General features: G+C 40.4%; 1 protein-coding gene across 4 annotated transcripts; it reads right to left on the bottom strand.

The window, feature by feature from the left end:
* Window positions 1-17,913: 17,913 nt before the first annotated feature.
* On the bottom strand, window positions 17,914-21,184 carry LOC133823371 (guanine nucleotide exchange factor SPIKE 1-like). Of its 4 annotated transcripts, none has more exons than XM_062256063.1 (6): window positions 20,980-21,178; window positions 20,280-20,344; window positions 19,750-19,860; window positions 19,360-19,542; window positions 18,394-18,537; window positions 17,918-18,148 (listed from the first exon to the last, which is right to left on the bottom strand). In XM_062256063.1, the coding sequence occupies exons 3-6, from the start codon at window positions 19,834-19,836 to the stop codon at window positions 17,933-17,935; spliced, it is 630 nt and encodes a 209-aa protein (XP_062112047.1). In that variant the 5' UTR covers window positions 19,837-19,860; window positions 20,280-20,344; window positions 20,980-21,178; the 3' UTR covers window positions 17,918-17,932. The 4 variants fall into 4 exon arrangements, with proteins under 4 accessions (XP_062112049.1, XP_062112048.1, XP_062112047.1 ...); XM_062256062.1 differs by having other exon boundaries at window positions 20,984-21,178; XM_062256065.1 differs by lacking the exon at window positions 19,750-19,860 and having other exon boundaries at window positions 17,914-18,148; window positions 20,980-21,184.
* Window positions 21,185-60,948: the final 39,764 nt, after the last annotated feature.

Raw genomic sequence — 60,948 nt, 5'->3', positions numbered from 1 at the left:
TTCTTGAAAAATAATTAAGGAATTTAATTAGTACTTTTTGGATATAATACCGGCTAAAATCTTCCATATATTTAACCGACTTGTTGAAAGTACGGGTTAATAGCGATTCTTTTAAAGAACTAAGATTTTTAGTGGATTTTGAGAAAATACTATTGTGATACCCGAGCCTAGGTATCGAGACCATAGGGTAGGTCTCCCTAAGACTTAGGGTTTAGTCTCAAATATTTTTGTATGAATTTCTTTAATGGGTTTAAAACCAAATAAGGATCTTTAATCCTTACTAATAATTTTGAAAATGACCAAACTGCCCAAAATAATAATAATGAATTATGAGTGCCATAATTTATCCGAGTATACTGTATGGATAACTACAGTATTGGCTAAGAGTAACTGGACTGTACGTTAGAGGGTGAAATCCTACTGAGAGCTAAGGACTCCAAGTAAGTCAACTTATATTGTGTGGTTGCAACATGAAATGACTATTGTATTGTATGTTAGTATAGGGACACATGCACATATATACATTGTCGTAGAAAGTTGCTTAGAGACGTTAGTCTAGTGAGTGTTGATTTAGAAAATATGATCGGTAGATATCCGTCATATCCTAGACGGCTGATCCCGTCACACTGCTTGATTTTATTATGTCCAGTTCATTACCGCGACGAGTGGCCAAGAGGTGAGGATTGCTGGTTAAACATAGGGGCGCCCAAATGAATGGGACCTAGGGGCCCTCATGCTTACTTAATCAGTGAGCGGTTAGAACCAGAGCAAGTGCTCTGATAAGTTATTCTCGTATAGTAGCCGTGAATATTGGCCATTCAGTGAGAGTTCCTAGAGATACTAGGGGTTGCCAAGTTTGAGTGAGGCTTAACACCCTAGGGGTAACTGCTCACTAGCACCACTGATTAACATAGAAGTCTCTATAAAACCGTGTAACTTTGATTACACTCTTGGATAAGTAGAAATGCCCTAGGTAACACAATAGTTACCCTTGATGGGGATATTTATTGGCTAGATCTTAGTGTTGAGACTCGGTTGTCCCTTACAGATTAACATTTATGCTGGAGGGCGTGTTATGCCCGAATTGTTGGAAGTTGTCGAGCGTTGGTCTTGAATTATATTGTGATATATTATATCTGCTTGCTCTGGGATTTTATGAGTGCAATGATTTATTTGTTGATAAGAAATAGTTGTGATATAATATATCTGCTTGTTCTGGGATTTTCTAAGTGCAGGAATTCATCTGTTTATATGAAATAGTTTGTCATTGGTTATAAGGCATGACCATAAGTTTGCCAGGACGCTTTTGCATTCTTGAAATTGATTGTGTAGGGTCCAGATGGATTCGGAACTCTAATTCTCTGCATGCTTTTGTTTTAAAGTTGAACTTACTAAGCGTTTTCACTTACCTAGTTGTTTCTTGTTGTAGGTAAGAACAAGAGCAAGGCAGAGCAGTGAGTGCTGGAGTCTACCTTGCGAATGTACATGTGGACCAACCTTTTGGGAACCCATTTTATTTTTGGAAATGTTGTGTTATTTTCCTAAACTAGGCTCACTCTGCTCTTTATAAAATATGTTTGTATTAAATGTTAAGTATGGCCATACGACTTTTAAAAAGTTTTTTATACGGGTTTTTGAGACATTTGGTTTAATGAAAACATTTATATTTCTGCATTATCGAGTCTTAAAAATCCAGGTCGTTACAAGGATGGCTACGAATCTAACAGAGAAGGTTAGAACAACTCCATTGTTGGTCGGCAAACCACCAATTCATATTTACAAGTCTTACATCAACCCATCTTCATCATCATCTTATGTCGCAAGATCTCCATTTCTATTCGACAAACCACTAACAACAACAACATATGCATTAGAATCGGAGTAGGGAAGCATATATATGTGGTTGATGAATGGTGCAAAAGAGGAATTGAGTGTGCATTTGGAGAGGTCTGTAGGGTTTTGAGAAAAGAAGAAGATAGTTAACTAAAGGTTTAAAGAAGGAATAATGTGCATATTTTGACATTAGTTATAAAATGTGGTGTTCTCGTTCCTGTGAAATTTGAGAATTTTTTTTCATTGTGAGTTTTTTATTTCGCATCAATTTTGGGTTGTCTTTGTATAGTTTAAACAAACATGAGATCTTATACTGAATCTCTCTACCTCTTTTTTTTTTTTTTATCTAACTCATGCCTGACCATTCATCCATTTTTTTTATTTCAAGATATTTTTTATTTTTGAATTTTGGGTGTGGCAGATTTGAATTTAATTTTGAGTTTGTTAATTTAAATTTCTAAACTAGGAATTTTAATTTTTAATTTAAATTTATTGATTAGTGTTGACTACTGATTTGGCCAATGTAACTGAGTCAAGAAGATTATATAAAGTAGAGAATTAAACTGAATTAATAAAGAACACATAAGATTTATTGTGGTTCTTCCCAAAAAAATTGTTAATGACCTACGTCTACTTGTACTTTTATTGAATATATAAATCTTAGACTCAGGATCAAGAATCAATTGAATTTCTCAAGTCTGAGAGAGAATACATATTGCACGAGTTTCAGTAATAAAGAGTGCTTATGAAAATATGGACCACTAAGCCATGTATTTATAGGCTTAGTGACCTTACATAATGGGCATTGGGCCTTGAATAGCTTGCTTATCACATAATGTACATATATATTGATTAAAAAATACATTCAAACAAGATATTTTTGTAATAAGTTGCTCAAGATATTCACGTCTTCATTAATACTCAACCAGCTACATATTATTCAACCAATTACTTCTTCAACGACCAGTAGCATCATTGCCATAGTTCTTCTGTAGCACATTTGCTTTCAGTGCACATTTTGAGATAAGTTTTGGAGCACCAAGTCAGAGGCATCTACATTGTGTCGCCATTTAGAGGCGACGTATGGCTCGCCTTTGAAAGAAGTACCTAGGCGACACATCGCCTGGTACCAGGCGATGTGTCGCGTAGGCTATCCGTACGAATTCGTACAGTGATGGGTTTTGGCTCCAAAATTCAAATTAAAATGTTCTAATATCATTGGTTGAGTCTTAATTTGAGTTAATTGGTTACTTGATCACTTTTCTATCTCTCTCTCTCTAAAAAGATCATCACTCTCTCTCTAGCTTTCAAGATTACTAGTTTTCTCCAAGATCTTCATCAAGAAAGCATAACTTGTATTAAGGTTTAAGGCTTACGAATCCCAATCTCATTCTATTGTTGTAGCTTCAAGCAATCTAAAGGAGGAGGCTAGGAATAGAGATTTTTGGACAACAAATCTTCATTTGTGTCTAGCCTTGTTACATTTTGTGGTTCACATTAAATCATAGACTTGTGATTTTATGTGTTAAGGCTCTTCATCAGCAGAGGTCTACTCTACACTTGTTTATTTGTATTTATGTGCTTTGTAATATTCTTCCATTAGAGTTTAGATTAATATTATTTATTGCTTTGAGTTGTAATATACAAAACTAAGGTTGTAGCCTCTAATACACAACACTAAAAAATTTCTATCCCTAAACCTAAGTTTTGTAACAAGTTTGTCTGTCTCTAAGGTTTATCTACTAACCAAAGCTATGGAAGAAAGCTCCTCAATCTCAGCCCTCAAGTTCATGTCCCAAGATCTGGTGAGACTAGATCGATTCGTTGGCTCAAATTTTGTTCGTTGGCAAGACAAGATCAAGTTTTTTCTTACAACTTTGAAGGTACGCTACATCCTTTATAAAGATTTGAAGGCTTTGGAGGCTCTAAATGATGATGATACTGAAGAAGTGCTTAAGGAAAGGAAGAAAATGGAAGAAGATGAACTCATATGTAGATGTCACATACTCAATGCTCTATCAGATCATTTCTATGATCTCTACACAAAACTACATCGACAAAGGAGATTTGGGAAGCTCTTAAGAAGAAGTACATAGCTGAAAGAATAAGGTACCAAAAAATTCCTCATAACTCAATATATGAAATTTAAATTCTTTAATGGTAAACCCTTACTCCCCCAAGTACATGAGCTTAAAGTGATTGTGAATAAGTTACTACTTTTAAGATAACATTGTTAGAACCCTTCATTTTGGGAGAGATTATAGCCAAGTTACCTCCATCTTGGATAGGCTATAGAAAGAAGATCCTCCATAAGAATGAAGAGATATCTTTGGAAGAGATCTTGAAGTACCTAAGGATTGAAGAAGGGTCTCATTCTAGAGACAAGTGCATGGAAGAGTCCAATGTTGGGACATCCAAGGCTAATGCCATAGAGAAATCCTCCCAATTCAAAGGGAAGGCTCACAAGAAGCCCCAATCAAAGAAGGATACTTACCTAGCCCCTAAGAAGAATGAAGGGCAATTCAAGAGTGTGAGAAGTGTTGGGAATAGTGCCCTTAAAGCAATTGTAGTTGACAAATGTTTTAAGTGAAATAAATAATTGAATTGAATTATTATATATATAAACTATGTCTGATATTATGTTGATAATATTAAGTAAATATAAGAAAATTCCAAAATTTATTGATGTGGTCTTAATCTCATATTAGTATGAAAGGATCAAGATAAAGATAATAAACTTAAAACAGTTCGTAGTAAAATAAAGTTATAGAATCTTTAGATTAATTACTATTAGTACGGTTTGCTAGCTTTATGAATACAAGTGACCCAGATCCGGGTCACTAGTGTAGTAGGACACTTTAGTGAAAGTACTTTATATGTAGTGATATATAGAATTGGATCAAATGTGATTTGTTAATACTTCTTTAAACACCGTTTCATAGTATTAATCAAACACATCAAATGATGATCATATACATGATGATCTTAATCGTGAGGTTGCTATGAACTCCTATATATGTCATATGATCCTTTGATTCATGCATTAAGGATTTTCAGAATGATTAGGCTAAGAATAATAATTTTGGGGACTCAATGATGTATATGGCTTGGGACGTAGTCTAATAGATATGAAATCTATACCTTCTTATAGATTGAATAATGGTTCCCTATTGGGTTGACTTTTGGAACTGAAAAGGTTATGAACGCTCATGTCGCAAACTTGTTGTGTCACAACCTTCTCTAGTAAAGTCAATGGTACTCTAGGAACAAGATATAGCTAAAAGGGTAAAACAATAATTTTATTCCCTTTTAATTATGAACCATTAATAGAGGATTAATGTTGTATGTAATGATTATATCAATGGACACTTTATTCTTTAATAAAGTACTCAGTAAATATATGTCTCTAATTATCAAGAGTTCAATCTCATATTTATAGTTGAGTAATCATGAGATTAATAAATATGATTATTTAATCAAAGAGCTTTGATTAATAATCTAATATTTATTGGAGCTTGATATTATAGGTCCATAGGTCCCCAGGATGGCTCTATCAACACCATATCAAGGTAAGAGTTGATCTAAGGGTAAAGCTGTAATTTGGGAATTAAAGAAGAATTTTATTCTTCTGGTTAAGTATGCAATTATATGATAATTGAGGTTTAATAATTAATTTAGAATTAATTATTAATTTATGAAAATATATTTATTAATTTAAATATATAATTTTTCGAAATTCATATATATAAATAAATAAATTAATTTTTGAAATTAATTATTTTATTTGAGTGGGAGAAAATAAAATTGGAAGTCAAAAATAGTTTTTGGTTTATTGAATTTTAAAAGATGATGATAATGATGATCATCAATTTGAATTTTGAATTCAAAATTTAAATTTGAAATATGGTTGCATCATTTCCTTCAAAAGACAAAAACCTTATTTTGTGGAAGATTGATTTTAGTTAAATAAATAATATTGATGTGGTTTTTCGCCAACAATAGATTTATAAATCTAATAAAGATATTAGTGCTTATTTATAAACCGTAATGAAATTATAAGAACCCTTTCGTACTCACACAACTTTTACGTGGTTCAGTGGTTAAAATCCACCTAGTCCACGAGACAATATTATTGCTGTTCTCTCACAATTTATGCAGAGTTTCAGTAATACAATAAGGCTTCTCCTTCCCTATCCATTATCCCTCATATTTATAGTGGAATTTCCTGGACAGGTTTGGGTAACCGTGTGCATAAATATGGTATACATTTAATACAAATTATTCCCATTTACAATGGGATATGATTTGATAACAAAATAAAATATACTCATGCTATCTCGGATAATAAATGATAAATATGCAGCACAACCTGGGCATTAATAAGCGTATAAAGAACTTCCAAGTCTCTCCCGATCCTTCAGTATGCGTTCTGATCAGGTTGCCACGAGTTGAATATCTTCATCGAGATGGTGATCAAAGATTATTTGAACCTTAACTCGGATTAACTTCAGAGTGCCCAAAGGCGAATCTAGCCACTATATGTCCTGAACTGAACCGTTATCCTAAGAGGTGGTCTGATAACCACCTGAATGTCGTAATGCCAAGTCCCAGCTCCAACTGCTCACATCATTGTTAACCAGAGGTTCAACTTGGCTGCTTTTTCACATATTCATCTGCAAGCTGTACCACGAGCTGAGTGACTAGACTCATGCTAATTTTTAGGGTACAACATTTTCCCCCCAAGCTCCTGCTCGTGTTTGATGTCATCACTTTCTGACATGCACAGTAGGGGCTTTTAGGCTTCTGCCATGTAAAATTGTGCTTGCTTACTACTCGAGTGTTGGACACGTGGCCGTCTGTAATTAGTGTCCGTTCGGGTTTCGAGGACTGTGACAACTGTCGTGTCAACTTTTTCCGTCGTATGGCTCATTTAATCTTGGCCTTTGGATCTCAAACTGTCCCAATCGGATGGCCCAAATTAATTATCAAAGTTTTCGTATAAATAGGGAGATCAGACCCAAACCTTACAACCTTTGCATTCAAAAGCTTTCCATTCAGAAACAAATTTTCCCTTTTTCTCTCAAACTCTTCCCGAAAACCTTCATCGCCCTTCAGACTCTCAAAATCTTTCAAGGAGCTTCCTGTGGACGTATCGACATTCTCTTTGAACGAATGTATAATTTGTAAGTATTTCTTCATTTGGTTTGAATCTTTCATTTCTTTATTTTCCAGTGATTTTTTTTACTTCGAAAAATGTTCTTTGCTCAATATCATTTAGGCTACGTCTGAGTTTAAATAGGGTTCGGTTTAGGATAAATGAACGAGACTAGGCTTGTTTAGAAATAAGGTATTCATAAAACTGGGCAATTTTTTTGGGTTTTACCAAAAAAATGTCACTTGTAAATCGACTAGAGTACCTGTTTGGATGTAGAAGCCGAGAGGGTTTTAGGTTTTGTTTTGGGTAGCGTAAGGGTCACGATTCCTTAAACGATTTTGCATTAAACCGCTTTCAAAAGAAAAGTAGTGGTTTGATGAGTCTGACACACGAATCCTGAAGTATCAGGGAATTTCACGAATTCAAAGCGCGTGGCCTAAGACCATGCGTGGAACCACGCACTGATGCTAGGACACATCTTTAGCTCGTGTAAATTTGAAATTACCAAAAGTAAACCACTTAAACCCTCAGATTCACCATACCCTTTATCGCTGTAGGAATTAGTTTTCTTAGGTCACCACTAATAGGCTGCTTTGTCTTCAGGCGAGCAAGATCATGGCCCCCCAAAGAAAAACATTGCGAGCTCCTCTACTCAGAGCCAGAATAAGGGCAAGTAGGTCGCGTCCGACTCTCCAATTCCTAATTTCGGCCATATGGTGGAGAGGGAACTTGTCATTGAACCCAATGCTTTCCTTGAGGCCGAGCACATAGTGTCCCCGATAATGACACAAGGGAAAGTTAACAAGATCCTGCTTTGCCATGGGATTGAGATGGGAGTTGATGGCCTCCTTGCCCGACCTCCGTTGGAAGGAGAGCGGAGTTGTGCTCCTCTCCAAGATGACTATGGGGCTTGGAGTGATGAGCACCTAAAGGTTGGTGCATTCCTCCCATCGGACCAGTACTTCATATATTTCCTGAACTACGTCAAACTATGTAACGCCCTGGGTATGCAAGACCATTACACTGTGTGTTTATAAAGGTGCAAGACTTGCTAATCAAGTCTTTTAGTTAGAAACGTGTTACTAAAACCATAATTGAGTTAGGGTTAAAAGATTTTGGTCATAAAAGATACATTTCATTTAGATAAACATTTCGTACATGGGATCCCAAAAGAAATAGAGTTTAAAAGACAGTTTACAAAAATTCCAGGTTGTAAACAAGTACTGGCCACTCTAAGGGCAAAACAGGCATTAAGGCTTCTCCTGTCCTGTACCACTCCTTGGCCGTGGCGGCCGATCAGCTGACTATGTACATTCAGCCTCAAAGCTCTCCAACTCAGGAATGGTTCACCTTGCTCTTGCCTTTACCTACACCACGAAGCACCCATGAGCTGAGACCCAGCAAGAAAGCCACAATACAGAGTATAAACGGTAAACAACAGTCAGATATTTCATGAATTATCAATCAGATACAAACAAGTCATATTGCCCATATAAACAATGATATCAATCTACAAGCCAATAATCAGTTATCCAGATAACATACTCGCCACAACCATCAGTTTAAACAACATTAAACATATCACACCAAAATCCAGGGTCGGCGCCCTTAGGCCGCACCCTCTGATTATCTCATTGACTTCGACTCGCTTAGGCCGAGCTCAGTGATTATGCACTTAACCTCAACTACCAGTGGCCGAGCCACGCCCTATGCGCAAATATTGTTTCTAGCACTCTTAGGCTGTTTATCACATGTCCCCATGGCATAATACTATCTCATGACATCACATAAAAATATAGGGAACTCTTAGTCCCGACATATTCACATAACCGGGTGCAGTTTGTTACCTTTGATTCCGATAGCTTTGATTAGTGAAATCGACCTTCAAGCACGATCCCGTCCGAGCCCTAGTGTACACCTAATCACAGCCATAAATTAGAACCATCACTAAACTTAAATTCCTTAACCTAACCTCGGGACCAATCCCGAGCCCTAAGGAAGCCCTAATTCAACCAAATGGGGTGGTGGTGTAATGACCCAACTATTTCTAAGAATTAGATCATTAACCCTACTAGACATAACTACAACTTTGAAGAGAGCATACATGAGGAAAATTCATAACTTTATTGAAAACTTTAAAGTAATATTTGTAATACATAAATGAGCTCATTGTTTTAAAATAAAACATAACCTTAAATGAAATTGTTTACAAAGCTAAATGCGGAAAATACATAAAAACGTAATTTGAAGAGACTAAAGAAAATAACGTCATCCTCGAATCGACACGCAGCCCATCCAATCCATTCACCTAAACACACACACCAAGCTTCAAAGAATCCTTCCGCCTTTGTATCTATTTTCCTGCATCACACTAAAAAGAAAAAGGAATGAGCCTAATGCCGAGCAAGGAAAATCTACCAACAGATATATAACATCAAACGTAAACATAAGATCATAACAAAACATACACAATAAAACATATATTTCAACTATAACCCATGTACATGGTAAATATTGGAGTTTGCTAGCTAAGCAACTATAAGCCTCAAAATACAATGAGGTTTGCTAACTAAGCAACTATAAGCCCCAAGAACATAAAAGTGTTGGGGATTGCTATTTAAGCAACTATAAGCCCCAAAACATATATATCATAACACATAATAACATATCATAACATAACATATTATAGCATAATCATAACATATAAGCATATAATAACTATCCTATTTTCCTTACCAAAACTGGGATTTTTTAGAACAAATGCGGGATTTGGAACACTCCTAAAACTAGCAATAAAAATGGTGAGTATTTCTAAAGGGTAAAGAATAATTGTGGAAACTAAACCTTCAAAACAAAACTTACCAAGGAAGATCTTTAAGTTTCAAGAACCTAATAAAAAACCAATATCAAAAGTTAGGATCTGAATAAAAGGACTAGAGAAAACTAAAGATTTTTAATGGATTGAACTTAAAGAATAAGAGTACCTTAGTTGACCTTATGTATTGGTCTAACTCTAATACCGAAATACACTAAACCTCACTTCCCAAGTATTTTATAAAGCTTAAGAATGGCAAAGCTTTTTCCCAACCCAAGTGTATATCACTCTATGGTAGTACTAGCATCTTGGAGTCTGATCACAGCTGAAGAATGAGTGGAAGGGCTGGGTACTAAGTCCTATTTATAGAGTTCTAGGAATAAATATCTTCTTTTTGGCTTTGAATAAAATTAATGAATAAAATTGAAAATAATTGAATATTCGTCAATCAGAGGCTGAAGACTCGATCAAAACTATCCAGGGGCAGGTCTAAGGAGTCAAAGCTTATTTTAAAAATTAAAAAAAAAAAAAAATCTACTAATGGCGATATATTGCCCCTATGTGGCGATATATCAGCTCTGCCCTATTCCCGAGCCTCTGTTCGTACGATCGTGCAACATCAACGTGTTTTCCGTATTCTTTGACAGGCGATATATCGGCTCCCAGCTGCGATATATCGGCATACGTAAATATTTTAAACACGCAATTGCACTTTTTCAGCATAATTAAGGTTGGATAACTGCTTTGATTGAGTCAAACTACGACCGTAACAGTTTCTGGTGAAGATTAAAGCTTATATTTCCTTATTTTATCATTAAAATACTAATTCCTTAATAATCATGCTTATGACAAGTGTCATATTCTTATTGGCTCCATCTAAACCTTAGGTTATAATAAGAAACATATTTAAGACCAGCAATATTAATCAAACCTTATGTTATAATTAAGATTCTTAAACTATAGGTTAAACTTATAAAATCCATAACTATTACTAGGAGTTTCCAACTAAGTCCCGGTTTGAACCAAAATCCACGAAATCTAAAATACTACAACTACTACTAACTAGCTAACTAAGTAAACATTCTGAGACTCTACAATTCTCCCATACTACAAAGAATTTCGTCCCCAAAATTTTCTTACCAAAAAATTCCGGATACCAAGCTTTCATGTCCTCCTCCAACTCCCATATTTCCCCCCGTTCAGAACTATTTCTCCATAGGACTTTGACTATCGGAATATTCTTAGATCGTAATTCCTTCATCCCTCTATCTAAGATGCTAACCGGCTGTTCCTCGTAATTTAAGTCTTTCTGGAGTGCTATCGTATCATACTTGAGGACGTGAGATGGGTCTGACACATATCTACGCAACATCAAGATGTAGAACACATTGTGACTAATGGCTAATGCTGGTGGTAAGGCTAATCTATATGCAACTGCTCCCACTTTTTCCAATATCTCAAAAGGAATTATAAACTTGGGACTAAGCTTTCCTTTCTTCCTGAACCGCTTCACACCTTTCATAGGAGATATTCTTAAGAAGACTTAATCTCCGACTTTGAATTCCACATCACGCCGCTTGGCATTCGCATAATTTTTCTAACGACTCTGAGCAGCGAGCATATGCTTTCTAATCAGCGCTACCATATCCTGAGCCTCTCTAACAGCTTCGGCTCCAAGTAGTTTCCTTTCTCCTACCTCATCCCAATGTAACAGCGATCGACACCTCCTTCCATAAAGCAATTCATAGGGTGCCATCCCGATCATTGACTGGTAGCTATTGTTGTAGGAGAATTCTATCAATGGAAAGTACTTACTCCATGATCCTCCGAAATCAAGTACACAAGCGTGCAACATATCTTCTAAAATCTGCATGGTACGTTCGAACTGACCATCGATCTATGGATGAAATGTTGTACTAAGACTTAACTTGGTGCCCATAGCTTGCTGCAAGCTTCTCCAAAATCTCGATGTAAACACCGATCCTCTATCGGATAGTATTGTCTTTGGGATTCCATGCAGTCTTACTATCTCTTGAACATAAATATCTGCGTATTGTTCTGTTGTATAGGAAGTCTTGACATGCAGAAGATGAGCTGACTTGGTTAATCTATCTATTACTACCCAAGCCTAGTCGTGTTGCTTATTCGTTCGTGGCAAACCCGTCATGAAATCCATAGCTATATCATCCCATTTCCATTATGGAATGCTACGTGGTTGCAATAAGCCTGCAGGCTGCTGATGTTCTGCTTTCACTTGCTAGCATACCAAACATTTAGACACGTACTTTGTTATATCCTTCTTCATTCCTGGCCACCAATACATTGCCTTAAGATCCTGAGTCATCTTGGTCGACCCTGGGTGAACTGAGTATGGGGTGCTGTGCGCTTCTTCTAGAATATTCATCTTAATCCCTTGATCATTCGACACGCATACCCGATCCTTATATCTCAATAAACCTCGACTTGATATTGAGAAATCTATGGCCTTCCCTTCTCTAACTGCATCCATATGTGCTACTAACGTGTCATCATGCCCTTGCCCAATCTGTATTTCTTCTAACAGACTTGATTGTATGGACAAGTTAGCCAGTTTACTAATGACTACTTCTATTCCAGCATTGATCAGCTCTTGCTGTAGCGACTTTTCTATTCCGGATAATGATTCTAGACTTTCATAATTCTTCCTACTTAGCGCATCAGTAACTACGTTTGCCTTTCCCGGGTGGCATAAGATTTCGCAGTCATAATCCTTCACTAGTTCTAACCACCTATGCTACCTCATGTTGAGCTCCTTCTGAGTGAAAAAATACTTTTAAGCTTTTGTGGTCCGTATAAATCTCACACCGTTCTCCATAAATATAGTGGCGCTAGATTTTCAACGCAAAGACCACTGCCGCCAACTCTATATCGTATGTTGGATAGCGTTGCTCATACTCCTTTAGCTGTCTTGAGGCGTAGGCTATCACCTTGTCATTCTGCATCAGCACACAACCCATCCCTTCCTTCGACGCGTCACAATAGACTACAAACTTGTCATTGGGTGTCGGTACACAAAGTACTGGTGCTGAGCATAGCTTATCCATTAGCAACTGGAAACTGTCTTCACACTTATCCGTCCAGTTGAACCTTTGCTGTTTCTGAGTCAAGTTGGTAAGTGGAGTGGCTCTTAGAAAATCCTTCTACAAACCTCCGATAATAACCTGCTAGTCCTAGAAAACTTCTTACTTCAGACGCATTCTTTGGTCTTGGCCAATCCTTCACAACCTCTACTTTAGATGGGTCTACAACAATTCCGTCCTTGGATACTATGTGGCCGAGAAATGCTACCTGTGAAAACCAAAATTCGTACTTTTTGAATTTGGCGTATAGTTGACGCTCCTTTAGTCGCAACAAGATTAACCTTAAATGTTTCTCATGCTCGACTTTATCCTTTGAGTATACCAAGATATCGTCAATGAATACTACGACGAATTTATCCAAGTAGTCCTTAAAGACCCTATTCATTAAATCCATAAATGCGGCTGGAGCATTGGTAAGACCGAAAGACATGACTAGAAACTCGTAATGCCCATAACGAGTCCTAAAAGCTGTCTTGGGAGCATCCTCTTCTCGTACCTTGAGCTGATGATACCCGGACCGTAAATTAATCTTTGAGAACACAGTCGCTCCTTGGAATTGATCAAACAAGTTGTCAATCCGGGGTAGCGGGTAGTTGTTCTTAATCGTCACCTTATTCAGCTGGTGGTAATCTATGCACATCTGCATACTCCCATCCTTCTTCTTCACAAACAAAACCGGTGCTCCCCATGGCGAATGGCTCGGTCTAATGAAACCCAAGTCTAGGAGTTCTTATAGCTGCGTCTTTAACTCCTTGAGTTCAGTAGGTGCCTTCCGATATGGTGCCTTGGAGATAGGCTCGGTGCCCGGAACTAGTTTGATTGTGAAGTCAATTTCTTGAGTAGACGACAACCCTGGTAAGTCGTCAGGAAATACTTCTGGAAATTCCTTTACAATATGAACGTCTCCAACTTTCAGCAGTGTTTCTTTTACCACATCCGTGACGTTAGATAAGAATGCCTGACATCCTTTTTATATCATCTTCTGAGCTTTGAGTGATGAAATAAGCAGTGTCCGTAGACCTAAAACCTTTCCCATAAGGCATAGTTTCTGACCGTCAGGAGTTTCGAACATCACTTAGTTACGTTTGCAGTCGATGGTTGCGCCATGCCTTGCTAGCCAATCCATTCCAAGTATCACGTCTAAGTCTTTAATCTCCAATTCTATCAGGTCTCCTTCTAGTTCTATGTCCTCAATCTTGATCGGTATGCCTCACACTATCCGTGATGATAGGACTACTTCACCCGAAGGCAACTCGGTTACAAACCTAGTTCTAAATTTTTCATAAGGTTTGTCTAGTTTCTCTATCATTCCTAACGAGATATACAAATGAGTGGCTCCTGAATCAAATAATACATAACATATATTATGGAGGATAAAAACCTGACCTGTAACTACTTTATTGCTAGTGTCAGCTTCTCCTTGGGTTAAGGAAAATACCCTGGCAGGAACGATCTTGTCTCCTCTTTTCCCCTCTGGCTTGAGCTAGGGGCACTCTTTCTTCTGGTGACCTTCCTGACCATAGTTGTAGCCTCCCTTCGTGTTTTCACGGCACTCACCCGGATGTCTCTTTTGGCATTTAACACATTGTGGGTATTCTACATAACCCAGCCTATTGCCTCCATTATTTGTCTGTGCCCTTTTATCGTTGTTGATCTGCTTATTGTCAGGATGCCTTCTCTGCTGACCATTACTATTGTTGGACTGCTGGTTGTTGTTGTTGTGGTTGTTCTGACCATTCAGAGGTTGATTTGACTGTTTAGGCTCAGGCTTACTGGCCTCCTCTTTACTAACATTCGCTCGAAGCCTTTCCACTTCTATTGCCGATTCTATAACATCGACATAAGTAGTATTTCCCAGGTTTGCAAGCTTAACCCCTAGCTCAATCTTTGGTCGAAGCCCTCTAACGAACTTGGTCAACCTCAGAAAATCAATTGGAACCATTTCTGATGCAAACATAGCTAATTGGTCGAACTGCCGAGCATACTCTGCTACCGTCAAGTTGCCCTGCTTTAGACTAGCGAACTCCTTGACCCTTGAAGCGATGACAGCTGAGTTGTAGTACTTTTTGTGGAACAGCTCCACAAATCTGGTCCAAGTCATGGTTGCGACATCGTGAGTCTGCTGAACTAAATCCCACCATATTCTAGCATCTTTTTTTAGCAGAGACAAAATGTAGGATATGCGGTCTGCGTTGCCGAGATTCATGTGTACAAGGATCGGCTCTACATTTCTGAGCCATTCCTCTGCCTCGAAAGGGTTGATTGTCCCTTCAAAGTTTGGAGCGTGTTGCTTTCGAAATCACTCATAGATAGGCTCCACATGTTGAGCTGGGTTTGGCGCATAGTTTGCCATTGGCCATCCCCCATAAGGACCTACTTGATGGGGTGCTTGAGCCATATGTTGAGGCTGTGGTTGCGGCTGAGGCTGAGTCTGAGGTTGAGCCTGTTGTCGTTGCTACTGCAGTAATTCCTCAACTTGCTGCCGAAGCCTGGCAATTTCTGCAGTGTTTTCGATCGGCGGCGGCGACACACCTTCATTAATAGCAGCATTGGTTGCACGCCTTCCCCTTCTTTGAACTGGAGGGACTTCATTCGTCTCAGGAATGATGTTGGAGGCATTGCCATTGTTGCGAGCAGATCTTCTGAGTGACATCTTCAACAGAGTTCTAACAGTTGAGAGAAACATGTTAGAACTTTCCTTAATAGGCTCTAAAACAAAAACTTAATCTAAACATAACTCGGATCTATTAATTATGACTTCTTATGAAAAAAAATTATATACGCCTTTTTTATAATTAGGGTGTGTTTCTAAACTTAGAAAAATAAGCCATCTTTATTATTTTCTAAATGTGTTTCTAATTATCCTATATGACTTAATTCTCAGGCTCGAAACTCATCGTTGTTCCAAGGTTAACCATACTGAGGGAGGGCTGGGATCAGTAAAATCATTCCCACTACTATGGCCCCCTAAATCTTAATATAGAACTCTGGTTCATTGATTTGTATGCACCCTCACTGAACTTAGTCATTATTTATTATTTAATATGATAGCAAAATAAAGTCAAACTCATACATGTCATCAAAATAACAATGATATTAATTTGGAAAAATAGTTTTCACTAAGTACAATCATAAAATAAATAAAGAAACTAATCTATTCTAAAAATCAGGATCTTCTACATCAGATCCTTCATCTAACATATCGTCATCTATTTCTTCATAGTTATCATTTTTGTGAGCCTAAAAAATTCCTCTTGGAAGATTCGTAAAAATTCTATTCTTTTGTTCTTGTGTGAATTGGAATTCCATCTTAGAGGTAAACCTAATTATGAGAAAATAATGTCTCATAGCCGGTGGTATTGTATCTTCAACATCTATTGTCTCCCATATTTCTTCCAAAGTAGCAATTACAAAAGGAAAATCTCTAAAATGCCTAATTACTAAAATATATTGCTCCATAGCTCTCATCGTTATTTGCTTAGTTGTTTGGAGATGAACTATTTGAATATGGAATAAAAGAAATCTCCGAGTGATTCTTTCCAATATTCCTACTGTATTCTTGGTTCTCTAATCCTTTTTAAGGCCTTAACACTACTACAAAAAAGGTTTTTTAGGACTAGCATTGCGAGTCCTAAAAAATTTTTTAGGACTCGCGGGGCGCGAGTCCTCTATTTGAGAGCCTTAAAAACTAAGGTTTTTAGGACTCATGTTGCGAGTCCTAAAAGATCTTGCTGAGTGCCTTTAAGTAAGGTTTTTAGGACTCGCGTTGCAAGTCCTAAAATGATGTTTTTAGGACTCGCGCTGCGAGTCCTAAAAAATGTCCGCGAGTCCTAAAAGATCTTGCTGAGTGCCTTTAAGTAAGGTTTTTAGGACTCGCATTGCGAGTCCTAAAATGATGTTTTTAGGACTCGCAGTGCGAGTCCTAAAAGAATGTTTGTGAGTCCTAAAAGATCTTGCTGAGTGCCTTTAAGTAAGGTTTTTAAGACTCTCTTTGGGTGCCCTTAAAAGTTATAATTTTAATTTTTTAAAAATTTATTTATTGTTATTTTAAATTAAAAATTATGATTTAAATAAAACATTTATACAAATTAATCTAAAAATTTATAGATTAAAATAACAAAACTTATTAAAATTATAATCGTCTTGACCTTAAAAAACATGTAACTAGATTTACAAAGTAAATAATTAACCATTCAAATAAAAATCATTTACTCTAATAAAAATTACAAATATAATAAAACACTAAATTCATTGTCAAACAACATATATTTCTTCTTCTTGTCCTTGTAATCAGTTTTGTGCAACATGAACAAGTTATAAGTATACTCGAGTATTCTTATACGAGTTGTTCAACTTTATCTTGTATTTCTCAAGTTTATGTTGAAGTGACTTGAGTGCAGCAGCTGTTGTGCTCTTTCTCTCTAGTTCCCGAAACACTAAAAGTTGTAGCTCTTTATTAAAAAAATGCACACACAATGATACAATATACAACAATTCATTCTGGAACAACAAATTCAACAAACCCAAATTATTTAAGAGAAAATCCTGAATGCATTATAAATCATGAATACATAATAATGTTGTACTGATGATGAAAAGCCACTAAAAACTAAATTTTGACATAACTTTACAAGGAAACATATAAAGTTGCATTAAAACTATACTCGACTGACTAACAAAGAATAATGACCTTTGTCCTCGAAAGAGATCATGTAAAAATTAAAATATTTACCTCAAATTTATGAAGCAGTTTTATCTGTTAAGTAGAACCCTAACTTTGAAAGTGTACCACAACAATAACATAAAAATTGGTTAAATCCTTTATGCCAAAACCTGCAACAACACCAGTGAAGTTCTCTTATTTTCTGAAACTAACACTCTTTCAGCTTTTATTATTGTATTTTACTATGTTCGTTTTCTGTTTCAAGCTATATTTTAGCATACTAAGATCGTCCCTTGATCTCTAATCCTTGTATTTTTTTCCCATGATTAATACAAAGAAGTTTCTTTTCAAAAAAAAAAATTAATATGATAATAATAAAGTAAACATACCAGTTTTTGCCTCAATAATGGGTGCAAAGATTCTCTAAGAGCCTGAGCAGAAGCTCCAATTCTAGAAGATTGTGCCTGAGCCAGAGCCTCTCTCAATGAATATGGCTGGCTAGGAGAACTTAACTGAGAATTTACTATTTGCCACAAATATCCATTTTCAGGTGTTCCCTGAGGCTGCATGAGTGGGATTCAACATTAGCGTTATACGTAAAAATGAGTAGCTTCTTACAACTCATGTATCAGGGATTTGGACAATGCACAAAACTACTTAGAAAAAGTAACTAGTACCTACTGTTTGACAATATAAGGATGAACAGATGACCTCAAAACAATCAGTAAGTAATTAAAAAAACATTATTGATAGACAAAACACTGGAAGCATCGATTTCTTGATTTAAGACCACAATAAATTAACTCACTCTGACTTCTTGTCTTGATGCCTCAGACAGATAATTGTTGATTGCCGGAGAAAGTTTATCAGAGTACTTAGGGGAAGCAGGTGCATCCCCAACAGGACTACGAGAACTAGAACCCATAAGCATGCCATCAGCAGACCTTCTGTGCTGTAAAAATGAATAATAGAAAATCAGTGTCACAGGCAGTGGCAAAAGAAAGAGTGAGAATCAACAATAGCTAAATTACTGTACATTGTTAACTTACTTCTCCTATTATTAGAATATTACTTTTACCCAACATGAATAATATATAAAAATATAGCATCCATTCTAATACCATGGTTAAAGGGTATACTTCTGGAAACCTTCTATGCAATAAATGGCTCCATAGTAACAAGTTTTTCCTTTATCATTCTTAGCCAAATGATTAACATTCTTATATTGCATAAAGCCCAAAAGAGGTAATCATGACCAAAAAATTAAACACAAGGAAACAAATGACAGAGAGGACAAAACTCTAAAGATGTGCACATCCAAGTTCAATTGACCCTCCCTTTGAATCAACTCAAGAACTAAGCAAAACCAAAATGTTTGTTTACATGCAAAGAATGTGCATTTAAAGAACAAGGATAACCAAACTTTTGTCATTCTGAGTAGGTCAATTTTCATCGTCAAGTGGCATATATTATTACTCATGTCTCAGTTAAATAAAATTAAGGGGGAAAAATCCTGGATATGGACTTGCAACATTTGGAGATCAGAAAGTTATATCATTTGAGGGCCCCACTTTGGTGCATTTTGCCATAATTTAAGCTACCACGTCAATTTTATAAAAACTTGTAAACTTGACAACCATTCAAAATAAGATAGAAAATAAATAAAAAGATTATATGTATGCATGGTTTATACTTTATAGAACCCAAACAAGTAAACTAAATGACACCAACAGTCAATCACAAGATCAAAGAGGTAAGGGAAATATCAAGGAACCTCAAAAAGACTTAGGCATTCCTCCATGAGTTTGAAAAATAATCTAGTCCTTGCAATGCTCTGCTGCCATGCCTTCACAAGTGATGCATCATCAAGATTGTGCACAATTTGCAAAATAACTATGAGAACTTCACGCTTTTCAACAGCATTAAGGTTGTAAAAAACAGGCATCTCATCCAAAATCTGCATAGACCACATCTCTAATTAGTGAACTAATTGGCGATAGAACTTTGATAATTATACTGTATCATTACATAAATAATTTATTGTTCAATAGAGAAATATTAGCTTGAGCAGTTACAATCTAAGAATATCATTGTGAAATACATAGTTGTTTATATGCAGCATTCCCTCATAAAGCAAAAATAAAGCTTCGATGGCACCATTTACCTGGCCAATAAGAGGAAAATACAGTTGCGCAATATATAGTTTATCTTCAGGCTTCTGGTATCGAGCATCAAATTCATGCTTGCACATAAGGACCACCAGAATTCTAGCAGCCTACACAGACAGGCTTATATGATTACAAATTACAACAGAAATAAAAATATGTAACTGCATCTCACATGAAACTTATTACACTACAAGGGTACATAAACAAGCCAGGGTCAAAGGATGATTTTTACTATTTTTGTTTTCTGTTTCAAGCTATATTTTAGCTTACTGAGATCGTCCATTGATCTCTAATCTTTGTATTTTTTTCCCATGATTAATACAAAGAATTTTTATTATTTTTTTAAAAAGATAGCATATATAGAATCCTAGCTACCCATATTAACAAATAGTTGTTCAATTAGACAAATCATCAAACAGCTGGAGTGCAATACCAAAATGAAGCAATATATAAAAATTGGTTTTCACTACCTATAATTTGATTAATACAACTTATAAAATGATCAAAAGAAAAGATGTGTAGATACCAGTGATATCCAGCTAGTGGAGCAAACTTGAGACCAACTCGAAGAAACTCTCCATTTAAGCACTCCTGCATATGTATAGTATAGCATATATATATATATACAGTATATACACATAAGTAGCTACCATGTTATACTAAGAAAAAGCTCAATATAATAAAGAGAGGCCACGAAAGAGCTATATAATTATAAATATATATTATATTTAATCATCTAACAATAATAATCACAAAAGGCAGTAGTAATTTGAGCACACAAAAACTAGAATCACTCATAGTTTCATTAAATCATATTCTGTAGTTTCTTTGCATCAATTTCTCAAACACTTGAAGAGCATCAACCATTAGTTTAAGAGATCCATATGCCCTGGTTTCCTTACACTACTTTCCAGCTCAAGACAAAAAACATCCAAAAGATAATATCAGAAACTAACCCGAAAATTTCCTAGAGTTACAAGAAAATTTTAAGATAAACAAGCAAAAATTTAAATCCCAAATCACAGCCACCAAGCCAACGAATCCCAAATCTCAAAATACACCAAGCCAAATAATTGGAATACATCAAAGCCTCCAAACAACTTCATACAAAACCCTACAAAACAGAATATATAGGCATTATAAATCTATTCATATATATAATATTTATACATATATTTCTCAAATCTATATACATATGGAAAAAAAAATTGTTAAAGAAAGCATACTTACAGCAGAGACCACCGTCGCAACCCCTGCGAGGCCACCGCTTCACCAGCTGCGACAAATTAAGGGGCATACCTCAGATTGTTCAATGCCCCAACAGTCATTTAGTTGTCCAAAAGTAGAGCATGGAGGCTTCTGCTCGCGGCGGAGAACGGGCCACCAAGCCCCAACGAGCCACCAAGCCTCCGCGCCATCTAGCCCCAACGAGCCCCCAAGCCTCCACGTCCGCCCAGCCCCTGCGTCGTCGAGCCCAGACCCTAGACCCCCCCCCCCCCCCCCCCCCACTCGCCGTCGAGCCCAGCCCTCGAGCCACTAGTCGTTGCTGTCAAGCCCAGCCCCAAGCCCCCTGCCGCCGAACAGCCCGACCCCCTTGCCGCCGTCGACCACCATTCCCCGAGCCCCTGCCGTTGTCGTTAGGGCCTAGCAGAAAAAATGGGATAAAGAGAGGGAGAAAGGAAAGTATCGGGTGGGAGAAAGGGATTTGGGTATATGTATATATTTTTTTATTTTATAAATAAAAATCAGATTATATTATTTAGATAAAAAAATGTGATTATAAAACTCCCAATTTTATACTCCTAATACTATAAAAAATAATTTTAAAAATCACAACTATACAAATTCTTTTCAAACTTATAATAATTGTTATTTAAAATTTACATTACTATTTAATTTAAATACTAGGTAAAAGTGCACTTTAGTTAACTTTATTTTAAAAATATATTAATTAATTTTTATTAATATTTTTTTTAATTTTCATATAAATTTTAAATAAATAAATAATGCCATATATTATAAAAATTATAACTAGTAAATTTATATATTAAAATTATTTTAAAATATTTTTCCAATCAATAAAACAATTTATTTTTAACTAATACTAATTTTATAAATATGTTAAACAATAAGTGGTTTTATGCTCTTTTACTAACAATTTTAAGGACTTGCTTTGGGAGTCCTTAATACTCTTTTAGGACTCACAAAGCAAGTCCTTAAAAGTCACCATTCCTAATTTTTCAGCTCAGGTGTTTTTAGGACTCGCTTTGCGAGTCCTAAAAGAGTATTAAAGACTCCCAAAGCAAGTCCTTAAAATTGTTAAGTAAAACACTCATTTTTTAGCCCAGATTTTTTTAGGACTCACTTATTTTTTTAGGACACTCATTGCGAGTCCTAAATTGTGTTTTTTCAGGACTCTCAATGAGTGTCCTAAAAACTCCATAAATATTTTTAAGGACTTGCATTTATGTGTGTGTCCTAAAAAAGTGTCCCGTAAAGGGTATTTTGTAGTAGTGTAATGGCTCGGATATCATTATATGATAAAGCTCCATCCATATCTTTAACTGAAAACATAAGACTAAAATGTTAGCTAAAACACATAAACATAATAACTAAAACATAAATACTTACATTGGCGGTTAGATTCAGAGCTTGAGCGTGTGTATCAAGGAGAATTTCATGTAAATGGACCGTTTCTCTGATACCAACTATAATGACCCAACTATTTCTAAGACTTAGATCATTAACCCTACTAGACATAACTACTACTTTGAAGAGAACATACATGAGAAAAATTCATAACTTTATTGAAAACTTTAAAGTAATATTTGTAAAACATAAATGAGCTCATTGTTTTAAAATAAAACATAACTTTAAATGAAATTGTTTACAAAGCTAAATGTGGAAAATACATAAAAACGTAATTTAAAGAGACTAAAGAAAATAACATCGTCCTCGAATCGACACGCAGCCCATCCACTCCATTCACCTCAACACACACACCAAGCTACCAAGAATCCTTCTGCCTTTGTATCTATTTTCCTGCATCACACTAAAAAGAAAAAGGAATGAGCCTAATTCCCAGCAAGGAAAATCTACCAACATATATATATATATATAACATCAAACGCAAACATAAGATCATAACAAACCATACACTATAAAACATATATCTCAACTATAACCCATGTACATGGTATATATTGGGGTTTGCTAGCTAAGCAACTATATGCCTAAAAATACAATGAGGTTTGCTAACTAAGCAACTATAAGCCCCAAGAACATAAAAGTGTTGGGGTTTGCTAGTTAAGCAACTATAAGCCCCAAAACATATATATATATATATCATAACACATAATAACATATCATAACATAACATATAAGCATATAATAACTATCCTATTTTCCTTACCAAAATTGGGATTTTTTTAGAACAAATGCGGGACTTGGAACACTCCTAAAACCAATAATAATAATGGTGAGTATTTCTAAAGGGTAAAGAATAATTGTGGAAACTAAACCTTCAAAACAAAACTTAGCAAGGAAGAACTTTAAGTTTCAAGAACCTAATAAAAAACCAATATCAAAAGTTAGGATCTGAATAAAGGACTAAAGAAAACTAAAGAGTTTTAAAGGATTGAACTTAAAGAATAAGAGTACCTTAGTTGACCTTATGGATTGGTCTAACTCCAATACCGAAATACACTAAACCTCACTTCCCAAGTATTTTATAAAGCTTAAGAATGACAAAGCTTTTTCCCAACCCAAGTGTTTATCACTCTATGGTAGTACTATCACCTCGGAGTCTGATCACAGCTGAAGAATGAATGGAAGGGCTGGGTACTAAGTCCTATTTATAGAGTTCTAGGAATAAATATCTTCTTTTTGGTTTTGAATAAAAATAATGAATAAAATTGAAAATAATTGAATATTCGTCAATCAGAGGCTGAAGACTCAATCAAAACTATCCAGGGGCAGGTCTAAGGAGTCAAAGCTTATTTTAAAACTTAAAAACAAAAATAAAAAAATATCTACTAATGGCGATATATCGCCCCTATGTGGCGATATATTGGCTCTGCTCTATTCTCGAGCCACCGTTCGTACAATCGTGCAACGTCAACGTGTTTTCCATATTCTTCAACAGGCGATATATCGGCTCCCAGCAGCGATATATCGGCATACGTGAATATTTTAAACACGTAATTGCACTTTTTGAGCATAATTAAGGTTGGATAACTGCTTTGACTGAGTCAAACTACGACCCTAATAGTTTCTGGCGAACATTAAAGCTTATATTTCCTTATTTTATCATTAAAATACTAATTCCTTAATAATCATGCTTATGACAAGTGTCATATTCTTTTTGGCTCCATCTAAACCTTAGGTTATAATAAGAAATATATTTAGGACTAGTAATGTTAATCAAACCTTATGTTATAATTAATATTCTTAAACTATAGGTTAAACTTATAAAATCCATAACTATTGCTAGGAGTTTACAACTATGTCCCGGTTTGAACCAAAATCCACGAAATCTAAAATACTACAACTACTACTAACTAGCTAACTAAGTAAACATTCTGAGACCCCGGGCAAAACCTTTAGAAAATACCCAAATATCCATTTCTGAAGACAAGGTAGCGCTACAGTGCCACAAAGTGGGTGCTACAGCGCTACAAGCAGAGACAAAAACGGCCAGGAAAACCAGGCCTAGCGTTGTAGTGCCCTAATGCTAGCACTACAGCGCTACTCTCATCACAAGAATACCCCCTGAATATCCCTTCGAATTTCCCCGAGCCAAACTTCCCTAAAACCGCTCCAAACTTCAACCACACTTCAAAATAAGCCTACCATCCACTACATCTCATCCCACATGGCCCAACAACATCAAAGTTGGCCACATGCACCATCAAACATAGAAAAACAAGAATTGAACTGAAAACTCAAGAACTCATCAGAAAAACCAGAAATAACCCAGCAACTCAGATGATCAAGCTCAGAATTCCTTACCTTTGATGGGGAATTCGACCCTAGGTTGTCCTCTAAGCCTTTCTAGCCTTTAACTCCTCAATTCCAAAGCTTAATTCCCTTAACTTCCATCCAAAACCCAAGTTCAGAAATCAATTCTAACTAAACTCATAAAACTCATCAATACATTTAAACCTTACCTCAATTGAGTAGCTAATTCCTGCTAAATCCTCTAGCTTCACCAAGGACCTTAGCCCTAATCTCTAGCCTAAGCTTCCTTTGAGTTACAGCTTCAAAAATCCTCAAGAGATGGTGAAGGAAGAGGAAGCTAAGTGGGAGAGAAAGGGGTAAGCTCAATGTTCTGTTTTTCCTTCTTCTTTTCTTTTCCTTCATTTTCTAAAACTTTCTAAAAATTCCACTAAGTCTATAAAGGTAGAATATCACTTATCCTCTTTTAAACACCTAAAAGACCATTTTTCCCTCCCATTAAAACCTAAGCGTTAAAACATTCTAAGGCATTTTGGTCATTTGTTCCCAATTCCTGCTAATTCCTCGAGTGTCCCTAATAATTATCGCTTCAATCCCGACACCTAACTAATCATCAATTATTTTCCTCAATGTCAAATATTCTCCAATATATTTCCCAAATTCCCATAATTTCCCCCAGGCTCCCCCGAGCCAGCTATAAATCCCCACCGTGACTTTTTCGCTAAACCGCTCACTAGGATCGCCTCGAGTCACAAGCTGCAAATATATCCACATAATAATGTGGTGTCAACAATTTATCACAAATAATTATATTTATGCCCTCAACGGGCCAAAATTACGAAATGCCCTTTTATTCTAATCAGGGCCTACATGCATACTAATACTCATAATCATGCATCTCATATATCCAAATAATCATATAAGCATGCTTATCACATAGTCATGCATTTAATCATTTAAATCACACATAATCCAGTTATGCCCTTCTGGCACACGAATCAAGGCCCTTAAGCCTTATTATTAATTTTGGGTCGTTACAACTATCCCCTCCTAATGAGAATTTCATCCTCGAAATTTACCTGAATAACTTGGGATACTAATCCTGCATCGCTGACTCAAGCTCCCAGGTCGCCTCCTCGACCCTACAATTCCTCCATAACACTTCAACCAGGGGAATCGTCTTATTCCGTAGGACTTTATCCTTCCGATCCAAAATCTGAACCGGTCGCTCCTAATAGGATAAATCTGTCTACAATTCCAAGTCTTCATACTTTAGCACATGTGTCGTATCTGAGACATACTTTCAGAGCATAGAAACATGGAGTACATCATGAACTCCCGACAACGACGGTGGCAAAGCTAACCTGTAAGCCCCCTGTCCGATCCTTTCCAGGATCTCAAAAGGTCCAATGAATCTAGGGCTCAACTTGCCCTTCTTCCCAAATCTTCTCACTCCTCGTAGTGGTGAAATTTGCAAAAACACATGGTCCACAACCTGGGACTCCACGTCTCTACGCTTAGGATAATCATAGCTTTTCTGTCTGCTCATTGAGGCGAGCATCCTAGCTCGAATCTTCTCAATAGTTTCATATGTCTTCTGAACCATGTCCGGCCCCAAATACTTCCTCTCACCCATCTCATCCCAATGAATGGGTGATCTACATCTCCTCGCATATAACATCTCATAGGGAGCCACTCCAATCGTTGATTGGTAACTGTTGTTGTATGAAAACTCAATCAACAGGAGATACTTACTCCACGATCCCTCAAAATCGATCACGCACGCTCGAAGCATATCCTCCAACACTTGAATCATCCTCTTAGACTGTCAATCAGTCTGAGGATGAAAGGTCGTGCTGAACTTCAATTGAGTCCCCATAGCTACCCCAAAACTTGGAGGTAAAGATAAGATCCCGGTCTGACACTATGGACTTAGGAACCCCATGGAGACATACAATCTCCCTCACATATATCTCTGCATACTGATCCACTGTATATGTCGTCTTCACTGGAAGAAAATGAGCTGACTTGGTGTATCTGTCCACTATCACCCACACCGAGTCATGAAGCCCTACAGTCCTGGGTAAACCTCCCACAAAGTCCATCGTAATATCCTCCCATTTTCACTTGGGAATACCGAAAGGCTAAAGACACCCTCCTGGTCACTGATGCTCAGCTTTCACCTGCTAACAGGTTAAACATATGGCCATGTACTCCACCACATCTTCCTTCATCCTGGGCCACCAATATAACGTCCGTAGATCTTGATACATCTTCGTGGTTCCCAGATGAAGTGAGTACGACGTAGTATGAGATTCATTCAATATCTCTGGTCTAATTCCTGCATCAGTCGGAACACAAATCCTGCCCTGATACCGTAGCAGACCAACCTCAGAAATAGAATAGTCCTTAGCTACTCCCGCTAAGACATTCTCTTTAACCTCCTGTAATTGAGCATCTACCAACTGACCTTCCTTAATCCACTCTAGCAGGGTCGACTACAGAGTAATGTTGGCTAACCGGCCCACCACCAACTCTATCCCCGCTCTGGCCATCTCATCAGCTAACTATCTCAAAATCTGAGTGGAACTATATAACTGACCCAGGCCCTTCTGGCTCAATGCATCTGCCACAATGTTGGCTTTTCCTGGATGGTAAAGAATATCACAGTCATAGTCTTTTACCAACTCTAGCCAACGCCTCTGCATCATGTTCAAGTCCTTCTGTGTGAAGAAGTACTTCAAACTCTTGTGATCGGTGCCGCCAAACTTTCAGTGAGAATACCACCGCTGCTCATACTCTTTCAGCTATCGTGACGCATAAGTTTTAACCTTCTCGTTCTGCATCAACACACAGCCCAAACCCAACCTTGACGCATCACAATAGACTACAAACTTTCCTCCCTCCGAAGGAAGACTCAATATAGGTGCAGTAATAAGTCGCTGCTTCAATTCTTGGAAAATGTTCTCACACTTGTCTGACCAGACGAACTTCAAATTCTTCCATGTCAATTCTGTCATTGGTGCCGCAATCTTCGAGAAGCCTTCTACAAACCGTCTGTAATAACCTGCTAACCCGAGGAAGCTCCGAACCTCTGAGGCGTTCCTTGGCCTCGACCAATCTCTCATTGCCTCTACCTTAGATGGATCTACCTTAATCCCATCTGTACCAACAATATGTCCAAGGAATGTCACTTCTGGTAGCCAAAACTCAGATTTCTTAAACTTAGCGTACAACTGATGCTCTCTTAACCTCTACAGAACCTGTTGAAGATGAAACTCGTGCTCTGCCTCTGAACTAGAATACACCAAAATGTCATCGATGAAGATGATAACAAACTGATCCAAAAAGTCCTTGAACACCCTGTTCATTAGGTCCATGAAAGCTACTGGGGCATTGGTCAAACCAAACGACATGACCAGAAACTCATAGTGTCCATACCTCATTCGGAAGGCCGTCTTTGGTATGTCATCGTCCTTGATCCTTAGCTGGTGATAACTAGATCGAAGATCAATCTTCGAGAACACCATCTTACCTTGCAGCTGATCGAACAAGTCGTCAATCTTTGGTAGAGGATACTTATTCTTGATAGTAAACTTGTTCAATTCCCTGTAGTCTATACACATTCTCAGAGTCCCGTCATTCTTCTTCACAAACAAAATTGGAGCCCCCCATGGCGAGTAGCTCGGCCTGATGAACCCCAAATCTAGAAGCTCCTGTAACTGTATCTTCAATTCCTTCAGTTCTGCTGGTGCCATTTTATATGGTGCCCTTGACACTGGCTCTGTCCCTGGCACCAACTCAATAATAAACTGAATCTCCCTATGCAGCGGCAGCCCCGGTAAGTACTCAGGGAATACATCCAAGAACTCACAAACCAATCTAGTCTCCTCGGCCCTATAGGCAAAACCCTAGTGGTATCCACCACACTAGCCAGAAATCCCATACATCCTCCTTGTAATAAATCTCTGGATCTCAGCGCTGATATCATGGGTACGCAGGGTCCGTATACCGCTCCCACAAAGACAATGGGATCATCGCCCTCTGGCTCAAAGGTCATCATCTTCTTCCTACAGTCAACAGTAGCTCCATATATAACCAACCAATCCATACCTAAGATCATCTTAAAGTCCTCCACACCCAATTCAATCAAGTCTACTGACAATTCCCCACCGTCAACCATCATTGGCAGTGCTCTAATGCACCTCCTAGAAATTACCAGTTCTCCTGTAGGCAATATAGTCCCAAACCCCGCAATATAATACTCACTAGGTCTACACAGTCTATCAATAACCTTACTAGAAACAAATGAATGTATAGCACCAGAGTTAATCAATACAGTATAAGGAGAGCCAACACTAGAAAGTTGACCTATCACTACCAAGGGACTGGCCTTGGCCTCTGCCTGCATCAAGGTGAACACTCGAGCTGGAGTCAAGCTGTCCACCTTCCCTGCTTCCCTTTTCTTCATTGTTGGGCAGCTTTCTTGAGGTATCTTACCACCTTGCACACATAACAGGCCTTAGCTCGACATTTGCCCGAATGGCATCTTTTGCACCTCGTGCACTCAGGATAGCTCCTCCATGAGTCTCCGCCTCCTTGACGGCCACCCTGAGTACCCCGACCTCTCCTATCAGGACCAGGAGTTATCGAAGCATCAAGGGTCTTCCTCTTCAGATCACTGGGGCCTCCGCCCCTACCAGATCCAGAGTATGGAGGCACCACCCTGCGACCCTCCTGCCTTGCCGCACTCTCCCTCCAGATCTTGTTCTTTGCTTCCTCAGAAGTAAGAGCCTTCTCAATAGCCTGGGCATAAGTTGTCCCCCCAGGAACTATTGTAATCCTCACATCTCGGGCTATTATAACATTAAGCCCTTTGATAAATCTATCTTTCCTAGCTGCATCAGTAGGCACAAAGTCTGGTGCGAACTTTGCAAGTCTGTCGAACTTCAGGGCATATTCTGTAACTGTCATATTGCCCTGAACCAATCCCACAAATTCATTAACCTTTGCTGCCCTGATGGCAACATTGTAATACTTCTGGCTGAATAAATCCTTAAACTCTTCCCAACTCAATGTAGTAACATCCTTGGTCGGTTATGCCACTTCCCACCAGACGCGGACATGCTCTCTCAACATATATGTAGCACAAGATACTCTGTCATGACCCTCTACCCTCATGAAATCCAGAATAGCAGTGACCATAATCATCCACTGTTCAGCCTTTAGTGGATCTGGTGCTCCCTCAAAAGTTGGAGGATGCTCTTTCCTGAACCGCTCATACAACGACTCCCATCTATTCCCAACCTCAACTGGCTGTACAACTAGTACCACTGCAGGTGGCACAATAGAGGCAGCTCTCCCTGACGGAGCCTGCTATCTCAGAAGTCGGATCTGCTCATCCTGGCTCTGTAGCCATGCTTTCATGTCGGCCATGACCTGCTGCCAGTTCTTAGGGATTGGCAGAGGGGTCTGGCCCTGTTCATCATCCCTTGCGTCAGACCTACTGTCGGTAATTCGTATAGATCGTCTTGGACGCATAGCTATCCAAGTTAATCTACAATCAATGACTCGGCGATCAGACTATGATGACAGGGTAATAATCCTTCCATAATCCACCATTGGAACTCAATCATTCACAAGCAATCAAGATATAATAGTTTATTCAAATGTTCATTCACATACATAGCAGTGCTGATCAGCATGCCTCGATATCATCACATCGTAGTCAAGGGCCAGGCCCTATAAGTATATCATGCTTCCTATTAATCACACAAATATCAACATTCATATTCCTTTCTAATGATTTAAGCATATAAACATGTATACACAATTACTAAACCCTGAGTCGAGCTTGTCATTAGCGGCGAATGTACATATCCAGCCAGTGTTCGGAAACCCTTAAAACTAGGACGCTCTGATACAAAGTTGTAACGCCCTGGGTAGCCAAGACCGTTACACTGTGTGTTTATAAAGGTGCAAGACTTGCTAATCAATTGTTTTAGTTAGAAACGTGTTACTGAAACCATAATTGAACTAAGGATAAAAGATTTTGGTCATAAAAGATACATTTCATTTAGATAAACATTTCGTACATGGGATCCCCCCAAAAAATAGAGTTTAAAACACAGTTTACAAAAATTCCAGGTTATAAACAAGTACTGGCCACTCTAAGGGCAAAACAAACATTTAGGCTTCTCTTGTCCTATACCACTCCTCGGCCATGGCAGCCGATCAACTGACTATGTACATTCAGCCTCAAAGCTCTCCAACTCAGGACTGGTCCACCTTGCCCTTGGCTTTACTTGCACGACGAAGCACCCATGAGCCGGGTCCAGCAAGAAAGCCACAATACAGAGTACAAACGGTAAACAACAGTCAGATATTTCATGAATTATCAATAAGATACAAATAGGTCATATTGCTCATATAAACAGTGATATCAATCTACAAGCCAATAATCAGTTATCCAGATAACATACTCGCCACAACCATCAGTTTAAACAACATTAAACATATCACGCCAAAATCCAGGGTCGGCGCCCTTAGGCTGCACCCTCTAATTATCCCACTGACTCCGGCTCGCTTAGGCCGAGCTCAGTGATTATGTACTTAACCTCTGCTACTTGTGGTCGAGCCGCGCCCTGTGCGCAAATATTATTTCCGACACTCTTAGGACATTTATCACATGTCCCCATGGCATAATACCATCTCATGACATCACATACAAATATAGGGAACTCTTAGTCCCGACATATTCACATAACTGGGTGCAGTTTCTTACCTTTGATTCAGATAGCTTTGATTAGTGAAATTGACCTTCAAGCACGATCCCATCCGAGCCCTAGCGTACACCTAGTCATAGCCATAAATTAGCACCATCACTAAACTTCAATTTCATAACCTAACCTTGGGATCAATCTTGAGCCCTTGGGAAGCCCTAATTCCACCAAACGGGGTGGTGGAATCAAACCTCGAGCCCCCGGGCAAAAACCCTAAGAAAATACCCAAAAATCCATTTCTGAAGACAAGGTAGCGCTACAGCGCCACAAAGTGGGCACTACAGCGCTACAAGCAGAGACAAAAATGGCCAAGAAAACCAGGCCTAGCGTTGTAGTGCCCTAATGCTAGCACTACAACGCTACTCTTAGCACAAGAATACCCCCTGAATTTTCCTTCGAATTTGCCCGAGCCAAACCTCCCTAAAACCCCTCCAAACTTCAACCACACTTCAAAATAAGCCTACCATCCACTACATCTCATCCCACATCAAAGTTGGCCACATGCACCATCAAACATAGCAAAACAAGAATTGAACTTAAAACTCAAGAACTCATCAGAAAAACTAGAAATAACCCAACAACTTAGATGATCAAGCTCAGAATTCCTTACCTTTGATGGGGAATTCGACCCTACGCTGTCCTCTAAGCCTTTCCAGCCTTTAACTCCTCAGTTCCCAAAGCTTAATTCCTTTATCTTCCATCCAAAACCAAGTTCAGAAATCAATTCTAACAAAACTCATAAAACTCATCAAAACCTTTAAACCTTACCTCAATTGAGTAGCTAATTCCTGCTAAATCCTCTAGCTTAACCAAGGACCCTAGCCCCAAGCTCCAGCCTAAGCTTCCTCTGAGTTACAGCTTCAAAAATCCTCAAGGGATGGTGAAGGAAGAGGAAACCGAGTGGGAGATAAAGTGGTAAGCTCAATGTTATGTTTTTCCTTCTTCTTTTATTTTCCTTCATTTTCTAAAACTTTCTAAAAATTCCACTAAGTTTATAAAGGTAGAATATCACTTATCCTCTTTTAACCACCTAAAAGACCATTTTTCCCTCCAATTAAAACCTAAGCTATAAAACATTCTTAGGCATTTTGGTCATTTGTTCCCAATTCCCGCTAATTCCTTGAGTGTCCCTAATAATTATCGCTTAAATCTCGACACCTAACTAATCACCAATTATTTTCCTCAATGTCAAATAGTCTCCAATATATTTCCCAAATTCCCATAATTTCCCCCAGACTCCCCCGAGCTGGGTATAAATTCCCACCGTGACTTTTTCCCTAAATCGCTCACTAGGATCGCCTCGAGTCACAAGCTGCAAATATATCCACATAATAATGTGGTGTCAACAATTTATCACAAATAATTACATTTATGCCCTCAACGGGCCAAAATTACGAATATGCTCTTTTAATCTAATCAGGGCCTACATGCATACTAATACTCATAATCATGGATCTCATATATCCAAATAATCATATAATCATTCTTATCACATAATCATGCATTTAATCATTTAAATCACACATAATCCAGTTATGCCCTCCGGGCACACTAATCAAGGCCCTTAAGCCTTATTAGTAATTTTGGGTCGTTACAAACTGGCTCTGTTCCAGCACCTGCCAAACTCGTATCAAATTTTGGCGGGGTTAAAATATGTATTTCTAAGGCACGAGTGGGAGGTCCCTACTCTGACATATATTATGTATTTCTTCCGCCTCAAGGCCAGTCCCGACTAGAAGGGGTGAGGTGATGGATTTCACTACCTCACTCGCTTTCCCAACTCAACATCCGTCATCGACCTTTCCCGCCACTCAAATGACTATACAGATTTGTTCTTTATGTCAAATGGGTTCAAGAACTACGAGCACTGATACTTCAACCACCCTCGTAAGTCTTCTATCTTTATGAATTCAGCACGTGAACTTATCACTTTCACACTTTTTTTTGTTTAAGTATTCTTACTGTGTTCATTCCTTGTGCGACTATATTCTCGAGGACAGGGCGACCTGAGAACCTTGGGATCAATATGAGACTTTGTCTAGTCTTCCTCCGAAGGAGGAAGACTTCCGTCAGGTTGTGAACGATGCCACATGGTGGCCTGCAATCTGATAAGCAAGGGCTAGATGCTGGTTCTCATGACCCGAGGTCCTCTTCCTGTTATTCCCGAGCTCCCCCCTCCTCAAGAAGTCTTGCCAGCCATTGAAGACATTGAGGAGGAAGAACATGTGGCACCGCTAGTGCACAAAAGGCGAGCTCCTGAAGATAATCAAGGTCCAGATCCAAAACGAGCTGCATTCGGGGCAGCAGCCGCCCCTTCAGGCCAAGGTAACCCATATAGAGAGTTTGATCGGGCTGCTGCCAGTTTTAGGCTAGTTCGCTTCAACCCCAACCAACTCGTTAGTCGCAACCCTACTGACCCGAACCTAAATACAACAGTCATTCCATATGTGGATCATTTGGTGGTACGCTATGACCATAGCTACCCTAAATGTACCATTGTGGTTGACAACAATCTACATTTTTGGTCCATAGTTTTTAGGAGTATGGGACAAAAAGTAGGACCTGACCTTCCTTGCATCGGGGTATATATGCCCCTGGTTTTAGGTAGTATGTAGAGGAGTCTAGCCCCGAAGAAGGACCTGAACCCCCTAGGACCCAGAAGGTAATAGTTTTAGACTCTCCCCCACCTCCGTTAATCCAACAGTTAGAGGTTATGCCTAGCCCCGTCCATAACCCTGAGCTGATCGTAGTAGATTCCTCCCATGGCTTGGAGGGTAGGGTTCTTGCTCTTTTTTCTTGTCTTTATATTACTTTGACTAATTATTTCTTATATCTAAATCTTTTTCTCGTTCTTATTCAAGCGAAGAGATGGAGTTGGTACTGTGGTGAAGAAGCCAGATAACAAAGAAACACGCTCCCAAGACTTGGACTTCCACCGAGTCTCCAGTTAAAGACAAAGGTGCCAACTCCTAAGGACTTCCTCAAGTCTGCTATGGGGATGAACCTCCCTATGAGTCCTATGTATTCTTCTAAGTTTTATTTTTCTTTTCTCCTTAGTTTTTTTTAAAACAAACCTTGAATCACCTTATCCCTTTGCAGTTTGTCCTGGCTCAACTTCATGGAATTGCTTGGGTTAAAGCTAGGGATGAGGAGCTTCAGGCTGCCCTAAGCCCCACCCAAGAGAGCGAGTAGTCCACTAAAGCCACTCTGGTTTCCTCCCAGGAGGACGAGCGAGTTGCAAAGGAGGGCGAGCGGATGGCGAAGAACCAGGTCATGGAAGTGAGTCATCGCCTGGACCAGCTGCAGGCCAAGAATGAGGGGCTCAGAAAGATAATTGATGAGGTTGAGGCCAAAGCCAAAGAGGAAGCTGAGAGGGCGAGAATAGAGATCGCGGAGTCATGGACTCAAATGGAGGAGATGCTTTGCCGTTGTTAGGCTTTCAACCAGGACGAGAACTTCACCTTCATGCAACCAGGGTTATGGGAACCATATCTTGCCAAGTTCAAGATTCGGTTCTCACAAGAACCCTCGGAGATTGATGAAGCTTCTAATGCTGCTGAAGGAGGTGGCGAGGAGGTAACCTCTTCTAAGCAAGTCGACAGACCCCAATGATGATATTATTATTTTTGTTTATATTTTTATGCTTTTGTAATTATTTCCCTAGGGACCAAAAAAATTGCCTTCAAGCTCAGGTCGAGGTTTTTTCTCCTTGAGATAACAATATATTTTTAAATACTTATCTAACTTATGACCTATTTGTGTTTCCCTTAGGCTATAATTTTCTCATGTTTGTGAATCCTTAGATTCTTGTACATTCAAAATCTTAGGGGTTATCTTTAGATCGGGATAGATTTTTGATGGCTCGACTAACTAATTTTAGTTGACATCTTAGTTCCATCCAAGATTTTACCCGCTTAATTGCGTCATACCTGTTAGGAACTAGGCCTCAGACTTGGTCATATCTAGGGGTTTTAATAGGCTTAGTAGCTTTGTACCTGTTAGGAATCAAGCCTCGAACCTGGTCGTATCCAGGGGTTTCATTTTTAGAGATTTCTCAAACTTAGTTCGTGTCCGGAATTTTGAAAATTCGAGCTTTAAAAAGCCATTGAATAATCTATTTTTTCCAAACTCTAATTTTAATTTTCATCCAAACAAGCTGAACTCTTTTATAAGCTCTCTTCGGTTATGTGCCCCCAAGCAACCAGAAGTTATAAATGTTCTAGGTTGCTTTTACAAAGTGAGCTCGTGATAACAAAACAATAAAATTGATTACTTAGTAATCCAACTGTTATTAAATTGAAATGGCTTTTACAAACAAGCCTTACATAAACGGTAACTCTGAAAACATAAAAGACAACAAAATTATTGGTAATACTTTTTGAGGTGTAGGGCATTCTAGGTTTGCGGGACTATTTCTCCATTTAGCCGAGCTGGTTTGAAAGTCCCTTTGCATAAGATCTCCATGATCTGATATGGTCCTTCCCAGTTCGGCCCTAACACTCCGTCCTTGAGATCTTTAATTGGTAAAAAGACCCTTCGAAGAACCAGATTGCCCAATCCTAGTCTGCATCCTTTCACCTTCAAATTGAAGTAACGGGTGATTTTCTGTTGGTAATGGACGACCTATAATTGGGATGCCTCTCGTTTTTCTTTGATTAGATCGAGGGATGAACTAAGTAGCTCATGATTATGATCCTGATCAATGGTCTTTTGTCTATGGGTCGTCAACAGCGCATCAATTGGGAGCATAGCCTCGCTTCCAAAGGTCAGTGAAAAAGGGGTATGTCCCATGGAGGTTCGATGTGAGGTCCAGTAGGCCTAGAGTACCTGTAGGAGCTGCTCGCCTTCAGGGTCTTATTTACGTCCTCGACCTGCCCATTGGCCTATGGGTATGCTACCGACAAGAAACTCTTGGTTATGCCATATTTTTCACAAAAGTCTGTGAAGAGATTGCTATCGAACTGAGTTCCGTTGTCTGACACAATCTTTTTCAGGAGTCTAAATCGACATATGATATTCTTCACAACAAAGTCCAGGACTCTCTTCGAGGTGATGGTTGCTAAAGGTTCATCCTCCACCCACTTCGTGCAATAATCGATGGCGACAAAAGCATAACGAACTCCTCCTTTTCCTGTCAGCAAAGAAGCAATTAAGTCAGTTCTCGATGCTGCAAACGGCCAAGGGGATGAGATCATGGCTAGCTCGATGGGAGAAGCTCGGGCAACTATGGCAAAGCATTGACATTTGTCACACTTCTGCAGAAGCGAGATCGGGTCCTTTGTTAGTGTAGGCAAAAAATATCCCTGTCTCAGTACCTTCAGAGCTAGGTTTTTCACCCCAGCATGGTCTCCGCAAAAGCCTTCGTATATTTCTTGCAAAATAGTCTGCGCTTCCTTAGGCAAAACACATCGCAGGTGGGGATGCGAATGCCCTTGTAGATATAGGATCCCTTCCACCATAACATACCATGAGGCTTGATACAACAACTTTCTCACATCCTTTCGGTCGTCAGGTAGCTTTCTGGTTGTGAGGTACTCCACTATGGGGCTCATCCAGGTTAGTTTTATGTCAATTATTCCAACCTCAACCATTTTTGCAGTTATAATCGGGCTTTCCAAGAATTCCACCGAGGCTACATTCAGTGTATCTGCCTCTTTGGTGGTAGCAAGTCGGGCCAAAGCATCAGCGTTTGAATTTTTCTCCCAGGGTACTTGTTCAACATAGCTAAACTCAAACTCAGACAACTCACCCTTAACCTTAGCTAAGTAGGCCGCCATCTTGATACCACAAGCTTAGTATTCTCCCAATATCTGATTGACTACGATATGAGAATCACTATAACATTGGATGGCCTTTGCCTTTAGCTCTTTCACCACCCATAGCCCTGCCAATAAGGCCTCATAGTCGGCTTCGTTGTTGGATGCCTCGAATCCGAACCTAAGATTTGTATGGAATTTATGCCTCTCAGGTTAGAATAAAATTATCCTATCTCCTGATCCATTTTCATTAGAGGATCCATCAAGGAATATTTTCCACAATTCCTGCACTGGTTCCCTTATTGGCTTGTCCTGAAAACCCGTGCACTCAGCCACAATATTAGCAAGGGCTTGACTCTTGATTGCTGTTTACGACATATATAATATTTTGAACTGACTAAGTTCGATGACCCATTGTAGTAGACGTCCTGACATTTTAGGTTTTTTCAAAACCTACCTTAAAGGTTGGTCGGTTAAGACGTGGATATAATGGGACTAGAAGTATGGCCTGAGCTTCCTTGAAGCCAAAATAAGACAGAACGCGAGCTTTTATATCAATGGGTACCAGGACTCAGATCTGAGAATTCTTTTACTTACATAATACATGAGTTTCTATGCCTAATTTTCTTCTCGAACTAACACAGCACTGACTGCATTTTTTGTCATGACCATATATAGAAACAGACACTCCCCGGACATCGGTTTTGATAGTATGAGGGGTTAAGCTAGATGCGCTATCACGTAGCAAAATGCTTGTTCGCATTCTTCGGTACATTCAAAATTTTTGTTTCCTCTGAGTAAGTTGTATAATGGGACACACTTGTCAGTGGATTTTGAAATTGAGCGGTTTAAAGCCTCCACCTTTCCAGTTAAGCTTTGTACTTCCTTACGCGACCTAGGCAAAGGCATTTCTAACAACGACCTAATTTTCTCTGGATTCGCCTCTATCCCCCTTATGTTGACTATAAACTCCAGAAACTTTCCTGATGAAACTCTGAAAGTGCACTTCTAGGGATTCAACTTCATATCATACTTCCTCAACATGCCAAAACATTCTTCCAGGTCGGATACATGGTTATTGGCAGTCTTTGATTTAACGAGCATATCATCGACATACACCTCCATGTTTCTCCTGATCTGGTTAGCGAACATTTTTTTTACTAATTGTTGGTACATAGATTCGACATTTTTTAGCCCGAATTACACAACTTTGTAGCAGTATATATTATGCTCATTCATGAAGCTGGTATGCTCTTGGTCTGCAAGGTTCATCGCGATCTGGTTATATCCAAAATACGCGTCCATGAAAGACATGAACTCGTGACTGGCTGTGGCGTCTACCAACTGATCAATTCTTGGCAATGGGAAATAGTACTTAGGACAAGCCTTGTTGAGATCAGAGAAATTAATGCAAGTTTTCCACTTCCCGTTTGGCTTTGGGGCTAGAACAGGGTTATCAACCCAGATCGGGTATTTTGCTTCCCTGATAAATCTCCATTTAAGTAGGTGAGCTACTTCTTCTAATGCTTCAGATTGTATTGTCCCCAAAAGTCTTTGTTTCTGGGACTTTGCAGGCACATTCTTGTCCAAGTTCAAAGTATGCATTATTATACTCGGACTAATTCCCACCATATCCTCATGCGATCAGGCGAAGACGTCCAGGTTCTTCCCTAGGAATTCGACCAGCTCATTCTTCCTTACAACTTCAAGATTTTTCCCAACTTTGACAACTCTTGAAGGTGTTTCTAAGTCAATATTTATTTCCTCGAGCTCCTCCACTGCTTTGAGCTCAGATTTATCTTTGCCTACTCATGGATCAATGTCATCCCATTGGGCAACCTCGTCATCCCCTTCGCGAGGTTCTTCCGTCCCACAGGTAACTTCCATTGCCTGGGACTCCTCACCTTCTTCGTTTATGACCATTGCATACTTCCCGGGTTGTGACTTTCCCTTCATACGCAGCGGGACAATCGATTACCATGAACTCAAGTATTTTTTTAATAGTTCGTGCCTCATCTTCTAGCGTAACCACAAGTCTTATCATCCCTATTGCCACAGTCCCTTCATCCGAAAATTCGTACAATGTCATTGAGGTCGCCTTGAGATCGGTCACGGATAATCCCATCTATTCTAGGGTGGACCTAAAATGCACATTTACTAAGCATCCATTGTCTACCAATATCCTTCGCACCCTTCGATTAGCGAGCTGAACGGTTACCACCATCGGGTCATTATGTGGGAGTTGAACATGGTTAGCATCCTCCTCCGTGAAAATGATTGGTTGTTTTTCCAACCACTATTGTTTTGATAAACCCTACTCCAGGATAAATTCCACATCTCTATAAGTTTTTAGCTCATTTATATACCTCTTTTGGGCCCTGCTGTTCGTGCCCACCAAATGAGGTCCTCCGGAAATAGTAGTTATATCTCCTCCTACTATTGGGGGAGCGTGGACTTCATTCTGATTAGTCTGATCCACCTGAGTCCTTGGTTGTCCTACTAGAACTTTCAGAGCTGGATGAGAATTCTGCCCAGCAGACTGATTTGGAGCAACCCGATTTTGGGCGTATTGGGCTAACGGTCCAGCCCGAATGAGAGTCTCTATCTAATCCTTCAGTTTTCGACAATCATCGGTGTTATGAACGATGTCGTTGTGGAATCAAAAAACTTTGAGGGATCTCTCTTTGATGCCTTTGGCCGATGTCCACAGAAGGCGATTATAGTTTGCTAGGAAGATATGTTCTAGTGTGTCCGTTAGGTCAGTGTCGGTGGCATAAATGGGCTTGAATTTCTCCCCAGACTTGTTCTACTTCGTGTTGTTCTGGTCGCCCTCACCATTCCCCTCTCTTTTATTGTTTCCCGCTTGGTTATTCTGGGTAACAGGTTGAACTGTAGCTGCAACACCTGTCACCGCTCCAACGAGTTGGACAAGGGCCTGGCTGGTTCCTACGACAGAAAATTGTGCCTCTTCCAGGTTTATCCACTCTTGAGATCGGGCCAAGAACTCATCTACACTTTTAATTCCTTTTTGCTGGAGCTTTTGCCATAGGTTGCCTCCCACCAGGACTTCTGTTCTCATCGGCACGAGCTTGGAGCTATCATCAGCGTCTCTAGCTCGTGCTGCAACGTTGGTGAATCTGCTTAGATATGCTTTCAAGGACTCATCAGGTTGTTGTTTTACATTGGCCAATGAGTTAGCCTATACGAGAGCTGCATGTGAAGCTCGAAAGACAACTTCTTCCTAGTGCTTATTGAATGTTTTTTGTATTTTTTGAACCACTGTTTGGCAGGTCTGACCAGAGTCGCGGGGAACATGATACATCTTAGGTCGAACCCAAAATTGTGGGCCATCATCATTGTATTGAACTTTCCAAGATGGTCTGATGGATCTGTGTTTCCATCAAATGTTGGCATGTTCGACATCTTGAAGCCAATAAGTACGTAGCTACTGCAATGTTTGGAGCGAAAGGTTCGAGCTCCACATCAAAGTCACAATCATCAATCCAATTTCTAGATAAGAGATTCTTCATCTGCTCCTCCCTCAAAGCTAGTCGTTCAAGGGTTAGGTTTTTAGTCTCTAGGTTAGCTGGGGCTGTTCACCAGCTCCCATCCTATTGTACACGTTTGATGGGTTATTGTCCCTCCAAGTTCGAGCTTATTTAGGTGGGACATTCCCATTGTCACGTACGATAGACGAACCCCCCTCCTGATGAGTATAACTCATATCATTATTGCGAGCTGGGTATCTCCTTTGTGAATTCAGATGATCACGAGGTCGAGATGTGGATCAAAACTAGGACTTTGCACTGAGCTAAGGTGATTCCTCAAGTCTCTCTCAAACCTGCCTCCATGCTAGCTCCCCATCTAGTAACTTCCATTTGCAAAACTTATAGCCCGCGACTGAGTTCGAGGACTTGGGTTATCAGCATGTGCCCATGGGACGTAAGTGTCTACTGACGGGGGAGGATTTCTCCTACTATTCCCATGAGCTGGAGAATCTCTTTGTGGGTGTGGTGGTGTAGGATGTCTAATTGATGATGGCGGATGCCTTATTGGTGAGGCTATCCTCGTTCAATCAGGATGAACTAAATTAACCCATCTCGACTCTACCCCAATGCCTGGGGTTCTGCTCGTGGCACAAGTGGATTCACTTGGGTGTTTGTCTCTGTGAACTTGTCCCAGCTTGCCTTGGCGGGTTGTTGTGAGTCTTCTCGGGAATCTGTATGGAAGGCACGAAGCTGGGGGTCATAACTCTGACTGACCGACTGACATGCAGATGATGGTTCCTGTGATGGCTAGTGGGCTGAGCACTTTGGTGATTTCGCTCTGAAGGTACATAGGTAGAAGTGGGGGTCTTGATAAAACGACCGAGTTTGGACTAGTTATTCCCGTGGGACTTGTGAGACCCACTTTGCATCTTTCCAACATTAGTGTCGGTTGCAAGAGGGGGTAACCGAGCCAGGACCTCCTCGATCTGTCTGTTTGCCCTAGCGAGATGGCTCCATAATTGGGCATTCTCCATCTCAACAGTAGTTAAATATCCTGGAATAAGATTTGGTGGGAGTGACACTGAACTCCCAGTGTCGTCTTGGCCCACTAGTTGCTTCCTAGGATGTTGCTGAACATCTGGGCCCCTTTCAGTGGGAACATCGGTATGATGTGCCTCCTGCCACCATGCTGTTGCATTTCATTGTCATGCATCGATCGAGTAACTACCATGATGAATGTCAAATGAAATTTGTAAAGAACTAATTTTCGCTCAACGAAAGCACCAAACTATTGATGCAGTTTTTCGCCAACAATAGATTTAGAAATCTAATAAAGATATTAGTGCATATTTATAAGTGTAATGAAATTATAAGAACCCTTTCATACACACACAACATTTACATGGTTAAGTGGTTAAAATCCACCTAGTCCATGAGACAATATTATTGTTTTTCTCTCACAATTTCTGCAGAGTTTCTGTAATACAAAAATGCCTCTCCTTCCCTGTCCATTATCCCTCATATTTAAAGTGGAATTTCCTGGACAAGTTTTGGTAACGGTGTGCATAAATATGGTATACATTTAATACAGATTATTCCCATTTACATTAGGATATGATTTGATAACAGAGTAGAATATACTCCTGTTATCTTGGATCATAAATGATAAATATGCAACACACCTGGGCATTAATGAGCGCATAAAGAACTTCCAAGTCTCTCGAGAACCTTCAGTATGCGTTCTGATCAGGTTGCCACGAGCTGAATATCTTCATCAAGCTGGTGAGTAAAGATTATTCGAACCTTAGCTCGGATTAACTTCAGAGCGCCCAAAGGGGAATCTGACCGCTATATGTCTTGAACTGAGCTGTGATCCTAAGAGGCGGCCTGATAACCATCTGAATGTCGTAATGCCAAGTCCCAGATCGAGCTACTCACATAATAGTTAACCAGAGGTTCTACTTGGCTACTTTTCCACATATTCATCTGCCAGCTGTACCTCGAGCTGAGTGACTAGACTCGTGCTAATTTTTAGGGTAGAACAAATAAATAAAAGAAAATTGCAATATCCCTGAAAAAAGAATAACAATTCACACATGACACAGTCCAAGGACTGTGCCATGCGCGTACTACTACATTAATATTGTATCATTGTTGTTTTTATTTTATTTATTTAATTAATTAATAATTTTAAAATAGTTTTTTCAAATTTGGTAAGTTAGATATTTACCTAAATCAATTTCTATCATCATTATGATATTATTATATTACTATTACTATTAGGAATAATAAGATAATAGAATAATCTCTATATAGATGATGTAGAATAATAAGAAGAATGACACAATACATATACAATTTAGAATAAGTTTAAGAATTTTTTTTAGACAAAAAAGGTTGTCTTCTTCTTCTTTATTCTAACCATTCTCAGACCATAATCCAAGTTCTCATATGTTGAGAAATTCTTGTAATTCCTAAATTGTAAAACCATGTTCTCTATGTGCCCACACGCATCTTGAGGTGTAGAGAACACTCCAGAAGGTCGTGGTTTGAGTGCTCAAAGTGTTGGATAGGAAGATTGATAAATATACAAAAAGACTCAAAGACATTTGATAGGCTTCAAGAGGTAAACGCTTATGTTCTTGAATATTCACATGTTTATGTGTTTAAATGTTATATATTAATATGTTGTATATTTATATATATGTTGCATGATTAATAATATTTTATGTTTGGATGTTTTCTTGTTCATATAAACTATTTATACGAATGATAATTTTTTTTGTTGTTATACACAATGGGCCCACCACGCCTATTCCCCTGCGTACTCTGAATTTTTTTCCAACAAGAGGCCCTTGCTTTTTTTTTTTTGTGGCAAGAGTGGCCACATGGCTAGGGAGTGCAAGTATCGAAAGTCTCACAACCATGGATCCAAGGTCAACACAACTAAAGAGGAGTTGGTTGCTACCTTGAGTGAGGTGAATGCCATCAAAGGGAAAGTGCAAGGATGGTGGTATGACACTTGTGCCACCATTCATGTAACTTATGATAGTGATGTTTTCAAAACCTTTGAAGAATCAAGAGATTGCCATGAGATCCAAATGGGTAATGAGCATAGATCCAAGGTGTTGGACAACGGGAATGTTGATCTTTACTTCACATTCGGAAAGAAGGTTTTATTGAACAATGTGTTGTATATCTGGATATGAGTAAGAATCTTGTGAGTGGGCATTTGTTGAGAAAAACGAGCATCAAAGTGGTGTTTGAGTCTGACAAGCTAATTCTATCCAATGGGAACTACTTTGTGTGGAAAGGGTATGTTTGTGATGGAATGATAAAATTTTGTACCAATGACTTTTGTTTTGATAATAATGCATGCTCTTCTTCCTCTTATATGCTTGACTTTGATTCTATCACTTTGTGATATAAGATACTTGTTCATATATGATATAGTACAATTAAAAGAGTTATACTTGGAGTTTAATGTGATAATTTAATCAAGAGAAGTTGAGTTCTGTGAGAATTTCTTATAAAGCGACAATGAGCCTCAAGAACTGATCTCATTAGAAGGAACTCAAGAGGAGTTACCCTCAAGGGTTGTAGAGCAACTGATATTGCCTAGAAGAAGCCAAAGGCTTAAAGAGGATGGATCACAAAATAAAATCTCTCAAGTGGAGACTCTATACCTAGTAGAGGGAAACCACAAGGGAGACACTTGGAAGTATCCTATGGTACTTCAAGTGGAGGATGATCCTAAAACTTTCCAAGAATCTATGTCCTCAAGGGACTCTAACTTTTGGAAATAGGCAATAAATGATGAGATGAATTCAATTATGTCTAACCACATTTGGGAGATTGTTGATCTACTACAAAGATCAAAGCCAATAGGTTGCAAGTGGTTATTTCAAATAAAATACAACACTAATGGGACCAGTCAAGCCTATAAGGCAAGGTTGGCGGCCAAAGGGTTTAGTCAAAAGGTGGGCATATATTATTTTGATACCTATGTATTGATTGCAAGGAAAACATCTATACGATTGTCTTTTTCCTTGTCATCAATACACAACCTATATGTTCATCAAATGGATGTCAAATTGACATTCCAAAATGGTAACCTCGATGAGGAGGTGTACATGGAACAACCGTAAGGGTTTGTTCTAAAGGGAAATGAGCATAAGGTTTGTAAGCTTGTTAAATCATTATATGGTTTAAAACAAGCACCAAAACAATGGCATGAGAAGTTTGATGAAGCCATTATTTCGGATGGGTTTAGACACATTAGTACGGACAAGTGATTATACTCTAAGACTTGTGATGAGTATGTCATCCTAGTGTGTCTATATGTTGATGTTATGTTGATATTAGTAATGACATGAAATGCATAATAGAAACAAAGAGGTTTCTATCTTCTAACTTCAAGATGAAAGACCTTGGAGAGGTTTATACCATACTATGTATCAAAGTTAGAAAGAATGTGAATTGATATGCCTTAGGTCAAGATCATTATGTTGAGAAAATACTTGACAAGTTTTGTCATCTTAATATCAAAGAGGCAAACATACCCTTCGATTCAAGTCTAAAGCTTGAAAAGAATCAAGGGAGAGCAGTGGCTCAACTGGAGTGTGCAAGTGCAATTGGTAGTTTGATGTATGCTGCTCATTATACTAGAATGGACATTGCATTTGCGGTTAGTAAACTAAGTAGGTTTACTAACAACCCAAGTATCAAACATTGGAATACCTTAAAAGGACCAAAGAGTTATGCCTCCAATATTCTAAGTTCCTAACGCAAGTTGGATATCTGGTGTAGGAGATAATCTCTCCACAACTGGTTGGGTGTTCACCCTTGGTTGGGGTGTCGTTTCTTGGGGTTCTAAGAAACAAACATGTATATGTCACTCAACCATGGTGTCCAAGTTTTTAGCTCTAACGACAACTGGAAAAGAGGTCGAGTGGCTAAGAGATCTCATGTTGGAGATACTGAAAACCACAATTGATTTATCAACAATTTTGATACTTTGTGATAATCAAGGCACTTTGATTAGAGCTTACAACAAGATATATAATGGGAAGTCTAGACATATAAGTCTAAGATCTGACTATGTGAGGAAATTGATTGATAAAAATATCATATTGATTTCATATGTGAAATCTTGTGAGAACTTAGCGGTTCCATTTACCAAACCTCTAGGGAGAGATTTGGTGAGTTCTAAAAATAGAGTGATGGGACTAAAACTCCTTGATCAATAGATTCCCCAATGATGGAAACCCAACTCAAAACTTGTATACATCAAGTGTAGAGTTCAATGGGTAAGAACAAGTCATTGATAATGGAATAGTTTCAATATTAACAACTTAAAAGCCCCATCAAGGATGAGTTAATGTTGGTTGCTACTAGACATTAGGGTTAAGCCATAGGATTTTAATGAAATTCAGTTGAAGAGCAACAAGCATCTCTAATGGTAGAAAAGATGTTGTAAGAATTTCACCTATGGGAGCCTAGAGGTGGTGCCGCCTCTCAAGAGAGTATGAATTTTCTCTCCGGATGGTTCATGAATGGATCAAGCACATGACCATAAAAGTGTTGAGCGCAAAAAATGGGAAATAAATGAATAATAAGATAAAGGTATGTGAGACATTACCGATTTTTACACTAGGAATGTTGGGTTCAATCTTTTAAGAATATCTTAACATTTCGATAGAAACTTAGTAATGTTTTCACTAAGATAAAGTTCAAACCAAAAAGATACTTTATTTTATGCACTAATATTGTTTGGCTAGAGGATTAAGGATGTATCTAACCAAGTGGTGGATTGTTATGATTGGTTAAATACATGGTGAAATTGGTTAGGCACGAAGAGGTGCAAAACAATAATGATTTCACTAAAGTCAACATGTAAGAGTTTACTTTCGGTATAGGCATTTATAAATCATATTTTTGGGTCCAAAATATTTCTTTGGAGTATACGAGAGTACCCAAAAAATTTCGGAGAATTTGGGGATGTTTTGAGATAAATTTTGGAGCACCAAGTTAGAGGCATTGGCGTTGCATCGCTTCCTAGAGGTGATGCATTGCTCTCCTTTGAAAGAAGTACCTAGGCACATTGCCTACTACTAGGCGATGCATTGCTTGGCAGGCGATGCATCGCTTGGTACCATGCAACGTGTCACCTGGGCCGTTCATACGAATTTGTACAGTGACGTGTTTTGGCTCCAAAATTCAAATTAAAATGCTTAAATCTCATTGGTTAAGTCTAATGAGGTTCCTATACTATTTAAATGGTTAATTTGAATTAATTGGTGACTTGATCACTCACCTATCTCTCTCTGTCTAAAAATATCATCTCTCTCTCTCTAGCTTTCAAGATTACTAGTTTTCTCCAAGATCTTCATCAAGAAAGCTTGACTTGTATGAAGGTTCAAGGCTTATGAATCCCAATCTCATTTCATTATTGTAGCTTCAAGCAATCTTAAGGAGGAGGCTAGGAATAGAGATTTTTGGAGAACAAATCTTCATTTGTGTCAAGCCTTGTTACATTTTGTGGTTCACATAAAATCATAGACTTGTGATTTTATGTGTCAAGGTTCTTCATCAACAAAGGTCTACTCTACACTTGTTTATTTGTGTTTATGTTCTTTGTGATCTTCTTCCATTAGAGCTTAGATTAATATTGATTATTGCTTTGAGTTGTAATATACAAAACTAAGGTTGTAGCCTCTATTCCCCAACACTTAGTTCCACACTCCTATTTTAGCAACAACAGCTAAATCGAAAGCTCTCTTGTTTGGTGTGAATCTGGAAGATCAACTAAATATTAAGATGTTAACTCTAGAATCTGATTGTTTGCAAGTTATCCAAGCTTTCAAAAAAAAAAAAAAATTCTTTCAATGAGTAAAGGAATATCTTGAGTGATGTTTGTAATGCAACCGTAGAAGGAGGTCTTGGGAGGCTTTTCCCATGTGAAAAAGAGTGGGAAATGTCCCTTCTCACTTGTTAGCTAAGATGACCCTTGAGAATATGACATCTTATGTTTGGATAAGGGATATCCCCTTTTGTGTAACTGCAGCATTGAGGGTTGAGTTACCAAACCCAATGGTAAGTGTTCCTACCTTGACATCCAACTTTGAGCTTGTGGTAAGCGAGAATGGCCTCTCAAATAGAACCTGCACCAAAATATCTTCACAAATTGTTGAAAGTATTAAAAAAAATCACAAATTGTAGTAATTGAAAGAATTAATTACAATATAAAAGTAACAAAGAAGAAAACTCAAGGAAGAATTTTGGAGAAGAAAGTGTAACCCTAGAATATAAATGTTGTTGACGAGGTTCTTCGGCAACAGATAATTAATAGAATGAGGAGTGGGATTAGTGCTAAATAATGAACCGTAATAGATGAATGATCTCTTAGTAAAATGATAACACGAATACTTTTTTAGGTGGTTCAAAGGTTAAAATCCTTCTAGTCCACCAGCCGATATTATTGATATCTCTCTGATATTCTTTATAGGGTATTTCCTTACAAATTAGAATCCAACCCCTTGCAACCCCCAGGTTCTCCATATTTATAGGGAGAGGGCACCTGGGGGTTGGCAAGGGAGGTCATCCCGTGACCTTCTTACCCATCATGTCACTTCTGTGACATTCATGATTAATTCCTAAAACCTGATAATGATGTGTGGTCTAATCAATAGGTAAGGGGGATAATGGGACGCACGACCCAACCCAGTCGTGGGTGCCTGAACACACACGTTTATGCTTTGTGTTCGAGAATTCAGGGATGGATCAGACACGTGATGTCTGATATATGCACGTTTACATTGTGTGGTTGACTTTATAAAAGGTCAGAGGTGCCAACTCAAGCTCGCATCTCGAGCTTGATGTAGTCTCAGCTCGTGGTGTCCATACTTCTGACCCGACTCCTTAGTAATCTTATTAAGCCTTTGGTTACCTCGAGCTAAAGAGGTAGGACCTTGTAACAGCAGCTCCGGGTACATGGCATCCACGTGGCTGATATAATTATGCCCTCTCTCAGCTCGCTAATAGCCCGTGGATATTTAGCGCATACATTTTCCCCCCAAACCCTTGCTCGTGGCATACGACGTCACCTGAGGCCATAGTGGGGGCTTTTAGGCTTCTTTGTGGACTCTTCACATTCCGCCCATTATGCTGGTATCGAATACGTGGAGCATCGTGGTTGGTGATGGTCCGTCTTCCGAGAACCGCATTAAATGGCCTAGCCTATCTTCGGCCGTCGTTTTGTCTTTCGAGTAGTGATCCTCATATCCTACATCAAGATGATCGAACGACCCTCATCCTTTGGCCTTTTACGTATATAAAAGGCTGGCCACCTTTCACATGAGCCACCCTTTCATTTGAAAATTCTCTCATCTTCTTCTTTCTTCTCAGTCTCAAAACCCTTTCTCTCTTCCGGTCACTGTTCCCAGCGTTCCAGAGGTTCAGACACGAGGGCTCTTTTGTGACTCTGGTACCAGCGATCCCAACAGGATTTCAGCCCAGACGACCCTTTCAGTCTCTTCACAGGAAAACATTTTTGTAAGTCCTCCGTTTGTGCATGTTGTAAATGTTTTCCTTCACTGTTGCTTAGGTAAACTTTCTCTTTAATCGCATGCAGTAGGTTGCTTGTCTTCTGCTCTTTTTTGCTGGTATTTTATGCGTAGGTTTTTTTCCTAGGGGTATCGACCGTAGGAAAAACCACTTAGGAGCATGACTCATAGGATACAATTTCTAGGGTGATTTTTTGGGTAAAATTTTTTATGCCTGTTTGGAATAACCAGTTCTTAGGATGCAAAACTGGGTAGCTTAGGGGACATGCTTCACAGGCGGTTTTGCCTACTGTTGCCTACTGAAACTTTCCTTCCAAGGAAAACTTTTACTCTGACCCTCCTGACACATGGATTCTGAGTAATCAGGGACCCGTTGGGAGCACAGGCGCGTGTTCATAGAACCGCGTGGTCTCACTTGCCACGGGCTGAGATTACCTCAACCCGTGTAAAGGAAACACTTCGCGCTAGATTCTTTCTTATGCTTAGGTTGCCCTTTCTAAATTTTATTCTTTGTTCGCTAGGCGATCAGATGGGACCTAAGAAGAGCGCATCCAAAAAGAGTGCTGGAAGCACGTCTTCCCAGCAAACCAACAAAGGAAAGGAGGTGGCCATGGACTCCCTGATCCCTAACTTCGGGCCAACCGTGGAGAAGGAGGTCGAGGTGGGGCCCGATGCCTTTTTCGAGGTCGAGAGGATCGCCTCGAAGGTCACCATCCAAGGGAAAGTCAACAAAATCTTGCTTTCCCATAACATTGAGATAGGGAGGGGCGCCCTAGACGCCCGACCTCCCCTTGAAGGCGAGAGGAGTTGCGCGCCGCTCGACGAGGAATACGCCACCTGGAGCGACGAGCATCTCAAGGTTGGGGCCTTCCTCCCATTGGACCAGTACTTCACGGATTTTTTAAATTACGTGAAGCTGGCCCCCTTCCAGCTCCCCCCTAACTCATATCGTCTGTTAGGGGGGTTGAAGTACCTATTCCTGAAGCAGGAAAGGGAGGTCCCCACGCCGGCGGACATCCTTTATTTCTTTTGCCTCAAAGCCAGCCTGGAGCAGCGGGGGCGAGGCGACGGGTTCTACTATCTGACCCATTTTCCAAATTCAGCTGTGGTCATCGAGCTGTCAAAGGGGTTTCGCAACTGCGAATTCCACTACTTCAACCGTCCTCGTAAGTTTCTTCTAGCTTTTAGCTCATAATCTTGCTGCTGATTCGTCTCTTTTCATTCATTGCTGACCTAAAAACTATCATGCAACGATTTTCGTGAAGACGTCTAAGTCGGTGACCCTTGGGGGTCAGTACAAAACCTTGGCGGGGCTTCCCCCAAGTGAAAAAGATTACCGCCAGCTTGTGTCTGACGAGACGATGCTGGCGTGTAAGTTAATCTCCCCTGGCCAGACTCTAGCCTTGAGGAGGCCGCGGGCCATCCTCGTTGCTCGCGAGATGATGCCCATCCCCGAGGAGGACGCTGCGGACGAGGACGAGGACGAGGAGGACGAGGTGCCCCTCGTACACCGGAAGCAGGCTCTGGAGGTCGCCCAGGAAGTTAATGTGGCGAGGATCCAGTCTAGAGCAGCAGCCGGCCCCTCTGGTCAAGGTAACCCTTACTTATTTAGGGACTTAGACAGGGCCGCCGCAGACCTAAGGCTTGCTAGGTTTAACCCTAGCCAACTCATTCACCGCCACCGAACGGACCCAGATTGCAACATCACTTTACTCCAGTGTGTTGACCAGCTCGTTTTGCGTAATGACATGGGCTGCCTTAGGGGAACTGTAGTAGTAGACAACACCCTAGCCATTAGGTCGGCCCTCTTTGAGGAGTATGGGACCAATCTTAGGTCGTGGCCCTCCCTTTTGGAGGGTGTAGTAGCTCCAGGTATTAGGCAGTACGTAGAGGAGTCTAGCCCTGAGGCGGATACAGATCCAGAACCTCTTCTCACCTGCGAGGTCATTACCTTAGACTCTCCCGTAGAAGCTCTGGGGCCAGAGCTCGTGACAATAGATTCCTCCTCTAGCTCGGTGAGTAGGACCTTTTTCTATACTAGCCTTCTTTTTTTTTTTTATGATCAAAGTATTTTCACATGTATAATAATACTTTGCTTTCTTTGTTTCAGCCGAGGAGATGTCGCAGGCCAGAGATGACAACTTGCGGTCCATGTTCCAGGGGGAAATCCTCCCTCTGGGCCCTTGGTGAAGAGGCTTCAGATGATGAAGAAGGCTGTTGGGACATCCTCCAAGTCCCCGGCTAAGGGAAAAAACCCAAGCCCCTCTGCCACTAAAAAGGTGCCTCCACCCCCTCCTGCTACAGAGAAGATGGCTCCACCTCCCTCGCGACCTCTCGTTTTTGCTCGAGAAAAGGAGGCATCAACTGGGGCCTTGGCTACCCCAGCTCCCCTGGTGCACATCCCAGTCAACACCCAGGCCTTAGAGAAAATCCCTGAGTTCTTTCGGGGGACGGTCTACGAAACTGCGAGCTACACAGTGGACCACTATTACAACGCCACCCCGAGGGACCTGCAAGAGATCGAGACGAGGAGTCCTGAGAACGTGATGGAGTCTTCACTGAGAATGACCCTCACGGTAAGTAAGCTCTGCCATTTGTTTCTTTTCATTTGATTTATTTCTAAGGCACCCACCTTACACATTTTTTCTTTCTTGCAGGCGGTTTGGCTCTTCACAGAAGCATATCCTGATCCAGGGCCAGGCTTGAGGAGATGAGGAACGAGCATCAGACTGTCCTGGCCGCCCTTGCGTCTGCCCAGAAATAGGAGCAGGAAGCCAAAGATGCCTTGGCAATCATGCAGGTTGAGCTGGACGCATCTCGACCTAAGCTGCTGGAGGCCAAGTCCACCAAGGTCGCCCTGGACGCCGCGAAGGTGGAACTTGAGGAAGCTAAGGCTGCCCTTGTGGCGGAGAAGGTGACCTCCATCACCTCCATGGAGACCATGCTGTACCATTGCTGGGCCTTCAACCCGGATGGTGACTAAACAGGACAAAGACAGAGACTCTCATCTTCCTTTCCCGTACACAATTTCCTTCATTCTTCCTTCGAGGTTTTTGAGTTCTAGGTGGGGATTCAAGATAGGAAACTCAAGGGCTGGCTTGGTGGACTTGGTTCAACTTGTAAGGGAGGTCCAAAAATTGTTTCCAGGTGAGTTTTAGCCTTTGGTTTCAGGTGTTGCTCTGTTTTCGTTTTAGTTTTCAATTCATGTTTTTGATGTGGGAAGTGTGAATCAAAGGGGGGTTTTGTGTTGTTTTGATTGGGGTTTGATGAGGGTGAGCTATGGGTGTTATTTGGGGGTTTAATTAGGTGTTTGGAGGAGGTTTGGAGTTGGTTCGAAGGGTTAGTTCCAAGGGAAAACGCAGGGGAGAGTTGGCTGGTGCGTGCTGGTTTGCGTAATGAGCCGCGACTTGTCTATGGTGTGCCGCGGCCTGTGTTGGCTTAAAAGGTGGAAATGGCTCTGTCAGGAGAGTGAGCCGCGGCCCATCATGGTAGATTTAGCCAAAAAGATGTTTTTAGCTTGGGGATTCAAACCTTAGGCCTCGGGGTTGAACCTAGTACCTAGTTGAGTTATGTTTGTTGTCCCGGAGGCTAGATCTTGGTTTGGGAATCCTCAGTTATCATTTTTATTGATAAATCCTATATTTTGGTTATGACCAGGTGACCGTCGAGGAATTTAGAGGTTGATCGTTCTCAGGGGTCGTTCATATAATAATTCTCACTCGAACCAGAGGTAAGAAAACGGTGTATGAATACAGTTGCACCCTGTATAAGTATATGACATGCATGGTTTGATATTGGAGCATGTTGGTTGATATATGTGGACGTGGATTACATATTAAATACTGATGTACGCTGATTACCTGTTTAAGACACTGACTAGTCAGGGGCCGACTCTAAAGTCGAGAATCACGCATTGAATGGCTTTATGGCATTAATGCTAGACCGACCCTAGGGTCGAAGAACTTATAAGAGCTTGCTCGGTCTACGAACAAATGTCTATAGCCAAGGTATATGACCCCGGTGACCGTTTGTCACATGGCTAAGGGACGTTGTCCATAGTTTCGACTCTAGAGTCGTGAGGAAGGTTATGTTGGTGACTAATCACCATACACCTGCCCTGAACAAATTTATGAAAGAATCACTTATCAGTTAAGCCCTGGTGACCCTATCGTCACATGGCTAGAGGGAGCGATGCTCGTTATTGTGACTTTTGGCTATTGTCTCCTATTTGTTGGACTGATAGTCCTGAATGGTTAATATGATCGTTGTTGATATTATATCATGATATATTGTGTTTTCTTGCTGAGCCTTGGCTCATGGGTGCTTTGTGGTGCAGGTAAAGGAAAGGAAAAGCTTAACCAACCCTGAGTGGAGAGCTTGGCCGATGTGATGTACATACAGGGCCGCTTGACCGCCACGGTCAAGGAGTTCTCAAAGGGACTAGGGGTTTACCCTATTTTTGCCGCTTAGACCGGTGGGGATTGTAAATTTGCAACTGTAGCGACTCTTTTGTATCATGAATGTCTTGTAAACATTTTGAAAGGCTCATGAGTAGTTTATCTACTTAATGAAATGTACCCTTTCCTTTTCACTGGTTTTCACCTTAACCTGACAATAACACTTAGATCACGTTTTTAACCAAAGGACTCGGGTAGCGGGTCAAATTTCCGGTTCACTATTCACCGTAACTGTTCTGGGGTAACCAGGGCATTACAACTTGGTACCAGAGCAATGCCAAGGTTAGGGTTCCTGTAGACTGGCTGGGTATGTACACACTTCACCGAAGTCAAGCTCGACTCATGGTTTGGTAACTATTTATGTGGTTACGTGTATAAATGTTTAAATGCGATATATATGCTTTACCTGTGTGCATGAGATATTATGTTGAGCCTGTGCCCTGAAATACTATATCTTTAGCAAATGTGTGCTAATTAGTACTGAGATTGCTCGCACCTGCTTATTAGTATGGTTGTTTATAAGTTATTATGTGATACATGCTGAGTGCTGAATGCCATGAACATGTATCTGATTGTGAATATTGAATGACTGTGGAATGTGATAATTGTCTGTTGTTCTTGGATCGTAAGGCGGCAAGAGGTTTAGTTATTACTACCTGACTGGCCGTATTGATTATTGTTTCAGTAAGGTATCAGTGACAGAATGAACCCAGAACAGACAGGCACCTCAGCTGGCCAGAGTGGTCAGGGTCAGAATAATGACAACTGTCAGGGTCAAGTGAATGACCAATCTCTCCATAGCCAGCACCTGCAAACTGGCAGCAGATGTTTAATGATTTGCAGACTATAGTGCTAAAACAGGGAGAGGAGCTTCGTCTCCTAAGACAGCAGCAAGTGCCTGTGGTGGCCAATGTTGCAGAGGCACCTTCTGTGTCGGTGCCAATTATTAGGCAGCTGCCTGGGGTTAAAAACAGATTGGAACCGCTTTATGAGCGGTTCATGAAACAACAACCTCCTGTGTTTGAAGGCAGTGCCGATCCTACCAAAGCTGAACAATGGATGAGCAAGATTACCACTATTCTTTACTTTATGAGGGTAGTTGGTACTGAGAGGGTGGCCTGTGCTGCCTATATGTTTCGGGATGATGCCCGGATTTGGTGGGAAGTGGTTGGCCAGACCAAGGATGTTAATCTCCTTAGCTGGGAGGAATTTCAGACCCTGTTCAATGAAAAGTACTATAATGACGCTATTAGAGCGGCGAAGGCTGATGAATTTATGAGGCTACTTCAGGGAAGCTTATCAGTAACCGAGTATGCCCTAAAGTTTGACCGTTTGGAAAAGTTTGCCAAGGAGTTGGTGCCCACTGATGGGACCAAGAGAGAGCGTTTCTTGCAGGGGCTACAGCCCAGGTTATCCCGAGATGTACACATCACCACTGTGGCAGGAGTGACTACTTATGCACAGGTGGTGGAGAAGGCACTTACAGCTGAAACTGCAGAGATTAAGATCTGGCGGGACAATGCAGCCAGAGGGGAGTTCAGGAGGCCAGGTCCTCCATTTGTGGGTTCCGGTAGGGGTGTTGGCCCCAGTGTTCAGAAGAGGAAGGTTCCTGATACCTTCCGAGTTCCAGGTCCTGACAGGAGACCTCGTGGTATTACAATAGGTCGTCCTGGGGGCAGTGATGCCTGGAAGTCTTATCCCGAGTATCCTAGATGCAAGAGGCATCACCTGGGAGAGTGTAAGGCAAGGGCCTGCTTCTCTTGTGGAGCAGTTGGTCATCTCAAAAAGGATTGCCCTAAGGCATGAAAGGAAGAACCCAGGAAGGCAGACAGCTCGGCCCCAGCGCAAGTGTTTGCATTGACTCAGGCAGAAGCTGAGGCTTCCCCCTCAGTTGTTATAGGTCAGCTTCTTAGTGCAGGAACTGCTTATAATGTATTGATTGACTCTGGAGCTACACATTCCTTTGTTGCTAGTAGTGTTATTGATAGATTGTGTAGACCTTGTGATTTCTATGCTGTGGGGTTTGGTACTTTGCTACCCACTGGGGAATTGGTTGTATCTAGGAGGTGGGTCAGGTCTTTGCCAGTGTTAGTGGAGGGCAGAGAGTTGTCAAGGGATCTTATAGAGTTGGTTATGACTGACTTCGATATGATACTGGGTATGGACTGGTTAGCCAAGTATGGGGCAACCATTGACCGCAGAAGGAAGATGGTCACCTTTGAGCCTGAAGGTGAGGATCCTTTTGTATTTGTTGGTACTGTGCATGGACTCCGTATTCCTATGATTTCTGCATTGAGGGCTAGGGATTTATTGCAAGGGGGTTGCATTGGATTCTTAGCCAGTGTGGTGGATACCACTCAGGTCGTGCCAGTGAGACCAGAGGATACTAGACTTGTATGTGAGTTTCCGGATATGTTTCCAGAAGATCTGCCAGGGTTGCCACCACACAGAGAGATTGAGTTCGTTATAGAACTAGCCCCAGGGACGGAGCCAATGCCTAGAGCACCATACAGAATGGCCCCAGCTGAGTTGAAAGAATTAAAGGTACAACTGCAAGAGCTGTTGGATTTGGGATTTATCAGACCTAGCTTTTCACCTTGGGGTGCGCCAGTTCTGTTTGTAAAGAAGAAAGATGGTTCTCTGAGGATGTGTATAGATTACAGAGAACTGAATAAGCTAATAATTAAGAACCGGTATCCTTTGCCAAGAATAGACGATCTGTTTGATCAACTGCATGGTAAGACGGTATTCTCTAAGATCAACCTTCGTTCTGGTTATCATCAGTTGAGGGTCAAGGAGGGGGACATACCAAAGACCGCGTTTCGTACTAGGTATGGGCATTATGAGTTTCTAGTTATGTCATTTGGGTTGACCAATGCCCCTACCGCTTTCATGGATATGATGAACAGGGTGTTCAAGGATTATTTGGACCAGTTTGTTATCGTCATTATCGATGACATTCTGGTATATTCTCAGACTGAGTCAGAGCATGAACATCATCTGAGGTTGGTTCTGTAGAGATTGAGGGAACACAGATTGTTTGCAAAGTTCAAGAAGTGTGAATTCTGGTTGTCTCAGGTGTCCTTCCTTGGGCACATTGTCAGTAAGGAGGGGATTAAAGTAGATCCATCAAAGATTGAAGCGGTCAGAGATTGGCCAAGGCCAAAGAATGCTTCTGAGGTTAGAAGTTTCCTTGGATTGGCAGGGTATTATAGGCGTTTTGTGGAAGGGTTCTCAAAGATTACTACTTCGTTGACTGAGCTGACACGCAAGGGTCAGAAGTTTGTGTGGTCAGACAAATGTGAGAATAGCTTCCAGGAGTTGAAAAAGAGGTTGATTACAGCTCCAGTTCTGAGTCTTCCAACAGACCAGGAGAAGTTTGTGATATACTGCGATGCTTCTCATCAGGGTTTGGGCTGTGTTTTGATGCAATCAGAGAGAGTTATAGCTTATGCTTCTCGTCAGCTGAAGGAGTACGAGAAGAGGTATCCTACTCATGACTTAGATTTGGCAACGGTGGTTTTTGCTTTAAAGATATGGAGGCACTATCTCTATGGAGAGGAGTGTGAGATTTATACAGACCACAAGAGCCTGAAATACTTCTTCACCCAGAAGGACTTGAACATGAGGCAAAGGCGTTGGCTGGAATCAGTGAAAGATTATGATTGTGAGATTCTGTATCACCCAGGGAAAGCCAATGTGGTAGCTGATGCTTTAAGCCGGAAGGGTCCGGGACAGATTCATGGTATTAGGCTGATAGCCAGAGAATTAGCTGATGACATGACCAGAGCTGGTATAGAGTTACTGGTGGGCCAGTTGGCCAATATTACACTACAGTCTACGCTGCTAGAGAGGATCAAAGAGGGTCAGTTGAGTGATCCATAGCTGATCAAGATTAGAGAGGATGTCTTGGCTGGTTTGCGTAATGAGCCGCGGCCTGTCTATGGTGTGCCGCGGCCTGTGTTGGCTTAAAAGGTGGAAATGGCTCTGTCAGGAGGGTGAGTCGCGGCCCATCAGGGTAGATTTAGCCAAAAAGATGTTTTTAGCTTGGGGATTCAAACCTTAGGCCTCGGGGTTGAACCTAGTACCTAGTTGAGTTATGTTTGATGTCCCGGAGGCTAGATCTTGGTTTGGGAATCCTCAGTTATCATTTTTATTGATAAATCCTATATTTTGGTTATGACCAGGTGACCGTCGAGGAATTTAGAGGTTGATCGTTCTCAGGGGTCGTTAATATAATAATTCTCACTCGAACCAGAGGTAAGAAAATGGTGTATGAATATAGTTGCACCCTGTATAAGTATATGACATGCATGGTTTGATATTGGAGCATGTTGGTTGATATATGTGGACGTGGATTGCATATTAAATACTGATGTACGCTGATTACCTGTTTAAAACTCTGACTAGTCAGGGGCCGACTCTAAAGTCGAGAATCACGCATTGAATGGCTCTATGGCATTAATGCTAGACCGACCCTAGGGTCGAAGAACTTTTAAGCGCTTGCCCGGTCTACGACCAAATGTCTATAGCCAAGGTATATGACCCCGGTGACCGTTTGTCACATGGCTAAGGGACGTTGTCCATAGTTTTGACTCTAGAGTCGTGAGGAAGGTTATGTTGGTGACTAATCACCATACACCTGCCCTGAAAAAATTTATGAAAGAATCACTTATCAGTTAAGCCCTGGTGACCCTATCGTCACATGGCTAGAGGGAGCGATGCTCGTTATTGTGACTTTTGGCAATTATCACCTATTTGTTGGACTGATAGTCCTGAATGGTTATTATGATCGTTGTTGATATTATATCATGCTATATTGTGTTTTCTTGCTGGGCCTTGGCTCATGGGTGCTTTGTGGTGCAGGTAAAGGAAAGGAAAAGCTTAACCAACCCTGAGTGGAGAGCTTGGGCGATGTGATGTACATACAGGGCCGCTTGACTGCCACGGTCAAGGAGTTCTCAGAGGGACTAGGGGTTTACCCTATTTTTGCCGCTTAGGCCGGCGGGGATTGTAAATTTGCAACTGTAGCGACTCTTTTGTATCATGAATGTCTTGTAAACATTTTGAAAGGCTCATGAGTAGTTTATCTACTTAATGAAATGTACCCTTTCCTTTTTACTGGTTTTCACCTTAACCTGATAATAACACTTAGATCACATTTTTAACCAAAGGACTCGGGTAGCGGGTCAAATTTTCGGTTCACTGTTCACCGTAACTGTTCTGGGGTAACCAGGGCGTTACACGAGCCATCTACGAAGACCTTCCATGAGGCCTGGACTACGGAGGCCTGGGCTATGGCGGTCTGGGTTGAATCTTCCACAGGATCTTCTCGGAATCTTGTGCATTCTGCCACAAAATTTGCCAAGGCCTGGCTTTTTATTGCAGTTTGCGGTGTGTACAAAATCTCGAACTGGCTGAGCTTAATAGCCCACTTCAGCAGACGTCCCGATGCTTCAGGTTTTTGCAAAACCTACCTTAAAGGCTGATCGGTTATGACGTGTATTGAGTGGGACTGGAAATACAGCCTGAGCTTTCGGGAGGCCATAATGAGACAGAAAGCCATCTTTTCCATAAACGGATAACGGGACTCAGCTACGAGAAGCCTCTTGCTAATGTAATAGACTGGCTTCTGAGACCGGTCTTCTTCTCGGACTAATACGGCACTAGCTGTATCTTCTGTGATAGCTAGGTAAAGGAAAAGAGGCTCTCCCGCCGTTAGTTTGGAAAATACGGGCGGCTCGGCTAAGTGTGCTTTCAGGTCGAGGAAGGCACGTTCACACTCCTCGGTCCATTTGAACTTCTTATTCCCCCGGAGAAGGTTGTAGAATGGTAGACACTTGTCGATAGATTTAGAAATAAACAGATTAAGGGCCGCCACCCTTCTTGTCAGACCTTGAACGTCCATTCGCGACCGAGGTGAGGGCATCTTGAGCAGCAACCTGATCTTATCGGGGTTTGCCTCGATCCCTCTGGTATTGACAATGAAACCTAGGAATTTCCTTGATGCGACCCCGAAAGTGCACTTCTGCAGGTTAACTCTCATGCCGTATTCTCTCAGTATGTTAAAGCATTCCTCCAAGTCAGAAACATGGTTATCGACAGTTTTTGACTTGACCAACATGTCGTCAACGTACACTTCCATGTTTTTCCCGATCTGGTTGGCAAACATCCTATTTACCAACCTCTGGTATGTAGCTCCGGCGTTCTTCAGCCCGAAGGGCATGACCTTGTAATAATAAACGTTAGTTGGAGTCATGAAGCTAGTGTGTTCCTGATCTGCTGGGTTCATAGCGATCTGATTATAGCCCGAATACACATCCATAAAGGACATGAGCTCGTGCCCCACTGTGGCGTTTACCAATTGGTCGATCCTCGGCAAGGGGAAGCAATCTTTGGAGCAGGCTTTGTTCAGATCGGAGAAGTCGATGTAGGTCCACCATTTCCTGTTGGGCTTCGGGACCAACACAGAATTGGCAACCCAGATCGGGAACTTAGCTTCGCGGATAAAGCCGCACTTTAAGAGCCAGGCTACTTCCTCTTCTAGGTAGCTCGGGTTGTTCCTAGGCGCCTCTGTTTCTGGGATTTTGCAGGCACACTTTTATCCAAGTGGAGGGTGTACATGATGACACTCGGACTGATCCCCACCATGTCTTCATGAGACCATGCGAACACGTCCAGGTTCTCCTGCAGGAACTTAATCACCTCCGCCTTCCTTTGGTCACATAGATTCTTCCCGAGCTTTACCATCCACGAGGGATTTTGTAGATTGATATTTACCTCCTCGAGCTCTTCGATAGCTTGGAGCTTGGATTTATCGTCGCCTATTATGGGGTCGATATCATCACTTAAGATGATATTTTCCCTTTCGGCATTCTGAGGTTTTTCAATCTCAGGATTAGGCACAAGTTCCTGAGATTCCTCATTTCCACCTTGGACGGTCATCGTTAACTGCCCGGGTTTTAATTTTCCCTTCATATAAATGCTGTAGTATTCCCTGGCAGCAAGTTGATCGCCACGGACCGTGCATATCCCCGAGGAAGAGGGGAATTTTAACGCGAGGTGGCGGATGGAGGTAATGGATTCAAACGCTATTACTGTAGGTCAACCCAAAATGGCATTGTATGCGGCGGGACAATCGATGACCACAAACTCGAGGAGTTTCGAGACTGTTCGAGGTCCCTCTCCCAAG

The sequence above is a fragment of the Humulus lupulus genome, chromosome 3 (genome assembly GCF_963169125.1).
Source record: "Humulus lupulus chromosome 3, drHumLupu1.1, whole genome shotgun sequence".
NCBI classification, from domain to species: Eukaryota; Viridiplantae; Streptophyta; class Magnoliopsida; order Rosales; family Cannabaceae; genus Humulus; species Humulus lupulus.
The sequence above is the reverse complement of the archived record's forward strand: the minus strand, read 5'-3'. Positions and strand labels throughout refer to the sequence as shown.

Coding starts and splice junctions, on each gene's coding strand:
- LOC133823371 (XM_062256063.1), bottom strand. CDS start 19,836: ATGTGCAAGCATGAATTTGATGCTCGATACCAGAAGCCTGAAGATAAA. Junction 19,543..19,749: donor ATTTTCCTCTTATTGGCCAG/GTAAATGGTGCC, acceptor TGGTCTATGCAG/ATTTTGGATGAGATGCCTGT. Junction 18,149..18,393: donor CATCAAGACAAGAAGTCAGA/GTGAGTTAATTT, acceptor CCACTCATGCAG/CCTCAGGGAACACCTGAAAA.